At 51.2% G+C, this 72,089-nt stretch overlaps 1 protein-coding gene across 1 annotated transcript; it reads right to left on the bottom strand.

Moving 5' to 3' along the window:
- Positions 1-19,743: 19,743 nt before the first annotated feature.
- On the bottom strand, positions 19,744-56,599 carry Fbln2 (fibulin 2). Its single transcript, XM_051203452.1, is given in 19 exon segments — positions 19,744-20,679; positions 21,756-21,879; positions 22,556-22,684; positions 23,088-23,204; positions 23,608-23,733; positions 23,952-24,080; positions 24,191-24,334; positions 25,759-25,896; positions 26,911-27,045; positions 30,358-30,498; positions 32,379-32,480; positions 33,010-33,123; positions 33,557-33,766; positions 35,417-35,600; positions 37,477-37,606; positions 39,287-39,398; positions 55,313-56,108; positions 56,110-56,156; positions 56,159-56,599. Coding segments are annotated over 19 exon segments (3,666 nt in total). The 5' UTR covers positions 56,589-56,599; the 3' UTR covers positions 19,744-20,321.
- Positions 56,600-72,089: the final 15,490 nt, after the last annotated feature.

Below are 72,089 nucleotides of genomic sequence, written 5' to 3'. Positions count from 1 at the left end.
CACAGTCATCCCCATAGTGGAGGGAGGCTTGCTGCTTTCTCTGTGCGAGAGACCACATCTGACTATCAGTCAATGCCCACTCTGATCTTCCTTGTCACCCAATTCCCAATGTATTGTTGCCATGATGACCATCAGCAGGGTAAGGAAGAGCTGGTGGCAGGACAGAGATACTAAAGCAGGGTTGCCTGGAGGACCTGGGAAGTCCAAGTTCAAAGAACCAAGCTACCTGGCTTGGAGGGAAGGGTAAGAAACTGAATTTGTGTGGAGGCTCCATTCTCCACCTGAAGGGCTCAGGGAAGTAGATAAGGACAGCATGTCTGCTGACTTCCCATGGGCTCCTTGCTGAGCAGGAGCTGGGCTGTGGGCTGGTGTGCTGAGATGTGGGGCAGGAAGACAAGGGGACTTCGATTGCTGCCAAGAGGTATTGATTCCAGGCAGTAGGCACTGTGCTGGGGCCTGGCCAAGAGATGAGGTCATGAAGGACAGGACGGTGACTCCGGGGTGGTGGTGTCCCAGCCGATGACGTGATTGCCAGCCATGAGGAATCTGCCTGGAAGACAGAACTTCTCTCCTTCCTTCTCCTTAGCGCCCTCCTCACTGCATCCCAACATGTCTGGGAGGAGTCTGTCTTTCAGATGTGTGGCCCTGGGCAAGTCACCACCTCTTTGGCGACCTAAGGGTATCCCACAGTTCCAAGAATTCCCCAGTATTGACTTTGAACAGATCCCAACATGGTTATCGACAGTTCCCAACTACCCCCACATAGCTGCCTCGGTTTCCCCATGTTGTACTTAGGTATAGGAGGCAGCCTTCCTCCTAGCTCCACCTGGACTGTCTCCAGTGGAGGTGGTGGGTCAGAGCCTGGCTGTGCCACAGGTGGGCTATGAGGTGTGACGTAAGTCATCTTTCTGCTCTGTGCCTGGCTTCCCACTATGAGGCCTGTACAGAACTTCTCTGCATGCGGCTTGACAGTTGGCAGAACCCGAGAGACAGGGTGGGGGCTGAGTACACTGGGATATCATCTTGTCATATGTCCCGTAGGTTCCAATTTGCCCTTCTGTATCTATGCTTTGAGGCTTTGTTTCCTGAGCCCCAGTTTCAAGTAGGGACACTATTGCTGGGAACCTGAAGGGAGGCTGCTCAGGGTCAATACTGACATAGGGCCTGGCACAGAAGGACACAGTTCCCTTGGTTGATGTCAGCATCCCAGCAGACCCACACCTGTCTCTTGCTCTGTTTAATCCAGGGCAATGTGGTCCTCATCCTCAAGAGGATGGGTACTGTATCAACAGAGGAGAACATTGGGAACCAACTCCAGAGCCACGTGACCAGAGTAATGGGCACCCACCAGCATCAGACCATTTCTCAGCTACAGAACCACAAAGCCACGAGTATCCTTAACTTCCCCCTCTAACTTCACTCAGGGATGGAAGCTGGGAATTTACACTGCAGGATTGGGTGTCTCTACTCCAATCCTTAGCATTTACACTCCAGTGCTTTGAGTCTGCACTACAGCACCGAGCAACTACATTATAGAGATTGTGTCTATACTGTACCGTTGGTATCTACACTGCATTTCTGGATGTCTATACTGCAGGACTATACTACAATATAAGCCAATGGGGGGCACATTGGTAGTCTTTGAAGCAAGAACAGAATTAACCGAGAGAAGTTGAGGCCTGTTTGGGAACTGTGGTTGCAGGGAAGTCACTGGAAGAGATGGGTGCCTTAGAGGTCCATGGTGTTACTTCTATGGGCTGAGGTCCCACACCTCCCTCTTCTCCTGGTGTGCTTCACCTTCTCTGTCCTGTCTATAACTTTGACACACCAGACATAGCTGCCATAGGTCCTTTGCACATGCTGTGCTCCAAGTACATGCACATGCTCCAAGGCTTGATTGCCCCCTTTCTCTGCTCAGGTGGTGCCTTCTTGAAAATCCCCTGGCCAGTGAGTCACTGACTGGCAACCTCTGCTATCACCCTGCTTCACTTCCTGCTTAGTTTTGTGATCAGCACCCACACCAGAGTCTTACACAGAACCTGAACACTAGAATGAGAACTGAGCCCCCATGCAAATAACTATCCCATTCCTACTCACCCCATTGGCCCCTTGGCAGCTGCTTTCCCACAGCCCGGTCCCAGGCAGAGCCTGCCCTCTAGAGTCTTCGTAGAGCAGGGCTCCATCCAAAGGGCGGGCATTCCTGGGTGCCCCTTCTGTGCCTTGCAGGCTGAAAATCAGACATGTGTGTTGACAAGTGGATTCCATGAGGAGCAGGAGCAGCCCATGGTCAGGGAGGCTGCCACTCATGGGGACCATCCCCAAAGCAGGAGTCCCAGTGCTGTGCAGGGCCTTGTTCCTCAGTCTGCATGGCTTGTTTTCTGTTTTAGGAAACCTGGGAAATGGCAACTTGAACCAGACCACTCCTTAAACCAAAGTCTATGCAGAAAAGACCTGAGATTGAGTTCTAGCAGCATCAGCTGCAGGCTCCAGCCCTGTCCTCCACTTCAGATGGCATTGGACCTTCAATCTTGCATCTATGAGTGGTCTGTGATCTACCCTCCAAACACTTGGATGTAAACAAGAGCACCACACCAGCTTCCAGGAACCTTTCTAGGGATATAATTGATACCTCCACTTGGCTCGTTTTCCTTTTGAACTCCTATGTGGAATTAAGGTGTGAGGGCTGGAAACCTGGCAGCCATATTGGGCAACCCCCTTGGTTTGGTAGAACCAGAAGCTAAAAAGATGGCAGTTTCCTCTGCCCAGCCTGTACTGGAAAGTTTAAATATGAGAAAGATAACATTCCTGTCTTGTTTAAGTCATTGGGGCCTCCTTTCACAGCCCAGCCCTCCACTGCATAGAGGTTCCATGAGATCCAAGTTAAATGCCATCTTGTACACAACCAGACAATGACTCAGAGCAGATCCAGGCAAAGCTGAAGCACCTGTCTTGTCCTGTTCTATTGAGTCACAGGCCCTGTTCCCCAAGGCCCCCTCCTCCTTCCTGCCCACCATGGCCCTGTAGATATCACAAGGCCTGGGCTCAACCAGGGGAATGATGAGCCTGTGTCTCATTGGCTAAACTACTGACACAGATCCACCAGAACTCCTGGCTCATGATTCACCCTTCAACACAATCTCAGGACAAAGGTTGTCAGGGTGCCCTATTCTAGCCAAATGGTCACCTGGGTGCTTCTCTGACTCCTGAGGCACAAGGGTTACCTACTGAGGTCCAGCCAGTTCTGCTGAAGCTGGTCTGTACTCCAGGCTGAAATCGGCTCTGGGCTCACCCCATCAGCATCCCAGACCAAGAGCAAGATTCCCTAAGGCTGGACTGCTCGACTCTAGGCTCTGGGCACCTGCTACTGTGACTTCTGTATTCTGAGAGTGAGCTCCATCTCCATTTGTGGGGTGCCAGAACTGGGGGAGAGTTTCAGAGGCTCCCTTGCTCCCCCAAGGAAAGAAAGGGAGAAAGTCACCGAGACCTGACTGTGGCCACGCACAATAAATATTCCAGGCTCCTCGCCTCTCACCTGCTTCATTTCCTCATGAGGCTCTTGTGCAGCCAACCTAGTTTATAGAAAAGCCTGGAAAAGCCAGGAGAGGGGCAGCTGCCCAGCCTGGCTCGTCCCCCACCCCACCCCTGAACCTCAGCCCTCCCAGCGCTGTCCCGGTTAGGACAAGACTCCAACTTGCAGAAGAGATTAGGACTAGGGAGAAAGAACGCTGTCCCGGCCCCGCGCATGCCCTGAGTATTTAAATTCTTTTTCATAATTATCTCAGATAGTAATTACTGCAGAAGCAGATGCGCTTATCGCAGACAAGAAGCCACCTGCCTTCCCATTTTTGTCAAAAGTGGAAACTGACATTATTTTTGCGATTTGCTTCAGTGGCTGTTTTCACTGTAAATACCACCTTCACCACCAGGAAAATAACCCTGGAGATGTAGGGGTGTCCAAGGCTCAGGGCTATTACTCTGATTTGGCTGTGAGCATTGCTCAAGGGCATGAGGAGAGAGAGGAACATGCTTCCGAAAAAGGTATAGCTGGGCCACTCTTAGGGGAAATGCTGGGCCACAACTCCCCTCCCCCTGCCCCAGGGCTGCTACCCTGGAATCCCCACCCACCCACCACAAACATCAGTGTCCCGGATCTTGAAAGAATTGGCTTCCATGAGATGTTCTTTCATAGCCCCCAGGAGGATGACCCATCAAGGGCTAGGCACTCAGAGCTCTCTCCTCTCTCACAGCCCGACACAGGGGTCTTCAGCATCAAGAAGAAGGGACAGCCTGAGAACCCTCCACCAAGGAAGGTCCTACAACTGGGCAGGATGCTCTACTTACAGGAATCAGATAGGAATCCTAGGCCTGGATCTGCTACCCTCTCTGGTCCCCAGTGTTTCCTCTATCAAGTGGAAAGTCCTGGAGGATCTTGACCACCTGTTCTAATGAGAAGCAGATGAATAAGTCATTCCTCCTGACAAGCTTTCTGTGTGAACACCTGAACATGGGTCTCTTTCTACACTCAAATGGCTTTGCTATTGTAATTGTCATGAACTACAACATACATGCTGGGTACCTAGCAGGCACTGTGCATCGGTATATGATCTTGTCCCCAAATCCCACACTATAGGTCCATTCTCAGCCTGATTTTTCACTTGAGGAAACAGACTCAGGACCAGTGAGTTGTCCACAGCCACACAGCAAATCTGCTATAAAGATCCTTGTTACTAAGCACTCCATATCCATATTCTGTTCTCTAAGATGAAAGTCCATTTGTTCCCATTTCCCAGGTGGAGGCACCAATGTTCAGAGAGATGCGCCTCAGGTTGGAGTAAGTAGAGAGACAAGGTCGATCACAGAGGGACTGAGAGGGAGCTCTGCTGTGTTCAGCCTCACTTCTGGAAGAGCCCTGCTGGGCTGCCACCTGTACCTCCTCGCAGCTGCGTCTTCTGCTGCCCCCATGTGGTCAGAAAGGGTTGATAAGGCTTCGAGCTGTGAAAGCTGAGGCTTTGTAGTGTTGGGAGTGCCTGCCATGGTCAGCAGGCAAGAATGTGTGAGGACACAGCCCTGCCCTGTAGTCCTTCTTCGTTATCACTGACCCCCGGTAGGCAAGCACCTTCCCATCCTTTGTCCTAGCACATCTGTCTAGGACAGTCTTTCCTAGCTTTTTATCTCTTTCTAGCAGGCTACCCCAGCCCTACCCACTGTTTATCTTCATAGTTGTCACCATTTAAGACCATGATGTGGATGTGTTGATTATCTATGTGCAGAAATGAACCTGGCCTAGGTACCTCAGGGTACACTAGTGCTGGGCTGTCTTCCTCCTACACGCCTCTGGCCAGTGAGCTTGAGCTGATTCTGCTTCAGGCCTTTTTCATAGTGTGTCAGGCAACAGGTTATAAGCTCCACGTCCTGCTACAGTCTGTCCTTACTCTGAAGATGCGGTTCACTAGCCCGCGTCTGCTTTAGGATGCTTCCTACCACACCTGCACTCGGATGGGCAGTCTCCAAGGGACATGGACTATACAGTGCAAGGGGACAACTAGGTATCCAGGGATCGAGGATGGCTGTCTCTTCCGGGATGAAAGGAATGGCCCCGGCATTGAATTTGCCCTCCCCCAAGTCAACCTGGTGGAGCCTTTCATTGGTTTTATTCCCACAAGGAGAAAAGTTTGATTCAATCGTCTTTGGGGCCTCGTGAGCACCTGCTTCTCTGTGCTTCCGTAATCAAGGTCCCGAATCGCCAAACCCACTAGTCAACTGCTGTGATGATCGGGAACATGTGCGTATCTCGTAGTGCTGCAGGTTTCCCCGCCACAACCCTGTGACCCTGCTACTCATAGCAATCTCATTCCCCAGGGCAGGAAGCCAGGCACAGAGAAGCCAAGAAACTTGCTTAGTTGTCACAGCTGGGAAAGGGCAGAACAGGGATTGGAACTCTTGCTGGGCGGGGCAGTGGGCTGCAGAGTCCGCGTCCTGCACTGCACCAGCCCTGCGTTCTGCAGCAGAGACCCGCGGTCAGCGGGGCTAGACACCCAGAGCGCGTAGCCTCCGGGTGGAAAGTTTTAGGGCCTGCCTCTCAGCTCTCTGTGGACCATCACCTCGGCTCCTGTGCGTTCAGCGGCTGCGTGCACTGACGGACAGCGATGCTCGCAGCGCCCCCTGGCGGCGTTCCGCACCTTCGGCGGCGATGGGCTAGGCGCTCGCCCTAGCTATACCAGCTAAAGGCGAATGGCCACGCGGGAGTCCAGCACTCGCCAGCTGAGCCTCACCACCAGCTGTTGGAGGTCGGGCTCCTCTCGAGAGTCCCTGTATGCCTGCTCGGTGGCTGCAGGTTAGAGCCCGGGGTCATCAGCAATAGTGCAGTCCGACCCCTTTCGGCCTGCTGTGCGCAGCTGTCCAATCCTGAGTTGCTGGGCTGAGGAGCGACCTGATGATGTTCACATGTGACCACGCTGAGGATTGTGATGTGCACCCCCTCCGGGCCCACATCCTGCCTCTGTGGGCGCAAGAGAGCAGCGGTGCCCAGCCTGCTTATCATCACAGAGAGGAACGCAGGAAATGCCAGGGCCAGGGGCACGGAAAAGGGCGGAGTCCCAGCCCTAAAACCCCGTGGGTTGGGACTATGCCCCTAGGTCGAGTGCCCCGGGGCCTGATCTTCCGGCTACACCGCCCTGTCCTCCAGAGCTTCACAAACTGGTGACGCAAACAGCACTTTGGGGAGAGGCTGGGGGAAAAGTACAGCCAGAATGACTCCAGCCCTGTCCCACTCCCAACCCCCCCCAACCCCCATCCCTCACCTCCACCCCCACCCCCCACTCCGCCCGCCTTAGCCACTGGTCCCTTCACTGCCAGACCTCAGGCAGCGGGGGAGGGGGTAGCTGAAGGCAGGCCCTGCCAAACAAAAGGGCTGGATGCTCTGGAAGCCCGAGCCAAGACTGTTTCCATGGTAACCCTCTTCCAAGATAAAGCAAAGACTCCTTTCCCCAACATGATGCTACTGGATGTGAGAAGGGGAGCTGAGAATTAGAACACAGACAGGGAAACTGAGTCTTGGGGAGAGATAGGAACGCGCTGCAAATTTCCGGCTTGTCCAGTCACCCTGGTTTCCCACCATAATAAGGCCATCGTGCCACAGCACCTGTTTCCTAGAGCCCCAGTGATTTCACACTGAGAATAGGAATAATGTTCGTAAGTGAACAGGCTCTGAGAAACCTACATTTCTCTATGAAGAGGGAATGCAGGGTGTCATCACGGTAAGACATGGGGAAGGAAGGTGCCTTGTGAACATGGGGAAGCAGCCTCTGGGGCAGACAAATGGTCGCTGGCCAGGACAGCACGTTTAACCTGCCGGGCATTGAGGGATGGAGTAAGTCAGAGGGGTGGGCTCCAAGAAACCACAGGACACCAAGGTGGGCAGAGGCAGCTTAGCCTAAGTGGCCAGGCACTGTGCAGAGAAAGGGCTGTGTCCACAGAAGCAAGGCTCCTGCAGAGGCACGGTAGGAGCACACTGGGGCCCCGGAGGCAGGGTGAGAGGCAGGGCAGTGGTCAGGCCAGAGCAGCCAGGCCCACACACAAACATGACCCCCAGTTGGATGGGCTAGAATAGAGAAGCTTGGTGGGGGGACAGGGAGGGTCAGCTTCTGGAATGTCCTGAGGGTTTCATTCTGCAGGACTCAGCAATGGTTTGAATGTTGGGAAAGGAGAGGGAGGGGAGGACAGGTCTAGAATGTTCTGGAGTTCAATAGATAGAATACGGGAGAGCAAGAGGGGATTCATGTTTCTAGCCAAGCCACAGAGTGGCCAATGGGCTATTTCTCCTCCCTCTTGTTCCAGCTTGAACTACCTGCTCACCCCTCTCGTGGCCATGCAGCCCACCCTCTCCACTTTGCTCTGGCTGCAGCCTGAACATTTTGACAGACACAACTGTCTATCTATCTGGAAAAGACCTGTATTTCTTCTGGGCTGCTTGTGTGAGGTTATCTACATTCTCAACAAACATTTATCAGAGCCTGCTCTATGCCATGTCTGGTGCCAATTATTGGGGCTCAGCTTACTGTCAGCATAGTCCCCACCCACCTCTTCCCTTTCTCTTCCACACAGAACCCCACAAGTAGGATACTGTGCAAGGAACAGGCCAGCAAAGGCCACGTGGTCTGGAGGGGGCTCCCCAAGAGGACAGGTTGGGAGTTGGCCAGGGCATGGCTACTAAGACTGTGCCATTCACAGTAGAGAAAGCTGGGGCCTCCCAGCCAAACAACAGCCAGAATGGCCCAGTCCTGGGTCATGGCACACTTTGCCTTCTCACAGCTGATAGGCTGCTCCGAGGAGTTCTTATCCCCCAGTGATGACAAGATGACTCTTGTTCTCTTTGGGCTTGACCTTTGGAGGCAGGCTGGTGCCCAGAAAACCTCAACCCCAGCTACTGTCCCTCAGGCTGTGCCAGCCTCCCGCAGGAATGGCTCAGCTGGCCCAAGGGCATTGCCCTGATGACTAGGGTTATGAGAGGGAGCTTTGGGCATAAACCCTGGCCCTGATGGCAAAACCCTAGAGCAGAACAGAAACCCCACTGTCCCTTCCTGTTCCCACCCTTCCTGTGCTTCACTGGGCCAAAGTCCTGGAGCAGGAATGGCAGCCACAGAAACCTTGGCTTCAGCCAAAGCAGAACTGGCCTTGAGCTTCCGATCCGATAAAATGGATAGGAATGAAGATGAGGCTGTTTCTGAGGGATCCAGCAGGGCACAGAGAGCATCGGAGTCGAGCCTGGTTACTGGGGCCAGTGCAGAGTTAACAGCAGCCCCTGACAAGGAGAAGCCAAAAACATCCTTCAGAGAGGATACCTGGGCAACCCCTAACCAACTATTTCACCAACATGCCTCTTCCTCCAGTACTGGCCCACCCTAGACATTTTGGTAAACTTTGAATAGTGGAAAAGAACCACCTCCTCCCAGTTAGCTTGCATTGCAGCTAGAGCACACCTGTGTAGTTGATTTACTCAGCATTTACCTGCATACTTTACTCTGGGCAATGAGGACTCAGTATTGCTCATTTGCACATACTCTGAGAAGGACTACTTGCAGGAATTGTGAAGGCCACAGGGAAACACAAACTCCGTGGAATATGGTCACAGCTGGGCATTGCAGGGCACATAGGAGTTTCCAGGTTCTCCAAGCAAAAGGTCTAGAATGGGAAGAGGGTCTACATGGAGCTGGAAAAGGAGAGTGGCCAAGATGGTTGGTGCACAGCAAGGAGTGGTGGCCATAAGACTGAACAGGGTGGAGCTAGGATGATGGACTGTGGAACTTGAGCTTGGTATTACAAGCAATGTGGAACCATGGTGGGATTTACATAGGGAGGAGAAACGAAGGCATGCCCTACTAGCTTCTGAGACATCCCTCCTGGGGCCACATGTGTGGCAGACCAGCAAAGCAGAACCACAGGTGTGGCAGATAGGCAAAGGGGACCACAGGTGTGGCAGATAAATTCAGAGGACAACAGGTGTGGCAGATGGGCAAAGGGGACCACAGGTGTAGGAGATGTGCTAAGGGGACCACAGGTGTGGCAGAAGGACTCAGGAAGACCACAGGTGTGACAGGTCGGCTGAAGAGGACCACAGGTGTGACAGATGGACTTGGGAGGACCACAGGTGTGACAGATGGGCAAAGGGGACCACAGGTGTGGCAGATGGGCAAAGGGGGTCTGAAGTTGTGGCAGGGGTATGACAGATGGGCTGAGCCCCACCATAGCCCCAATTCAACCCTAGCTAGGGTTTTCTGCATGATTCTGAGCAGAATATGGAACCTGTCTGGGCCTTGGTTTCTATGTCTGTAGAATCAAGACAGGCATAGAAGGGGAGGTAGTTCTGGTAAGACATAAGACCACATGCGTCCCTCCAACCCCCCCCCACCACCACCAAGAGCAGGCAATGTAAGTAGACCAGTCCTGCATTACTTCCTACCCTTGTGAATCACACAAGTGAAACTTCACAGAGCTGTGGGTTGGATGCCCATTTACCAAGAGATTCACAGACACCCAGGTCCTCCAGGAACAGAGTGTAAGACAGACCTCATTTACAACCACTGCCCAGCACAGCTATCAGAACTGACTTCTGTCACATGGATGACCAAACCGACTCAGCAAATACCTATGGTCAGCACCACACTGGCCACACACAAGGGTTACCTTTTCAGAGGGTCTCTTACCCTGTATACATATGTGTGCATGCATGCGCATGTGTGTGCATGTGGGCTGGCAGCTGGATACACCTAGAGTTCCCTGAATGCCAATTACACGGAAATTACAGCTCTCAGAACACCAAGAGGCCCCTGGCAGGGCTCCAGTGGGCCTCTTATCCCATAGGATGCTATCCAGCAGCAGGTCTCAAGCCAATGCAATTTCCGCATGGGTATGAAAGTGCTGAAGTGCCAGTCAGCCATAGCTAACGCAGCAGTGATTCCTTGCCTGTGGCAGGAGTAACACTGGCATGTCCATTGGAGTTTGGAAACAGGTGAGAGGTGTCATGTGGCCTCAGCACACCCTTGTTCATGTACACCCTTCCCCCACCCACCACTCCACCCGGCCACTGGCCATTCCTATCCGGTTGGATAAAGCTTCCCTATCTGCTCTTACCCAGCTGCTAGCAATCCTTCCTTTGGCCGCTAGGTGTCATCAATGCTCCCCCATGGCCTGGAGAGGCCACTACCATGGAGATTTCAGGTTTCACACTGGATGAGTGAGACTGTTAAAGCACCAGGGCAGCATCCAAAGTCTTCTTGTTACTGGTCAGCTGTTATGGTCCTTCTTTGCCCAGATATGAATCTGAGTAGACAAAGAGAAACCCTCCCGTGGGTAGTACCAGTCCTTGAGTGCCCAAGGCCCTGGGGGCTGGACTGGCAGACTGCAGAGTCAGAGGCTGCAGCTAAAAGCTCTGGGAGCCAGGACCCTGTTACTCCCAGATTTACAGGTCAGGAACTCAGAGATGTGGGTGATGGTGCTGGAGGCTCATCACCCTGGGTTTAGCGCCCAGTGGCCCTGGTATTGGGCAACTATTGTAACACTGGGCTTCTAGCAATGATTAGCTGCACCAGGAAGCTGCTTGCTAGTATCACAGCTCCTGGGTGGGTCTCGGGCGCTGGGCCCCTCAGGTCCTATAGTGTTATGTTATAGCTCTCAACCTTTGTGTCACCCCATGATAACCTCAGTAGCTGCAACTGTTAGGGTGGTTTAAGACTCTTAGCCCTTGAGGATCAGCATCACCTGGACTCTCTCAGTGATGGAAACCACAGCTTCTGCCTCTGCCTGGGATCTCTATCTTTCTTTACCTCTTGTTTCCACTCTAGCTCATCCCTAGTTGTTTTAGCCCCAGACACTCTTTGAGTTCCTCAACAACCTGTGTGGTCATACTACTGGGGAAATAACACAGCCTCCCCTTGGTGAATTCACTCAGACCTCATCAAAGAGCAAAGCGGGTGTGTCCCCATTATCCTGGGGTACACTCCAAGATCCCCAATAGGCACATAAAACTGCAGATGGCCCTAAGTACCATGAATCTTGTGTTTTCCTTTTATATGCATACCTACAATCACTCATTTTATCAATGAGACATGGTAAGATATGACAGAAGTATTACAAGGCAGCAACAATGCAATGAGCAAATGCTATGGTGCCCTGGAATAAAAGCAATCTGACTTCTCTCTCCCCCTCCTCCCAACCCCACTTCCCTTCACTCCAAGGAGAAACTTCCTCCTCACATGAGGGAGCACTCAGTTCTTCATATGAGGGGAGCACTTCTGGATTCTCTTTGCCCGAAGGGAGCGCACAAAGATCCTCTTCCCACGAGGAGATGTATCAGTTACTTTTCTGTTGTTGTGATAAAACATTGTGACAAAATCAACTTATAGAAGAATTTGGGGCTTATGGTTTCAGAAGGATAAGAGTCCATTATGGGAGGAGAACATGGTAGCACTCAACAGGCATGGCAACAGAAGCAGGAAGCAGAGTGACCTTATTTTCAAACACAAGCACGGGGCAGAGAGAGGACTAGAAGTAGGCAAGGGCCCTATGGCCTCAGAGCTTTCCCTCAGCTACACACTGCCTCCCTAACAAAGCCACCAGCGAGGGACCAAGTGCTTCAATTCCCGAGTCTATGGGGGACACTTCCCATTCAAACTACCACGTGGGAGCACTCCCAACCCCTATTCACACTGAAGGGAGCACTCATGGCTTCTCTTCATCACACCCAGCTTGCCAGCATCATTCTTGCCCTCTGGATCCATTCTAAGCAAAGCAAGGGCCACTGTGCTGGCATAGTGGCCATGCCTGTAACCCTAGCAGTTGGGGAGTGGAAGCAGGAAGACCAAGAGCTCATCAACAGTCTCAGCTACCCAGTGAGTTCAATGTCAGCCCGAGTCAAACAAAGCAAGAGTCATTTGTACGCCAGTACTGGAAAGACACTCAGGGCAACTCACACCCTGGATGTAACAGAATGTGGAAGCCCAGCATTGTGTCATTCTCTTTGGGAGAGGTCAAACCCAGAAAATTATGAATTCTTTAATATTTTTACAATTAATTTTATTTTATGCACATGGGTATTTTGCCTACATATATGTATGTATACTACATGCAGCCTAGGTGCCAATAGAGGCCAGAAAATCTCCTGGAACCAGAGTAGTGGGTCACTGTGTGGGTGCTGGGAACTGAGCCATCTTCACTTGAGCTCCTTTTCAAAGAGGGAACAATTTCCAGTTCTCCTCATCTGAAGGGTCTCTGCAGGTGCAGCAAGCACTCTTACCTACTGAGTCATCCCAAGAGCCCCCACATTTATTAGTCCTGTGTGTGGGTGTGCCATGCACGGAGGTCAAAGGTTAACCTGATGAGGTCAGCTCTTTCCTTCCACCTTCTGGGATCAAACTCAGGCCACTAGACAGGTACTTTTACCCACTGAGCCATCTCACCAATTCCTGGGTTATTTGTTTCTGTAACTTCCTCTGATGGATTTGGGTGGCCACTGATCACAGGTAATGCTCAAATGAGGGGGCTGTGGCAGCTGGGTCTCACTCATAGTTCCCTGTTGACAGAAACGGGACATCTTCTCACATGCATATTAGCCATCTGTGTGTGTGCTTGCTGGGGTGTCTGCTCATCTTTTTGCCTGTGTTGTAATTGTGTCAGTTTCTATTGCTACACATTAAGAGTCCTTTGTATGTGCAGATAGTAGTCCTTTATCAGCTTTGTTGTTTGCAATTACTTTCTGCTAGTCTGTGGTTTTGGCCATCTTCATAGCTTTTGAATCCTTATATGGCCTTTGGTAAGCTCATGTCCCTCTACACATCTCCACTAGGCTGTGGTGGGTGACCTGAGGCATGTGTCCCCAGCATTGAGCTTGAAACACAGGGCTGCTTCTCTGGGTAGAGTGTTGCCCACAGATCAGGAAAGCCCCAAGCCTTCACAGGGCTTGTTTGCCAGCGAGACTCTTGCATGTAAGGATTCATTAGTCCTTGGAGAGGCAGAGAAGTCAATGCTAGGGTGACTATGGGTCCAGACACATGGTTTAAAGAAGGACTGCTTGCTCTGTCTAAGACAGGTCCCCTCAAGGACCACCACTCCCCTCTCCCAAGCATTCCACTTAACCTCTAACTGTTACCACAGACCTTTGGCTTCAGCTCACACTAAACCTTTTCCAAAGCCACTCCAGGCCAGTGTGAGGCTTCAAAGCTTCCATGGCACTGAAAACATCTTTTCCCCCAGAGTCTGCCCAAATTCACCTTCGCCATTAGTTGGTCTGCAGCCACAAGGGGGCGCCCTTGCTCTGCTGTGCAACATAACACTCTATCATACTCACGGGGTCCCAATCTCATGCCCCAAACCTCCTGTGAGCCCCATTCATAGCCCCCAGAAAAGGCTGCCTTGCTCACATCAGGACAGCTCTGTACACACACAAAGAGCTTTATAGTGGCTCCAGGCCATCTGCAGAAACCATGTGATCTCAAGAGGCCACCAAATTAGAAACGTTCAAGAGAACAGCTTGACTTAGGAAACTCAGGAGAAAAGGGAAGCCTGGGGTTTTCTGAGAAGTTCAAGGCCTAAAACCATATGTGCATTTTTCTTCACTATGTATATGTTGCTCCAAACTTTTCTAAATGTCATACAGAGAAGCCAGGGGCCACTTTCTCCCTCTGCTGCAGGGTGAACCATGGTTGATAGCATAGCTGAATGGTTTAGGTACAACACCCTAGGTAGTCATATGCCGTGGACACTCCCCCCACACCACCTACCACAGGGGAGCAGCAGGTTAGCTTTGTGCCCCTCTCTCAGCATTTTGAGAAGCACATGGCAACCAGCTGTGTACCACTGCTATTGGAGCGATGCTATGCAAGGACGGGAATGGAGCTTAGACAGTGCAGATAGCATGCACTCCTGCATGTGCGTCCTCTCCAGACGAACCCTCACACAGGCATCATGCTCTGTGGCAGAGTCTGCCGATGGCATCAGGAACAGCCCAGGCAGCTTCAAGAGGGCTAAGTGGGAGAGGGTGCCCCTCAGAGGACTTGCAGCCAATAGCAGGGACCTGGGTACACATACATAGCACCACAAGCATAAAATGCTGAGTGCCAAACTATTCAAAAGGTAAATATCCACTGGGGCATGGGAGATGGCTCAGCAGTTAAGAGTGTTCGGTGCTCTTCCAGAGGACTCAGGTTTAATCCCCAGCACCCACTGGCTGCTCACAATTATCTGTAACTCCAGTCTGAGGAGATCTGACACCCTCTCTGACCTCTCTAGACACAAGGCATGCCCACGATGCACACATATAGAAGCAGACAAAACATCTACACACATAAAATTGAAAATGTAATTAACTGGAAAACTACTGACCTCACTTTCAGGCTATGTGTTTTCTCCTGTCTATTCTTACATCAATCAAGACCTCACAGCTTAGGGTCTCAGTCCCCCAAACGCTCCTACCATGATGCCACTTACAAGCCTCTAGTTGCTTTAATTGAGCTTCTGATCAAGTGGCTGTTGCTCAACTAGAAATATGTGACAACAGAAGATGATGGGGGTCCTGATTTGAATTAGAAATGTCCCCAAAGGCTTGTGTACTTAAAAGCTTGAATCCATCGGTGCCCCTGTTTGAAGGAGGTTATGTTAGGGAACCTTTAGGAGGTGGAGCCTTGGCTGGGGGAAGTGCATCATGGGTACATCACTGGGGGCTGGGCTTTGAGGCTTTAGAGCCTGGTCCTGCTTCCTGTTCTCCCTCTCTACCTCTTGATTACCAGGCTGTCCACACTCCTGGCACCATGCCCCCCCCATGACAGATGGTCTCCTTTGGAACTGTAAGCCAAAAGAACCCTTTGTCTCCTCAAAGTTGTTTTTGGTCTTGGCATTCTATCGAAGCAACAGGAAAGTAACTAATACAGTAGAAAAAAAGAGAAAGAACTCAACAGGAAGAAACTTGACTTCAGCCATGCAGCCAAGATCAGCAGCCCTGTGACAACCTGTGTCCATGCCTAGGACCCCACAGTTCCAGTTAAGTTATAGTTATGATTCCTGACAACCCCCAACAGGAGACATCATATGATTCATTCCTAGTCCTCAAAGCTACTAAGGTCCAGCCAAGATCAGGTCAGCTGTGGTACCCTGGGAGGGGTCTGTGATATTCTGAAACAGGCACATGACCTTCATCAATGTTCCCTAGCATAAAAGCCAAGCTAGCCTTGAAGTCACTCTAGCTCTAGATGACTTTGATCCTGGTCCTTCTGCCTTCATCTCCCAAGTACTGAGTTTGTGTATAACACCTGATCACCATTCCCAATGGAGTTAGGAACCAATCCAACTCTCAAGGAGTTGGCTCCAGGGAGTAGAAGGAAATGAAACTCAAAACCCTCTCACAGGAGTTGGGCCAGTGTGGACTAAACCCCCATGTAGTGCCCATGCTGCGATCTGCTCCACTACTCAGGTGATTGAAGTAAGAGTCAAGACAGTGGGTCATTCATTCAACAGCAATGTCAGAATGCCGAATGCCGTTTATGGAGGGGAAAGAGTGGGGTTATATACTGACTCTCAGCACAGTGGAAAACAACAGGGTTTTCAGGCTTAGCTCCTCCCCAGCAGATGTGTGTTAGCAAAACAGGAAGAGTCCCAATCACAACTCTAGGAGGTGGGCAAGATACTCCAGCCAACAGCTTCAGGCTTGCTCAAGATGCCTGGCCGGGGGGGGGGGTGTCCTTGCAGGGGCCTACACCCCCAGCCTCAGACTGCTTCCACAGAGGGAGAACAGTTCCTGACCTTGGAGTCCCCGCCCCCAAGGAAAAAATACCTGTTGCCAGGAGAATAGTGAAGGTCACCATAGAGTAGACAAGCCCAGAGGGGAGATGGAAACAGGCAAGGGGTCCCAATGCAATGGGGGGCATTCCTAAATCTGTACCAAGAGTATGAACTGGACAGCACAGTGCAGAATTCTCTGAAGTGGGTGAATCAAGGGAGCTCCTTCTGCTCTCCAACACAGAAAGGCCTCAGACAGCTCTGCTTTGCTCCCAGTACACAGGGCAGTCAAGTCAGAGATGGGGAGACAAGCAACATGTGATTGCTCTCATTAAGTGGAGTCCTTGAAAGTTGATCTCGCTGAGAAGCTGAGAGCAAGATTCGGGGAGGGTAGAGAAGAGTCAGTGAGGGGTGCGTTGTGATTGAGCAGATGTTCTAGTGTGTCATGGCATGGGGGTGGGGTGGGGGTCAGGGTAACTAATACGATGCATTGCATGTCTCAGATAGCCAGAAGGATAAGAATGTAGTCAGCTTCGAAGAACAATGAAAATCTACGGTTGTAGATACCATGGCAACCCTGCAGTGATCACTCCCAGTGGTAGTTAAAGTAAGTTGTCACCATAGTCTCAGCATTTGAACACTTTATGTCACTGTTTGTGTAGGTTTAGGAGGCGTAGCCTTGTTGGAGGCGGGCTTTGAGAGTTTAAAGCCTGTTTTTCACACCCTCTGCTTTGTGCTTACAGTTTGAAGAGTGAGCTCCCAGCTTGCTGCTCAGGCCGCCCGCCATGCCTGCTGTTTGCTGTCACACTCCCCACCATGGTGGGTTTCTGTCTCTCTGGAACTATAATTCCAAAGAAACCTTCCTTCTATAAGTTGCCTTGATCATGGTGCTTTATCACACTAACAGAAAAGTAGCAAACATACAACCCGATGGAAACACAAACCAAACATGGCTGTTTTCTGGAGATGCAGCTGGGAGGTAGAGCACTGGCCAGCATGCACAGGGTCCTGGTTCTCTATTCCCAGCACTGAAAAGAATAATTCACATATAGAACAAATATTATGTGTTAATCAAAAATTATTAAAACGTCTAACCCTAGCTACTCAGGAGGCTGAGAAAGAAAGAGGTCAAGTCCAAAACCTGTCTAGGCCACTTAGTGAGACCTAATCTAAGGATAAAAAAAAAAAAAAAAAAAAAAAAAAGACAAAGAGGAAATGGCTTAGTGGTAGAATACTTGCCTTGCCTTGCATGCACAAGGCCCTAGATTCATTCCCATTTCTGCCTAAATCAACAAAGTGAAGAACATGTGTATATATTTTTTCTTTTGTTTGTTTGTTTGTTGGTTTTTAAGACAAGGTTTCTTTATGTACCCTCAGACCAGCTATATGAAAACTAAGATGTCCTCAAGGGTTACTACTGGACCAGGGGAACTTAGCCATACCTAGGACATGGGAGTCCGGGGAGCAATTCAGTCAGGACCGGAGAGCCTAAGCCATTATGAAGGGTAGTAATCTTGCTTCTCCTGGAATATAGTGGAGCGAGGACAGATGAACAGCATGACGGTGAATGCTTCTGCAACTGGAGCTGTGGGATGGAAGCCACAGAGACTGCACAGAAGCATGGCGTGAGGCCAATTGCTGGCCAGCTTGCAGTCAGATGCTTCTAGGGCACATGTTCCCCATAAGAACTACATTGCCCCAGTAGAGTCCTGGGGGCCTAATGCAGATCCAAGGGGAGTAAGCATGAGTTGGCAGGAGAGCCCAGGCTATGGGGGAACAAGGGCAGTTGCTGCCAGCTGGGAAGTGACCTCTACCTCCAGGGTGTCCTTGGTGTGCTTGTCAATGGAACTCCATCTAGCCTATTGCCCTGAAGATGGCTGTCACAGCAGAGCTATGGGACTCTGAAGGCCAAAGAACGAGAGGGCAAAACAGTAGGCCAGTAGCAAGAAAGCAACTTCTGCTACACTTCTGGGAAGAAGGGACAGTGAAGGGAAGGGAGGGAAGAGAAAAAGTCACTGGGCGACAGTAGGATTGGCTTGGCTCATGCCTGTTGTGTTTTAAGATTGATTTATTCTTTGGTATGTGTATGAATGCTTTCCCTGCATGTATGCATGTGTACCGTGTGTGTCTGGTGTCCACAAGAGGGCATCAGATCCTGTGGAAGTGGAGTTACAGATAATTGTGAGCTGCCACGTGGGTCCCTTAGCCACCAAGTCATCTCTCCAGCTCCCTTGCTTATTGCTTTCCTTTAAAAAAATATTAGAAAGTATGTCATGCACTCATGTATGCTTCTGTGCGTGTGTGTGTGCGTGTGTGTGCGCGTGCGTGCGTGCGTGCGTGCGTGCGTGCGTGCGTGCGTGCGTGCGTGCGTGCGTGTGTGTGTGTGTGTGTGTGTACCGTGAGCCCTGGGAATTGAACTCAGGTCCTCGGAGCTTAATAGCATGTCCTTAGTAGCAGGTTCCTTGGCCATCCTTGCCATTAGGCACTCATGCCTGAATTTTTTTTTTTTTTTTTTTTTTTTTTTTTGGTTTTAAAGTTTCAATCACAGCTTAAAAACAGGAGAATTTACATTAATGTCTTAAAGAAGAGTGCCCAGCCACTGGAGGCTATGTGCCACCATCCCAGCAGGCCACTTCTCCAGGTTCTGCCCACAACTCACAGTAAAAAAATATTTTCTATCCCCAGCCACAGCTAGTGGCCCAAGCACACATGTGTACAGACACCCACAATGCTGTTACCATGTGTGAAGCATAGCTGTGTCTATGCTATCCCCATCATTTGGTTTTCCTGTGTGGTGTTGGGGATTGAACCCTGAGTCTCACACATACCGACCAAATGCACTACTACTAAATTATATGCACAATTCCCGACCCCATCTTTACTCTGTGGGATAGGGTGCCACTAACTCTCAATCTTCCTACCTTGTGTCCCAAGTAGTTGGGATTACAGATGTGCTTGACCCAACCCACTTTCCATACCATAGTATATTGACTGCCACTCAACACATGTAACTGTTCCAGACTGTTTACAGAAAGAAATCCCATCTTGGAAGGACACATGGTCATGTTGGCATGCCCATTCCAACCCTCACTGTAGATTTAGGCACATCCCCTCTGCTCATAGGGCCTCAGATTCCCACATTTTCATGGATGCCTCCTTGGCTAGGCCTAACAGAGCTGAAATTCACACGGCTCAAAGAAAAATGTGTCTCTTTTAGCCCTCCCCAACTTCACTCCAGACCTGCTGTCATCACACCCCATGTGACAGACAAGCAGCTAGGGTCCACATCTGAAGAGGAGGGGACAGCAGGAAGGGGCAAGTGTGGGTAGGAGGAGAGGTGGGAACTGTAATAGAAAAGGCCAGCTAGCTGATCTGTGGCTCTCTCTCCAAGTTTATCAATTAAATTTGTGAGCCTGTGACATTCTGGTACTAATGTCAAACTTCAATGTTTTATAAAAGAAAAGAGACAAAGAGGCTGAATATAACTTTTTGTGCTATTTGATCATTTTAATAGTGTATATGTACTACTCTTATAATTAAACAATAACAACAACAAAACCTTTTTAAATGATTTTTTCCTTTTTTTGAGACAGGGTTTCTCTATGCAGCCCAGCTGGTAGAACTCCCAGTGTAGACCAGGCTGTCCTGGGACTCGCAGAGATCTGCCTGCCTCTGCCTCCCCATTGCTGTGATTAAAGGTGCGCGCCACAAGGCACAGCTGGAGGTTTTTTTGTTTGTTTGTTGTTTGTTTTGTTTTTAAATTGAAGACTACAGTGGAACTAGGAATGGAGTGTCACTTTTAGTCATAGTCATGGAGGAGAGTTCTGAAGCCCCTTGTGGCTGTTTGCTGTCTTCAGGCCATCACCCAGCCTTGGGTGGGTGACCTTGACCTGTACCCATCGCCTGTTGGGGCACATCTCCCTTCTTCCAGGGCAAAGACATAAGACCAACCATATCATATCAGCATGATTATGTTAAGTTACGGAGTCACAGCAGAAGCCACTCAGGAGTGGCACAGCTGCCAGATGCCACCTGGAAGGACTGCCTCACATGGCACGTCAAGGGGCAAAGGTGGTAAAAAAAATGTACATCTTGGCCAGGAAGGTAGTGACAGAGCCCTGCCGCCACAGCTTCATCTCTACATCCAGGGCAAAGTCCCGTGGCTCCAGGACTGACCTCTGCAGGGACACCACACCAGTGTAGGCATTGAGTCTGCTTGTGATGAAGTAGCCCTCCTCATTCCCCTTGGTGATGGTCAAGGAGATGGTGTCCCCAGCAAAGGCAGGAGCAGGGCCGATGCGGAAGATGTGTGCAGGTACCAGTAGGCCAGTCTGGAAATTGAGCTGGTAATATGTGATGCGAGCCGGCGAGGTCTGGCACTCTGTGATATCCTGGCATGTGGTGCGCTCACACTTCCTGTGAGGGAAGGAGGCTTGGTCAGTGGCTGGGGATCCTCACTCCCAACCCAGAAATGGGACAGAACCCAGAAGTTGGCTCAGGAACCAGTGAAGGTCAAATGTGAGCTCTACCCATAGGAATCCAGCTGCCTCGAGTAAGTCATTTACCCCTCTGGACCTCAGTTCCCACAGCTGTGAGATGGTCTCCCAGGGCTGTGTGATTGCCAGTGCCCAGCACAGGGTACCAGCAGGCCTGTCAGCAGCCCTTTTCCATCCATGTTTGCTCCTTCCTTTCTTCCCCTCCCCTTCCCATCACATCCCACTTCCTGATACAACCTGAGTGCTGCCTGGTCCAACTGTCTCCTCTCGCAGAGATGGGTATTATCACTTCCAAGTTAAAGTCAGTTTAAGTTCTGCAGCCCCCTCACCTGGTGGCCTGCACTAAGGAGGCCACATCGAGGCAGCCTTTGGAGAGGCTGAGGGGTGAGGCACTGAGGCCTCAGTCTGCAACCTGGTGAGTGCCTGGTGAGATCCTGTAAATGCAGGCCAGCTGCCAGATGACAGGCAGAGATAGGAATAGCTTGACGGTGTACTCAGGACTGAGCACTGTCCCACGAAGCTGCACCATGAGGCTGCACTGGCTCAGGTCCCCAGAACCTCCCAGGAGGTAATGAATAGATCTATAGTAAGGGTCAAATGCTGGGGACTTGTTACACAGTAGGTAACGCACAAGGAGTGTGTGTGTGTGTGTGTGTGTGTGTGTGTGTGTGTGGTTAGGAACTGACATTCCCAACAAATACTATGTCTCTGTTAAAGATTCAATTGACTTGTTGACTTCATAACTGTTTCCATGAACATGTTATTTGAGGCGACCTTAATTCATGTTCCTGGCCTGTGGCCATTCATATCCGGCTCCAGATCAGACTTCTCCCTTTGAGATGCCAGCCCTGTATTCACACGGACAGTTCTCTATATCTCTTCTAGTGCTTTATAGGAAAGGGCAGGAGGTAGTCTTGGCAGGGACCACCTGCCATTTGGCCTGTGGCATGGTGACAATGAAGGGCACTGGACCACACCAGAACTGAAGGCACTCACGTTTCTGAGACACGGACATAGTTTGGTGGACACTCGAAGCGCAGGCAGCGGAAACTGCCCTGGATGTTGTGGCAGGTCTCAGCCTCAGAGCAGTTGTGGGTGCCCAGTGCACACTCATCCAGGTCTGGGAGGGGAGAGTAGAGCTGTTAAGAGAGTCCCTGTGACGCAGGAATCCAGCCTGAACCCCTTCTGCTGCCACCTTGCTGTCTTGGCAGGCCCAGAATGTTGTGATCAGTGACACTGACCTTAGAATCACAACTTAGAGCCAAGCTCAGAGGGCAAGTCAAAGTTGCAGGTCTGGTTCATCCCAGGACTGTCTCCTCTGTAGCAAATCTGACAAACTAAGCTGGGGCTTGCTGTGTCTCAGTGACAGGAGCCACCTTCCCTATTTCCTGACTTGTACCACTGTGATGGGGGTGGGGGTGAGCAATATATCGACCTGCATTAGACTAGTGCTGACCTCCCTGGGACTCCTTCCCTATATCCTGGCCTGTGGACTGCACACTTTCCTGTCCCAACCTGGCCCCTGGACAGTATGGTAGAAGTTTGAGGACAACTTCTAGTATGCTCACAGACAGACCCCTACCTCCTCACACCAAGGCAGGGTATAGCTTCAAAGCCAAGCCTGGGAGATTCTACCCTGGGATGAGTGGCAGGAAACCCACTAGGACTATTGTCCTGAGCACAGCTGTTCTGAGCACATGGGGTTAGTACTACTCTTCAAGCACGAGGCAGTCACAGCACGGGTGTACACACAGAGCTGCCCGAGGCCTGGTGGAGTGGAAACTGTCACTACTTACCCTTGCAGGACCTCCCATTGGCCATCGTAGTGTAGCCCTGCTCTGGGCACGCACACTGGTAGCTTCCGGGCACGTTGACACAGCGGAAGGTGCAGAGAATGCCAGCGCCCTGTGCACACTCATCGATGTCTGCCAGAAAGGGTCAGTTGGTGAGCCCTGGCCATCCAGACACAGCCGGGAATCCCAGGGGTCCGTTTACAAGGGAAGACAAGGAGGCTCTAATGGTGGGTGTGAATTGCTGAAAGCCACACAGAAGCTGGGAACTAGAACTGGAGTGTGCCTCACAGAACAATGTGCGCTACTGACTGACAGTACCAGCCAAGGCCTATACAGTTGCCAGCTTGGTGTGGGTGATGCACTCCTGTTGAGATCAGGGCCACCATCTCACTTTAGAGGAACCTTAGGTCAGAGTGGAGAGATCCAAGATCCCACAGCAGGCAAACTGTAGGCTGGGATGTGAATTCAGACCCAACACATGGGGAAGAGCCCTCTCCCTTCTTCATGAGAGTCCTTGGAGAGGGCAGGTGCCCACCTGTGCAGCTATGCCCATCCTCTGCCAGCTGGTAGCCCTGGCGACAGTAGCACTGGTAGGAGCCATAGATGTTGGCGCACTCCTGGCTGCAACGCTGGGCCTGGCACTCATTCACATCTGTAGGGACAAGTATCCATTGTGGTAGGTCCTTCCAGCCCATATGTTGGGCTGGGCTGGCTCACCAGTATACTTGTCTGGACAGACATTGCTTTCAGTCACCCTTTGAGGGGGGTGTGTGGACCAGGTCCTCTGGCCCTAGGACAAAATGAAGGCAGAGCCTTGTGCTAGCCTGCTGGGGATGCACAACTGCTAGAACAGATGACTCTCGAGTCACCTATGTGCAACATAGGCCACAGAGAGCTGACACTGTGTGGCACAGCTCCTGAGCTTTCATGGTTGCCTTGTGCCATCTTGGCAGCAAACTCCCTGTGATCACAGTAGGGGCAGAGCCTGTCTGTCCAAGTGGGAGCAAGATGCATGGGGTCAGAGGCCAGGGGTCAGAAGCCAGGGTGGTGGGTACCTTCGCAATGCTTGCCGTCTGCGGCCAAAATGAAGCCAGTAGCACAGGAGCAGCGGTAGGAGCCGGGTGTGTTCTCACACGTGTGCTGGCACAGGCGGCCCGGTGAGATCCAGCATTCATTCACATCTGCAGGCACAGAGTGGTCCAGAAGCAGAGTTTCCCAGAGCAAAGGGTGTAAAGACAAGGAGGACAAGATTGTAAGATGGCTAGAGAATGGAATCTGAGCCAAAGAGGAGGTGGGTGGCTTGAAGGCTGACATCTAGGAAGGTCCAGGCCAGAGCTGAAGGGACACAACAGGTCAGACTCTTTGTTCCCGGGGGATCCCAGGCCCCAGCATCCCTTACCAATGCAGGCCCTGCCAAAAGCATCCCTCTGGAAGCCAGGCTTGCAGTCACAGCGGTAGGATCCAGGGAGGTTGTGGCACAGCTGGCCCTCACCACAGCGGTGCACACCTGTTTCACACTCATTCACATCTGTGGGGCAGGCAAGCAGGACACCCTGAGGTCTGCATGCCCCTCTACAGGGCTTCTTGGGCAGAGAGCTAGATGGGGAGGCTGTGGATTCAGGAAGTCTCCAACCTTACCCACACACTCAGAGCCATCTTCATTGGCATGGTAACCACGCCTGCAGACCAGTGGGTTCCTCTGGCAGGTATAGGAGCCCACTGTGTTGACGCAGCTGAATCCTGAGCGGCAAGGCTCCAGTAACGATGTGCATTCGTTGATGTCTGCAGAAGGGACAGGGTGATGGAAAGCCTGTCTCACTCCTCCTATGCTCGTCTGGCCAGCTCTGGGCTTTAGGCCTAGACCATCCCACCCCTGAACCCTGGTATCTGAGAGTCTCACCTCTATAGTCACTAGGCTGACTACAACTTGTACACATTTGTCCAGTGGGACAGCTAAATCAAGGGGAAGGCAAGGCTGCTCAGGGGTGACTAGAAGGGCAGAACCCTGTTCTTGCTTTTCCAACAGTGCTTACAGTTCTGAGAATTCCAGCTGCTCCCCAACTCTGCAGCTCTCTCTCTCTCTCTGTTTCTCTCTCTCTCTCTCACGCACGCACACGCACACACACACACACACACACACACACACACACACACGAGTCTAGAGTCCTACTACCTGCCATACACTTCTCTATCGTTTCTAGTGCTAGCTTGCTTCTTTCCTCAGGCCATTGGCCAGTGTCACTTCAAGGAGACCTCTCCTAGCTTGTCAAAGGTTGTTTATTATTTATTAAAGTATGTATTAATTATTGATGTTTTTATGAACATGGCTGCCTATTTGGTCTCCTCCCCACAAAAACACTATGGCTGGCCCCATCCAGGACCCTAGAACACAGTAGGTATTCAGTAAATGTTGCACATGATGAACCACTAAGGAGCTGTGTGGATATGTAAGATCCTCCCCTCCTAGCCAACTATGACCTGGAGTGGTGGTCCCAAGGCCACCCAAGGATCCTATATCCCTGGGGCATGGTGATGGGCAACACTAAAGGCTGCACTTGGGCAAGGGGGACTCCAGCAAGCTGGCTGAAGGAACCCCCAGAATCTTGGTGAATCTTCAGACAGGCAGACCCCCTTCCGGCATTTGGACTCCTTGTGATAAGGAGTCACATGGACTGCCTGTCACCTGACCAGTCTTTCCTTCTGCACATTGTCAGCCCCTTGCCTCTCTGTGTTATTGTCCCTTCTGCCACCTGTGTTCTGACAAGAGCCAAGTCAGCAGCTCTGGGGACATGGCCTGTCCTGGTTGTTTGGAAGGGGTGATTGACATCTCAGCCCTCAGGACAATCCAGCACACTGGATGTCCCTACCCTAAGCATGGTGTGGAACTGATCTAGACCTCAGCAGTTGTCTTTGACAGTGATGGTCCCTGTGGGGTTCACTTCAGTCAGGAACCCTGTGCATCATAGACAGGTTCCTCCTGCCAGCTGGTTCAAAAACACATGATGGGCATTCTTCCATTGTGGTCCCACTGAGGCCTTGAGAAAAACAGCTCCAAGGCAAGCAGAGCAGCTACCATTCTGCACATGTCCCACCCACCCACTCAATGGTTGAAGACATTGAGGCTGGGAGAAGGGAGCAACGAGTTAGATCCACCAGGCCTTTAAAGCCCTCAGGATCCCAGGAGCCACTGCCCACAGTCTGCTTACCCACACAGTTGCCCTCAGGGTCCTGCAAGAAGCCGTCCATGCAGCGCTGCCGGGCCTGGCAGTAGAAGGAGCCTTTGGTGTTGTGGCATGAGAAGCCTGACTGGCAGTTGTGTGTGCCTGTCACACACTCGTCCACATCTGCCGTACAAAGGCTGGGCGTCAGGGGTGAGGCAGGTGGGCCCCACCATCACATCCGGCAACCCTGCCATACACCCCATCACAACAGTACTGTAATCTCAGCAGTCACAAAAGTCTGCATCCCAGAAAGGTAGCAGAGCTGAGTCACTGGGGAGACACCTATCCCAGGAGTTAAAATGATGTAACATTCCCCAAGCTCCTCCATGACCCCACTATTCAAAGCATGTGAGGTGATTTGATTAATTGCATCCTCACAGCCATGCAAGAAGATCCTGTGACTAGCCCATCTTCCTGAGGGGGACACTGAGGCAAGCTTCTACTGCTACAGAATGCCAGGCAGTCCGGTCCCCTACCACTCATCACCCCACACTTGTGAGGAGCAGACAGAAACATGAAGCAGGAGCATGGGGCTCACACCTGGGGCCCTTGCCACGACCGATCCTTCCTTCATATGTCAGGCCCCTGTGCTTGCTCTTCCCTGTGCCCAACCCCTTCGAGGCAGGCTCCCACCGGCCCGGTCTCAATGACAGTCTCACTTTTATGGGCTTTATAGACCCACACTAGACACACCCTTCCACCTCCCGTCGTCACTTATATTCCCCACTTCCCCTACCACAAGGTCACAGGAAGGTCACTTCACACCAATGCTGCTGGTACCCAGAACCCCATCTGGCATTAAAAGAAGCTTGAGAAATACTTGTTAAGATGATTTTTAAAATCTCTTCTTAGAAAACAAGGATTTTCCAGTGAAAGGGACATGAATAGTCTTCCGTGGGGCTCCATTTCAATGTGCAAAGAGGGGAATGGAGGTACGGTGAGGGGAAAGACTGGCATAGAGGCCAGCTAGTGGTAGGAAGGCCAGGGGCAGATGCTGGCCTTGTCCCAACTCCCGTCCCTAGCCTCAGACCCCGCTGCTCCAAACACCCCCACCTGGAACAGGAAAGTGGGGGAAAGAGACAGTAGGGGTGGGGCATGGCTGCATCCCTCCCCCGGTGGGGCTGGGCACTTTCTCACCTGTGCACTCTCCATCTGTGAGTGCATAGCCTGACTCGCAGGTAAGCGCCTTGTAGCACTGGAAGGAGCCTGGCGTGTTCACACAGTGCTCGTCCCGGGTGCATGTGTGTAGGTCGGTCACACACTCGTTGATGTCTGTGTGGGGATTGAGGCAGCTGTCAAGGCCTGCAGGGGCTCTGGGTACACAGGCCTAGCACAACCAGGCACCAGGAGGCAGGAAACACCAGACTCTGGCCTCAGGTACTCACCATGCAGGGAGAAGCACGCAGCTGATGTCCCTCATCCAAGTATCCCTTCATTCAACAAAGATTTATCACACCCCTCTATACGCCAAGTAGGGGCCTTGGCGAGAGGGATGGGTGAGTGACAAGACAGAAACACCTGCCCTTGGGGTAGACACTTGGAAATGTTTGCATATGCAATGAGGTTGCTCAAGAGGGCTATTGGGACCACAGCAGGTGGAGGGCAGGCTAGGGTGGAGACAGGTCAAGCAAGTAAGGCAGGGATGAGGAGCACCCTTAGAAGGATGGCATCTGAGTAAGAATGTGAAGAGGTGACAGCAGGAGCCACTCTGACAGTCCAGGCAGAAGGAACAGTTAGACGATAGCCCAGGTGAGTTCAGGACCAGCCCAGAGGCAGGAGTGGCTGTAGGGGAGAGAAGAAAATGTGAACAGGAGGGTTAGGTCGAGGAGAGGATGGGAGCCATAGAGGGTTCCTGGCAAAGGAATGAGGGCACCCTGGCTGGAGCTGGAGAACAGTTTAGGAGGAAATATAATTATCCCTAGATGGGTGGTGGCTGGTAACCCTGTGCGTGGGAGAGGGCAGAAGCAACAAGACCCATTGGTGGCAGAGGTGGGCGTGAGAGAACCAGGAAGTCAGTAAAGCTTTGGGTTACGCAGCTAGATAGGTACCAGCACCTGGGGTGGAGCAGGCTGGGGCAGGTGTGCATCGGAAGGTTCAAGAATTCTCTGGGGCTAGGAGGCACTGAAAGACCCACCTCTCTGCTCACTGAAGGAGCCAAGGGGAGTGGTCAGGTGGATGAGGTCACTCGACATGAGGAAGAGGCCAAGGACAGACATTGGGACACTGGGAATAAGCAGCTGGAAGGAGGGAACAGAGAACTGGGGCAAATGGAAAAAGAAGTCACCGACCCATAACTGCCTCCAGGCCAGGGCTAAGGTCCCATGGAGGCTCTGCCCAGCCCTGCCTGTCCAGCCTATACCGGGACATAGTGGCACTAGGCACAGCCTAATCACTCAGTGCCACATTGGCAGGTGCTTATTCTGTGCCATGTTCCTGAGGCCACACAATGGGTCAGTCAGCACAGCCCCTGACCTTCGAGAGTGACCAGCCAAGCACCTGGATCAAACCAGGCAGGTGGATACAGATGAAGGGGTGTGAGATGCCTGGGGCTCAGCTCAGAGAACTGCCCCCCCTCCCGGGCCCTGCAGTGCCAGATGCTTCTATGAGGATAACTAGGGGACCAGGCAGGAAAGAGGGGTAGGGGAAGAAACCATTCCAGGCAGAGATGGCATGGACAGGAATGGGGACAGGGAAGTGACAGTTCTGGTCAGCCACCACAAAGACTTCTAATTTACAGCTGGACTGGCAGGGCCAGGACCCCAGGAGTTTCCCAAAGCTGGGAGGCCTCACCATACTGAATGACAATAGCCAGCACTCACAGAGGATCACCTGGGGTCAGGAAGTTACAAAAGTCGCTGAGACTTGCTGTCTTGTGATACAGGGGTGGCTGTTTCACAGATGGGGAGCTCTCTCCCCCCAGGGGATGCCACTGGAATGAGGTATGTGGCCAGCAAGGATGGAAGTCGGGGCACATGGTCCAAGCTATACCCTTTCCCTCACTGCTTGCTTCTCACTGCAGGGAGGGTCCAGAGCTGAGGCTGCACCATCTCAGCATCCTGGTTCAGCCCAGCTGGAAACTTAAAGCAGGGGGTCCTAGCAGAGGCCACACCCAGTTTTGTCCCCAGCTTCCACACCTCAGTGGCTCAGGAACCCCATCAGAGCCCCTCACAGGAACTAATACACCTGACCTCCATAGTGACTTTCAGAAACAGCCACCATTGTCTCTTTCTTAGAGGGGGAAACTAAAGCTCAGAGGGGTTAGCAGATGTCAGCGAGGCCACACTTCATCCTAGCATGACCCTGCCCCCTCCTCTGCCTGAGTTACTGCACCTGAGTGGAGCAATTGGGGAACCCCCAAGCCATATCTGCATGGAACAGGACAGTGGGCCGATAGTTTTTGCAGAATTAAGAGGGGAGAAATAGAGCATGCTCATAAATCTTGCTGAATGGAATGTAGCTTGGCTTTCTTATCCTCAGGCTCATCTTCCAGCTGCTAAGGACCCTGCAGCACAGGTCTTAGCTGCCAAGCCAGGGAGTGGCAGGTAGGACATCCTAAGAAGGGACTCACATGCCTCCCAACAGGCACACACAGACCCAGCCCACCCAGAAGGAGCTGCCACCACCGGCAAGCACATCAGGAGGGTCATGTTGTACCACAGCCGCAGCCAGGCAAACATGTTGGCCAGCACTGCTGCCCAGCAGTGCAGAGGAATACAAGGACATGTCCAGGCTGGACATGGTCCCCAAGCACAGGCAAGACAGACAGGACTCTGGTCCCAAGCCCTGAGCACTTTCTGCCCAGTTCCCACCACACCTTTGTCTCAGCTGTCTCCTTGCTCTGTGCTTTCCCCCATCTCCAAACCCTGCCCATTCTTGGGAGGATGACATCTCCTTTTGCCTGGGTCCCTGTCATAGCATTGGTCAATCTTCCCAACTTCCCCACTACTCAGGCCAGGGCTTTTGTTTCCTCAGTGAGAATACCAGATGACCCAAACATAAGACAGCATGGAGCCCCTCCTTGTCCACAGAACCCCAGAGTCCCAGCCTATACAGGCATAGGCAGACAAGAGGCCATTGAGGGAAGACTCAGAGGAGAAAGCACCATCTGCTCAGGGTCACATAGCAATCGGATGCTGAAATTGGGTCAGCTGGCCCCAGTACAATCCACTCGTCTCTTGGGGGAGATTCCAGATAAATCTGTAGGCAACCCTGCATGACCCAGGCTGTGTACACACTGCATTTGTCCCACAATCCTCATAGGTGTCAACGGCTTCCAATAGCTGAGAAAGACAAGATCCGGAGCCACCGGGTCCCACTTCCAGCCCAGGCCTCCCTATCCCGCATCTGGCCTCCCTGTCCCGACACCAGGGAGCTGTCCTATTAGCTTTCCGAGTCACAGGCGTATCTGGAAACAAGCGGGACAAGACACTGGGACACAAGGATGTGACACAGAGCGCAGCAGGACGCTGTGTGGGAGCTCACATGCAAAGGACAGGTCCTTTAGCATGTGGCACAATGTGGTGGACCGGCGTGGAGCAGAGCAGATAGCCGTGACACAGGCGGCAGGCAGGGGCTCCAGCTTACCCACACACTTCCTATGTGCGTTGAGGATATAGCCCTCTGCACAGAGCACTGTGTGGTTGACACAGTAGAAGGATCCCAGGGTGTTCACACAGAACTGTTGCCAGCTACAATCGTGAGTGCCCATCAAGCACTCGTCTTGATCTAATGACAGCCACGGAAGAAAAAACAGAAGGCTGTTAGAGAGATATGGCTGCCAAGGTCATCCAAGGACAGAGGGATTTAAAAAAAAAAACTAGACAAACAAACAAAAAACCCAAAAACAAAACACAAAACAAAACAAAACAAAAAAAAACAAAACAAAACAAAACAAAACAAAAAAAACCAAACACTCAACTATGTGTGCCTGTCAGTGTGAAGGCTGAACCTTGAACCCAAGTTGAGTTTGTAAAACTCAACGTTAGAGCTGGCTCCCACTACCCAATAAGGTCAGATGGAGTAAGACTCAGGAGGACACGCCACCAGCCCACATCCACACCGCAGGCAGCAAGCTGCCCACACCCACTCTCTGTAATGCCCAAGTCTGCAGCCACCAAGGAATTAGCAACAGAAAAAGTCTGCACGTTCAAAGGCTTTGGGGTCCAGGCCAGCAGCACTCACAGAAATGGCTGGGGGAGGGGGGCTCCAGAGGCTGCCAGACTATGCAGGGGCTATGCAGAAGGGCCTTCGTGGGCTGGTTTATGAAGTTTCATCAGAAACAAATCTGGAAATGTTTTAAAAAGTCTCAGGCTGTCCCAGCTGGGAATCCCTGTGATTGTTCCTGAGAACAGCATGGGGCAGCCCTCTCTGTGCAGGAGCTGCACACATCCTCACAGATGCTCCTTTGCAACCTCTGGTTTCTACCCCTTGGCTCCTCCTGCTGGAGTGACCCCTGGGGAGAAGGGGCATGTGAGAGAAAGTGAATACCAGCCCAGCCACATGGCCAGCAGAGGCAGTATACTGGACACCCCAGTCCCAGGTCCCTGGTGGGGATCAGACCTGAAAACTTCTAAACCAAGATATCCTTTCTTGAGTCTCCAGAGCCCTGGGGAAGATCAGAGCCCAAAGAACACAGTATCCCCTGGGCCTGTTGTCTCCACATCAGAGAAAAAGATCAGCTGTCACCATTCTGTGTGCCTTAACTACCTTCTTCTTTAGACTCACAGGGCAATGTCACTCTCCAGAATGAGTGCACATAGGATCTGAGCTTTGGAGAGGAACGTGGCATCCTCTTGGACAGACTTGATCATCATATGCAGACATTCAAACTGTGTCTTCTGAGCCTGAGCCCACACATATCCTGAACTTGTAGCTCCCTATCCCTCCTCTGTCCTGATAGGAGGGGGTAAGGTCCTGGGACCTCTCAAGCTGGTTCAGACAAAACTCACGGAGGAAGCTAACCAGCAAATGTCACAACTACTGCTTCCACTGCACACATCACCAATGTCAACTGTCCTTCCATAACTGAGGACCTTATCTCCACTTCAGGCATAGGGGTAGGGGGGTGAGACCTCTTCTGGATGCTGCTCCTGGCAAACAGTGACACATCGCTCCCCACCACCCCTCAGGCTTGAGCATGGATGAACTCCGAGATCACAAAACAAGCTCAGCCACCCCAGGCCATCCCACTAGAAGCAATGAGTTGAGGATGGCCCATGTCTGGCATAGGTCCTGGCTAGAACACAAGTTCTGAGCTTCCCCAGACCCCCTAATCTGGGGGAGCCTGTAGAGTTTCCAGGAGTCTGGGTCCAGCAGGCCTCCAGGTAACATGGGTACAGGCTCAGTTCTGGGAACCATCTTCTAGAAGGCAGCAGAGCAACCGGGCAGGAGCGGGGACCCTGAACCTCTCCAGTACCATGGTGGGCCCACACCACAGGTTCGGTGACACCAGAGGGAACCACCTACTCCACTCTGCTCAGGTTCTCTGTCACAGCAGCCAAACCTCATGATCAGGGTGAGTTTGAGTCCTAGTCATCTCTATCCTAAGCCCTCACCACACGACAGCCTGACCTGCAAAGGTTAAAGGGTGATACCAAGGTACTCACCTTCACAGGACACGCCATCTGCCATGATGGCATAGCCAGGAAAGCAGGAGCACATAGCTGTGCCTCCAACAACACGGCACACCTGCCGGCAGGGCCCGTTGTCTGGGGGGAAATTCCTGCAGTCAGAACACATAGCTCTTGGCCCTGACCACACTGCTTAAACCCCAACTCTGAGACAAGGGTTGGGGTCTCCAAAGGCCCAGGGAGACAGACGTGAAAAGAGGTGAATCCCATGCCTGTGCCTTTTCACAGTGTCCCCAGGAAGTGGCTCTAGTCCCAGCTGGCACTGGAAACAATATTTTGAGTTTCTCCCACACAACACTCAGATGCTAGTCCATTCCTCGAGTGCCAGGGAGGACAGTGAGGAGCAAAAGGCAGGAGGCAGGAAAGGAGGACATCCCAGCATTCCTAAATAAAAACTTGGCTTTACAGGAATGAGACAGGGCAGGTGACCCACACATGGAGACCCAGAATCCCCCAATGTCACCACCTCCTCCTCCTCAGTCATCACTAGGCAAGCCCTACCCCTTCCACAAAGCTCCAGATGGCCTGGCCCAGCTCACATACCTCCACACCACACTGGCCAGACTTCTACAGCTCAGGTCTGCAGAAGGCACATTCCTCCACTCACCTTTGCAGGTGTTGGGCTGTGGCACCGGTAGTGGGATGGTGTTGGGGGACATCTGGGCAGACTCAGGCCTTGGTGCAGACTCCCGTGCAGTGTCCAACTGTGGGGCACCTCCGTCTGTTATAGGCAGAGTAGACATCAGGGGGCAGGCTTACATCTTCTGTCAGACCCTGAACACTCACAGGCAACTGACTGATGACTGCACTGACCTCTCCCCTTGCCCATTCATGAGGGAAAAGACTGAGGCTCAGGGTACAAACACACCCTGGGGAAGAGCTATCTCAAAGCTACTGGGAGAAGGCAAAAGAGGGAAGGAAGAAGTAGGGGGTGTCTAGACTAAAAAGAAGCTCCACCCCATACAGCTGGCAGGGAGAAAGCCATGATGCGAGGGACACAGCTGGGCCTGGTAAGGGTCTAGCTCCAGGCAGCCTTCAGAATTCCCAGAGCTAGGAGTCCCCTCTGGCTTCAGCCAGCATCAACACAGGGACAGCAGGAAAAGAGGTAGCCTAGTAAGGCCACCCTCCACCAGCAGGACAAGCCTATAGCTCACCTGGGCGGCAGGTGCGGCCGTCGCCCTGCAGCTCGAATCCAGGGAAGCAGGCACAGCGGTAGGAGCCCACAGTGTTGATGCAAAGATGCTGGCAAAGCTCCCCGGGGAGCAGCAGACACTCATCCTGGTCATCTCCTGGCAGGCTATTGGGTAGTTCAGCCTCTGTGCCCAGTGACAGGGCCTCCCGACTTGCCATCTCTGCCTCTGAAACTGGGGTGGTTTGTTAGCATTTGGAACATAGCCAACTTGACCAATGGGTAGCTGAGCCCATAGGATCCAGGAAAGCAACAGGGGCTCAATGGATGGTAATGATGGAGAAGGAGGAAGAGAGGGAAACATGGATGGATGGATGGATGGGAGGGTGGGTGGGAGGGCGGGTGGGTGGATGGATGGGTGGGTGGGTGGGTGGGTGAAGGAAGAAAGGGGGATGGATGAATGATAATGAACCCATGGTAACAGTCTGAGTCTTCATCACCTGGGTCCCTTCAATAGGACAGGGTCATGCCTAAAGCGGGCTCTTGAACTAGAGTCATAGAAGGAGGACCAGCCTGGGTTGAGACAGGTCAGGATATGATGTCTGATTGCAGCTTCCTTAGCTGTGTCAACACTATGTCTCTTTGTACCTCCAGGTCCTGGGACCCACTGCCTACTCTGTAGAGGGGTAGCAGGTGAGAAGGAAAGGTTGCTGCTGGGCTTCTCTGCACTGGCCTGATACCTCAGCCTTTGCCATCAGCCTCAGGCAACAAGAGCAGAATGGTGGCATGAAGCTGCATTCAAGGGCATGTCCTAGGGAAGGTATCTGCCTTGAGCTCCATCCTGAGGAGCCATGGCCTTGTGTCCACAGCTGTCCTGGGGACTTGGAACAGTGACTGGGCAGATTTCCTGAGCACACCAGCATGCACCTCCATGGGCCAAGCCCTGCTCACTGCCATCTGCAAGCCCTTTGTGACCATCCTCCGCAGAAAAGAAAAGGGGGGAGGATAGGCCTGAGGCTGTTTCAAACAGGACTTGAAGCAGAACAGTCTGCTCCCACCACCAGCATCTCCCAGACCCAGAAGACTTCAGAAGCTCTTCACAGGAAAAGGCATGATGTTATGTGGGTGGTTAAGTTGGGGGATGGATAAACCCTGCCCAGCTGTGTTGTCCACCTGGTCCCCTGTGTCACATTCTGGCCACTGATTCTGGGTTTCCACCTGAACTCTATTTTGAACCACTCTCTGGATAATAACTTGTTCTTCAGAAATTACCGTTTTTAACCAGCATCTTGAGTGAGCTGTTAGATGGGTGGGTGAGTGAATGGATGGGCGAGTAGATGGACAGATGAATGGCAGGATGGATGAAAATAGATGAGCAGGTGAGTGGGTGGGCCGCTAGATGGAAAAGATAGGAGAATGAGTGAGTGGGGGAGGCGGATCGTGGGTAGATTTGGGGATTAATGAGGGAGTGAAACAATGAATGGATGGACAGATAGGCAAGTAGATGGATAAGTGGATGGATGGATGGTGACAGATAGATGACAGAATGAAGGTCAGATGACTGCATAGAGAAACAGAGAAACAGATCTGAATGGTGGAATGGGGAAACAGTGGAAGAATGTGGATATGGCCAGAGCAGCCAGGGTGGTGAGGGGAGGGTAGAAGGTCACTGGTGAAGGGCACAGAGAACTGTGTAGGACTGCCAGCCATGCCAGCACAAACAGAATTAGGGTCCAGTCAGTATCTGTGGGACCCTATAGAGAGGAGCTCAAACTTCAAACCACATACAACAATGGTCCTCACTGTGGCCTGTGGCCATCCAGTCCAACCATCCTTAGAGCTATAACCATCCTCCTCCAACCGCCTCTTCGCAGGCAGCACCTACCTTTCCGTGGGGTGGCCTCAGGCTCTGGTGGCCGGCGGACCTCAGGCACTATGAGCGGGTCTTCGCCTTCACAGCAGGACAGCATGACATGGTTGCAGGGATAGCCCAGGTTGGGGTTGGACTCACACAACTGGCCCTCAGCCCGCACGCGGAGACCCAGGCCACAGCAGTCACAGCATTGCTGAGGAAGACAGAGCATCAGCACCAGGCCCTCAGTGCCTGCCTGACTCCTCACAGTCTATGTGCCTGTGACTCATTCAGGATCCGTGGGCATAGCCTGGGGCAGGTTCTGGAGTGAATTAACATCGTCTAGTTCCTCTGTCTGTGTGCTCTCCCAGGGTAGAGGGTGGCCCACCCCTTCATCCCAAGTCTGGAGAAGGGTAGGACTAATGTTAATTTTCTTTAATGAATGAATACATGTCCTGTTTGGAAAGAACTACAAATGAAACCCAGTCCTGCTCACCATGCCCTACCCTTAGAGGCAGACTCCAATCCTGTCAGTTCAGCAAAAAGACAACATTTCTCAAGGGTCCCTACAGTCCCAGTGACTTCATAAAGTGGTCAGGACAGGGTGTACTGGGAAGTGTTCCCACCTCTCTTTCCCTGGTACTCTTCAGAGCGCATATGTGATGGGCCCCTGGTGTCATGTCAGGTCACGGAGAGACAATTCAACAAAAAGACAGAGGCTGTATCCCTAAGGGTATGCAGACACAACGGTGCAGACTGCCAACAGCCACAGGGAAATCTGATTTACATTGTCAAACTGTGGCAGTAGGTTGGGTGCTGCAACAGCTCCAGCTGCCCAGCCTCCCTGGTACCCAGTTTGTAGCTAAACAGCTCAGCAACTCAGAGAGTAAGCATGTGGCTCCAACTTGGGAGTGGCCGATCACTTGCTTTGGTCACTAGTGTAAGATAAAAATAATCATGTGCCCATTTGGAACCTAGTCTTCTAAAGATCTTGCATGCCATTATAGTGTGAGTTTGGCTTATGCCTACTCCAGGGCCCAGGGCAGGTCTAAGGTCACTGAGGTCATGTCCCTGAAGAGGACAATGGTCTCTTCTCTTATGTGAGCAAGGGGCTCTACCATGCATATCATGCCATGCCATTTCACCAAAGGCAGCAGGGCCAAACTGAACCAAAACCTTTCACTCTCATAAGGGGGTTATTTCAGGCATGTCACAGAGAGAAAAGCTGAGCAATACATGCTTTCAATCTCTTCCTTAGAGCTCTATCTGAACCAGGCCCAGCCAGCCCATTGTGGGAGAGAATGTTCCATTCAGGGAACACAGACAGTTTCGCTGTAGGCCACCTATATCACCTGGCTTCAGAGCAGTCACCAGCCAATGACAGCCACACAGGCCCAGCTAAACTTTTTTTTTTTTCTGATGCCAAGCCAGCTCCAAGCACAGCTATAATGATTGATACCCCAGTCCTTCATCTGATGCTGCAATATCCACTGCCAAAGATCACATGACCACAAGCTCCAGGGCCTGGCACTGGGCCTTGCCTACCCCCAGGATGGGCAATTCCTTGCTCCTGTTTTACACAATGGGGAAACTGAGGCTGAGAGAAGGAAACTGGGCTTAGGGTAAAGGTAACCTCAGATGGACTCTACACTTGCCTGCAGCAAGATCCTCTTTTAAAAGCAGGTCATCTTCCTTCCTCCTGCTTTATCCCTATCCTTGATGCAGCTTGGGCCTGCCTGCCTCCAGCCTCCAGAATACACATGCAACGGAAACCAGCTTCTAGGACTTCCTATTTCTTGCAGCCACACTGATCCTTGGACCACTGTACACTGCAGCACAATCTCCACCTAAGACCTCTTCAGCTACTCCCACAGGCACACCACACCCTGCCACACTCAACCAGACCTGCCTCAGAGAAAGCAAGATGTCATCTGGGTTATTAGTGGGGTTCAATGCATACTTTGTGCATTTGTTGACCAATGCCATAACTGTTAACATTTCCTGAGCAGATGATGATTCTACACCTCCACCCTGCCCCCAAGATGTGGTGTCACCCATCTCAGCCACAATTGTGGAAGTGGGGGGGGACTTGCCTTGTACAGGGAGACACCACAGGTATCGTTGTCCTCTGCTCCACAGGCCTCACCCTCCTTGGCTCCCAAGACGCCAGCCATGCAGCTCTTCTCTTTCAAGTAGGAGACACAGCAGTGCCTCTGGGCTATCCTGAAATAGGAGGCGGCCTCAGTACCTGTCTTCGTGGGACTCTCCCCTGGAGGGTGACAGTCCCCACCTCACAGGAGGGAGATGGACTGGAGTCCTGAGAAGGGAAGCTCCCACTGAGGTCAACAGTAAGTGTGGCCAGTACTGGCACAAACCCCACCAAGTCTGAGGCCCCACCCACCCCTACCCCACCCCCTCACCCAGCTCCCAAATAAATCACCGGAGGTGTATTCTTTCTTATAAAAGTCCAGCCTCAGCTTGGCTTGTTTCTAGCCAGCTTTTCCTAAATTATCCAGTCTATCTTTTGCCTCTGAGATTTTACCTTTCTCTATTTCTATATATCTTTTCTTTCCTTCTTATTCCATGTCCGGCCATGTGGCTGGGTGGCCAGTGCTTCTTTTCTCCACTTGATTTCTTTTGCTTCCTGAGCCTTCTTTTTCTCCTTCTATTTATCCCCTCTGCCTGACAGTCCGCCTATCCTTTCCCCCGCCTTGCTGTTTATTGGTCATTCAGCTCTTTATTAGATCAATCAGATGTTTTAGGCAGGCAAAGTAACATAGCTTCACAGAGTTGAACAAATGCAATATAAAAGAATGCAACATATCTTTACATCATTAAATAAATGTTCCAGAGCATAAACGAATGTAAAACATCTTAAACTAATATTCCACAAACATCTCTCCACATGGCTAATCTGAGAAAGAGGAGGCTGATGAGTCAGCAAAGCATAGATCAGGGGAAACAGAACTCCACACTACTTGGGAGGGACACATGAAGGGGTCAGCTGTCCAGTGATGGAGTCATGGTCCATGTAGTGGGGAGCTCAAAAGGATGTAAGTATTCATTATGGTTGCAAAACTCAAAATGCATGGGGTCTGAATAATGTGCATGTTCTAACCATTCAGTAACCCAAATGGGAGTGGCAAAAAGGAAAGGGGAGGAACAGGGTTAGAATTTAAATTTCTCTAAAGAAGGCAGAGTGGGGTCAGGCATGGTGGTGCATGCCTTTAATCCCAGCAGTTGGGAGGCAAGGCAAGCAGATTCCTGTGAATTTGAAGTCAGCCTGGTCTACATAGAGAGTTTCAGGTCAGTAGGTCTATACAGTGAGACTGTCTCTGTCTCAGGATTAAAAAAGGAGGAGGAGGCAGAGGCAGAGTAAGCTGGACATCAGAAAGTATGGGTTCTAATCCTGGCCATACTACGGGTGGGCTGTGCAGCTCTAGGTGAATCACACTGCATCTCTGAACTTCGTTCTCCTTTCTGAAAAAATGAGTAGGTTGTGAAAGACGAGAAAGGGATTAAAAGCTGACCAATCATGGCAGGGCAAGCAGAGCACAGGTAGCAGATGAGGACAGAGGGCAGCCAGGCTGTGGAGCATTGGGGTGGCTGAGCTGGGGGAGGGTAGCTGCAGTACGTGGGGAGCCCAGCAACACCAAGGTGATGATGTTCCTTTGAACTTGCTCTAAACTACACACCATTGTATTTGCCCAACAAGACAGCCACAGATCCAAGTGGCCAGCTGACTCAGGACCAGCCATGTGATCGATCACCTGACGCTCAGGACCACTCTGTTTCTCCATTAGTCTGGCCAGATGGCTCACTGTGTTCTCTCTGGGTCACCTTCACACAGCTGGGGCCCAGGGAAGGCAACAGCAGCTCTGCCCACCCCAGGCCTGCACTCACCTGCAGACGTCGCTCTCGGCGCCATTCTCGGGGATTTCCTGGCACTCATCATGGTCGATGGCCCACTGCTGGCCAGCTGCACAGCATGTCTCAATCAGGTCTTTGCTGGAGACTGTGGGTTGCAATGAGGAGGTGTGGCTGGGTTTCAGGGCCACCAAGTGCAGTACATACTGCAGACACGGGGCAAGGGAACCTCCTAACCCCAACCCCCATCTACCCCCTACCCTGCACATCCAGCTCTTCCCTTCTAAGGAAGAGGAATGGGCAGCTAATGACTGGCTCCAAGGGTATGCAAGTGTGTGTGTGTGTGTGTGTGTGTGTATTTTGGGGGATGCCCACAGGATCAGACTGCACAGGCAGCAGCTGTCTAGCCCCTTCCCTATCCCCTAGGCTGTTTCTGCCAAGACATGTCCCTAAATAAACCATTACAGACATAAGAAGCCCTGACTGAGGCTCTGCTTCTGAAGGGCCTGACCTGAGTAGCCCAGATGGGGCAGGAGACAAGAAAAGAGCTTCAAAGAGGCTTGTGGGATTCCATTAAGAGCTATCTTAAGTTTCTTTCCTTGAGGATTTGGCTGTAATGATTAAGTCTAACTAATAAAAATTAATATAACACAACGATCAAAACTAAAATTGAAGTATCCAAATAGTGGTTCTTCTTAATACAGTAATAGGAAATTTAACAGAAAAAAATGCCATTTAAAGAGAAATCCAGAAATAAATAAGCATTAAACATGTCCAACAAGAAGGGAATCTCTCTCTGTGCATCTCTCTGTGTGTCGCTCTCTTCAATTTATTTTGTGGTTTTTTTTTTTTTTTTTTTGTTTCTTTGTTTTTTTTTTTTTTTTTTTTTTTTTTTTTTTTTTTTTTTTTTGCCTGCATGTATGTGTATGTACCATGAGTGCAGAGCCCACAAGGGCCTCAAGGGGGCATCAAATCCCCTGGAACTGGAGTTACAGGTGGTCTTGAGCTGCTATGTGGGTGCTGGGAACGGAACTTGAGTTCTCTGTTGGATCAGCAAGTGCTTTTAACCAGTTTATTTGAAACATATAGCATGTATGCATACTTGAGTAGAGTACTCAAGACGTAAACTCTCCTGTATGTGAGCTACAACTTTAATACAATTACGGTCAAAGACCCAATCTGATTATGGGTTTTGTCAAGATGATTCTCAGATTTGCCTAAATAGCCAGGCCTGATTTTAAATTGTAATCCACTACTCTTGCATCCAGACTGAGTTCAAGATCAACTTTGTGAGACTCTGTCTCAAAATGAAACCCTAAAAACAAAGAGGGGCAGGGTTATGACCCTCAACCAGGATGATAGCTTCCTTTTCCCTTTTAAGGGATCAAATTTCCTCAGAAAATGTCTTCCTGACCCCTGTGTACCCCAACCCCCCCATATCACTCCACTCAGCCTCCGTTTACAAAAGTAACTGTATAAAAGTATACGAGACAGGTAGGGAGGTACATGCCTGTAAAGTAAGCATTCTGGAAGCTGAGGATTACAAATTTGAGCCTGGGCTTCATAAAGACACACACACACACACACACACACACACACACACACACACACACACACACACAGTGTGTGTGTGGCAAAGATGACCCATTTGCTGAGGACCCAGCCTTCAAGACATAATGAACCTTGGGTGGGGCATTTCATATCCAGATCCTAACACTTGATTTTCCTTCTACAGGCTGGAATCTTCCTTCCCCAAGGCTTTCCTAAGAAAGCCTTGTGGGATAACCAGACTGAACCAGTTCCTGGGGTCCTGGCCAGGCAACATGTGATGGATACCTTAAGAGATAACAATGACAGCCCCGACGTGCTGAGTGCTAGCAACTAGCTAGGCGTGAGGCCAAACACCCAGCTGTTGTTACTCCCTCTGCCTAGAGGAAGTGGAGGACTAGACAGTCCAGCCTCACTTCCTCTCTTTCCTTTCCCTTCCAGGTAACTTGATCCAGCCATTCTTGAAAGACCTGTGAACCCAGCTTCTAGCACACCAAGGGGCTGCCTCCATGTGGACTTGGTGGCCTTCTCTTGTAGTTTCTTGGCCTCAGACCAGATTTTAGCCTGCACTTGGTAAACTTCCACTATTCCCCTGGCTTTTCGCATCCCAGCTTTCTCACTTCAAAGCTTCTAGAGCTACGACCTCATACTGGAAGGTCAACCTATTTGGAGCATAATGGGGACTAGGTCTAATGTGGATTCAACATCTAAAACACGGGAGGCAAGGTCACAATGAGAACTACATCCCACAATTCCCAAGATGGTCCTGAGGCAACTCCCTCAGGCCTGGCTCCTTCCCTGACTCCAGACACCCCAGCCTCTCTCTCTGGGGATTTCTTGACCTGTCTGGTTTCTGGCCTCTCCTCTTCCTCACACTGACTCTAGTGATACCTTCTGATCTATGGGCGTCCTGTGTCACCTTTCCTTGGTCCCTCCTACACCTCTGTACCTCTGCTTCCATCTGCCCTCCAGTCACTTCCAGGATGGTACCCAGGTGACTGTCCACACACAGGAATCAGATGAGGACTCCTCTGTGACTGAAGTCCCATGGATGGTCCTGCCTCCTCCTCCATTTTCCCTTCTCCGCTCTCTATTCTCACCCGTTCCTTGGTGTCTCAGGCTCATTTCTTCCCAGGGCCTTTGCACTCGCTATGCTGGCTGCCCAGACTCTCCCACCCATCTCCCTGCCTTGCTCCACCTCTATTATCAACTCCTTCCCCCTTTCCAGGGATCGCTTTCTTCAGAGGGGATCTCCCTGACTTCTGCATACCCCAACTCTACCTATCACATCACCTCACTTATCCTCTCTCATACTGCACTGGCCCTGGGTAACATGGTTTAGTGTATTGTACCCTTCTAAATGAACTAAGCCATCACAACACAGCAACAGAACCAATGTCAGGGTGGAAAATGTGTTCACTGCCTATTCCATGATGCTGTCTACCCTTCTGCCTCCTCTGGATTAGCTGGGCCTCCCTATTCTTCCCAAGGATGACTGGGAGAACAGTAGCATGACCTGGCACTGGCCTGGCTCTCAATGACCCTGCTGTGGTCTTCAGAGTATCAGGCTTCAGGGTCCTGCCAGCCAGGTAGTACAGTTGCTCCCTGATCCACCCATCTCTCACATCTCTGGGTGGCAGAGAAAGAGAGAGTTATGGAAAACCTGCCCAGCTGCCTGCTAAAAGGGAAGATGTTCAAACTCGTGCCCCAGAGTCCCAGGCCACTGAACAGCCCGTGCTAGCAATGTCTCCAGAAGCATGGTCCCTATGCTATAACAAGTTGCCAATGATGGCCAAAACCACCATGTGACACATTCATATCACACAAGCATGACATGGGAAAGAAACTGGCCACAGGAAGAGACAAAACCAGGAATGGATAAGGTAACAGGAACTAGAAAATCCCATAGTGAAGACTGAGGTCTAAGACTTAGAAATGATCCAGACATGAAGAGTATAGTCAACACATGTTTCCACTCAGATTCAAAGACAGAAAGTAGTGTGGAGGGCACCAGGGGCTGGGGCTTAGTGTTCGACAGGAACAGAGCTTCAGAAGATGGGAGATCTCACTCCAGTGGACATTATTTGATGCTGTTCAGCTATGCACTTAATACTTGTAAATTTCATGTTATGTTTTAAAAACACATTGTAATACAATATAAAGAACTGTGAGCTGGAACTTCCCCTTCCAAGAATCTCATATGCTGACGGACACCACCATGGACCCAGACAGGAGGGTCCCAGATGCATGATGCATTTGTGACAGCAAAAAATTCCAGAAATACCTAACGATCAGAGATGAAATAATGAAGCTGCTCCCAGCCAACCACATACAGGTGTTTCGGAGCCAGAGGCAGATGTATGCATGCAATGAAATCATTCCTGAAGGTATTTTAGTCAGAGTTTGGGAGCTACATAAACTGGTGTTTGTCTTTTAAAAGGATTACATAGATATAAGTGGAGACCTAAGCCCCAGCAACAGATGGTGTCTTGGGGAGGAGCCCAGCTTTCTATATATTGCAGGCAGGTATTAGCCATTCCAGAGCCCTTCCCTTGTAAATAGATTCAGAGATTCTGGAGACTATAACCTCCTTTGATCATAGAACAATGGAAGTCCCAAACAATCCAGCCCAGACATCAAGACCTCCTAGACAGTCCCCTTTCTCTGACATGAAAGCCCTGAAGAATTCTGGCTTTGAAAATGCTGCAGAGCATTCCCTCTCCTGGCAGGAGGGTAGCCGTGGGAGCCTACCAGGGCCCTGCTCAACAGGATGTTTGCTTTGAGGGCCTCAGCACACAGCCCAGAGAATGACACAGAATGGTGGGTCCCACCAGCCTTGAGGGAGATGGTGACATTTCCTGTATAACCTAGGGTGAGCCTTTCTGGGCCACCCAGGAGCCTTGAGCATTGTTATGAAGCTTGTGACATAGAGAAATAAGAAAAGGTCCTGACCTCGGTTCTCTTCTGCCCCTGGTTCACAGGACTGGGCAGAGGAGTGATGGGGACCTAGAAGGAGCTACTGGGATGGGGGTACCACCTAAATCCATTCAACATTGCTTCTCTGTCCCCTTGTTCTTCCCAGCCCTATTAGCACACACATGCCAAGTACCCCTGCCTTCCATCAGCCTCACCAAAGCCTGACTGGTCCTCCTGTGTGCAGATCTGAGCCTGAGCCTGAGCCTGAGCTCAACTGCAGCCTGAACGTGTGCATCTTCCTTTGGCTCTCAGTGGAGGTTCCTGCTGCTCTGCCACTTTTATGGATAGCTAGACAAAGGCCTGACCTATTGTATACCACACACAGAGGCAAATGGGATCAAAAAGAACCAGCTACAAAGAAAGGTACTCAGCACAATTCTCACAAATGTGACTTAAAACCAAGAAGAGATGTTGCTCTATCCTGGGGCCAAGGACCAAAGATGGTTGTCACTGGAGTGAGCCCAAGATGAGAGTGGTGGAAACCTGCCATACATACACACGTAAACTTTGGGGTGCTCTGGAAAAGGGTTAAGAAATATCAGTCAACACTACACACCCTCTCATCAGCAGATCCCTACCTAGGTGTGCAGTTAACACACAGGAATGCCTCCCTCTTTCCAAAATCAGAGGAATTTGGGGCAGCGCATCCCCAAATGTCTATCGGCATCATAGCAGATCAACAAGTTATGATTCACTCCCACAGCAGGATAGTACTGGGACATTCTGCTTGTCATCTCAACAGGGGATGCAATTAACGCTAATAAAAGCAATTTAACTGCTACACACAAGAACATGGATAGGACACACTGTGTTTCCTTCCTCTGAAAGAGCCAGACATAAGTCAGTCCATTCCATTTTACAAAACAAATGCCAGAATAGGCAAGGGCATTGGCAAGTCAGAACAATGATTTTAATGGGGTCAGGAGGGAGTGAGAGCTAACAATGCGGAGGTAACACCAGGGGACACTAGTCTCTATCTGCTGGGTGGAGCGCCACGTGTGTGCGCAGGTGTGAACTCTGAGCTGTCCACTGAGACCTGAAGCACTGCTGTCTGCACATTAAGTTCCAATAGGACATTTGGTAAAGGCCTGTTCCATTGTGCTACATCAAAAAGACACTTGAGGCTGTGTATATTAGGCTTCAGGGGTGTTTTAGAATAACAAACCCAGGGAATACAACCACCAGGGTAAACCAGATGCTGGCTAATCATCCTTGATTACCTTTACAAAACAAGCTTTACCGACCACTTTGGGAATAATTAGAGAAAGCAGAGCATTAGGTGGCATTAGGGAATTAACTGGGTTAGGCGTGGTGTCTATTTTTTAGAGCGTTAAGATATAGGAGCAAAACTAAAATGTTTCCAGCATGTACATGTCTATATGCTGGCCCTCTTACCCACTGACCCCATGTCTATGGACTCAACCAATTCAATATAGGAAAAAAATGTCTAAAAGACCTGCATCTGTATTGAGCAAAGATGCACAGATATTCTTCCAGTGTTTGTTGCCCAGACAGGACAGTGTAGCAGCTATGACCACACTGCATTCACCCTGTCTCAGGATAACTAGTGATCTGCAGGCATTTGAAGTAGGATGTGCACAGGTTCTGTGCACGGGTTTTACATAAGAGACTTAAGCAACCTCCAACTGTGGTACCCATGATGGAGGAAGGATGTTTCTGGAACCAATTCCCTGAAGATACCAAATGGTGACTCTCTGTGAGTGAGTGTCTTAGTTAGGGTTTCTATTGCTGCAATGAAACACCATGATCGGAAGCAAGCTGAGGAGGAAAGGGTTTATTTGGCTCACACTTGTAGATCATAGTCCATCTTTGAAGGAAGTCAGAATAAGAACTCAAGCAGGGCAGGAACCTGGAGACAGGAGCTGATGCAGAGTCTGTGGAGGTTGCTGCTTACTGGCTTGCTCAGCCTGCTTTCTTATAGAAAAGCCCAGGACTACCAGCCCAGGAATGACAACACTCACCATGGTGGGCTGGGCCCTTCTCCATAAATCACTAATTAAGAAAATTCCCTACAGCTGAATCTTATGAAAACATTTTTTTTCAATTGAGATTCTCTCCTTTCAAATGACTCTAGCTTGTGTCAAGTTGACATAAAACTAGCCAGAGAACAGTGTGCGTGTGTGTGTGTGTGTGTGTGTGCGCGCGCGTGCGTGTGTGTGTGCGCGTGTGTGCGCGCGCGCGTGCGTGCGCACATGCACGTTGTCCTCTAGGCATGACAGACAACACTATTGACTATTGCTGTTTTGAAATCAAAGTTTCAGTGATTGCCCACACAATGACCTCTGAAGGCTGAGCTTCCTAACATTGCTTTGTGGCAGTGAGACTTGAACCCTGCCCACTCCCTAAAGATGTACCAGTAGTTAACAATTGCTATTAGGAGACACCTGTTAAATTGTACATGTTCTTGTAACTCCAATTAAACCCATGGATTCACCAAGGTAGACTTGGGTGGAATCATTTGTTCTGTCATCATGGTCTTAACTGAGGTGAATAGACATTTTGTTCATGCCTCCCCCAGGAAATGTTAACACAAATGTAAATATATGTGTACCCATGTGTTTCTGAGTATCAAATGAGTCTACCCTGGATGGTAACAGTCCTGAAAATAGTCCTAGCTGCCCACCATGGGTTGAGTGTGGAGAGACCTGCATCCCATGGTCAAGGGCACATGTCCACAGACCTAAAGGCATGCCACTGGCCCCACTGCCTCTCCTCTGCCTCTTCGTCTTCTTTTAGTTTTCTAAGACAGGGTTTTCTGTGTAGTCCTGGCTGTCCTGGAACTTTCTCTGTAGACCAGAGAAAGCCTGGGACTCACAGGGATCCACCTGCCTCTGCCTCCCAAGTGCTGGAACTAAAGGCATGTGCAACCCATGCCCCGCCAAGCCCCTTCTTAAAAGTTCCTCCCTCACAGCATTGAAGTGGGAGCAAGACTCTACACACAAACCTCTAGGCAACAGTCCAGATCCAAACTGTCAGACACCCAGCTCCAGACTCCCCCTGGCCACATGACCTTTCTCCAGGTGGCCACACCTCACACCATAACCTCCAGCACGTCAGTGTGAGCAGCCAGCACACAACCCAAGAGCAACTATATGAGGAAGAGCGCTGCTAGGCCCACACCTTGGCTGTGGCACAAGAGGGCCCCTTACCCTCCCTTACCCCTTGCCAACAGCACCTACTGGACTGTTGCCCCCAGCCTGCTGCCCTCTCCTCATTCTCCCAAGCTGGTCTTCTACCCTGCTCAGCCCTGTTCTTTGCTCAGCAGACAGACAGCCTGGAGGGGCAGAAGCCTGGCATCCCATGACATGCTGGCCTGACTGCTTCTGTTCCTTGAGCTGAAGGCAGAGCTGAAGTTCTCCAGGTTTCCTATTGGCAGCTAAACTGCCACCACAGGATCCTATTGGTCCCCTCAGATCCAATCACGTCCCTCCATGAAACTGCTTCCAAAGGGCTTTTGCTTAGCTCGGAGGCTGTTCACTGGGAAGGGAGCACTGGCTAGCATTCAGGACTCCTGGTTCCATTTCAGAGCTTGCTGAGCCTTTGGCAGGCTCCTTACCTATCCCTGGCCCCTTCAAAGTTCTGTTTCTGTGCCTGGGGATGAGAAGGAGCAGGGATGTCAACACTCCCAGCAGCAAAGTCAAGCCCACTGCACACTTTCTTGGGCCTTTACACTGTTTGAATGAACTGCCAATATTTACATGTTAGGAGCTTCCAGATGTAATTCCAGATCCCGGGCTTCTGAAGAAAACCCAGGCAATCAAGCTTAGCCTCCATGGCCCAGAAAACAACAAAATTAGCAGCTTCCACACAAGTGGGATCTGACCGCCCACCAGCCCAGCATCTCTCTGCTTCTAGGCCCCAAAGGTCTGCTGGCCCCCAGGCGGGCATTGAGCCAGACCCCATCCCAGCCCAGTAGGCCTTTACCTCTGCTTCCTATTAACTCTCAGAAAGAGTGTCCCACAACCATGTTGGCGAATGAGTGGAGGAGGCAAGAGGATCAGGCTGGAAGCAAACCGGAGACCGATCCCCAGCTCAGTGGCTCTCCAAGCACAAGCAGGGCAGTCAGACCCTGTGCTCAGCTTCCCATACTCCACCACCTACATCCCAGAGAATCTGGCTCTCTGGCTCCTGGACAGAATGCTGTAAAGAGGCCCAGGCCAGGAGCCAGAGAAGAGCCGGCGGTCTGCCAGCTGTGCACCAGCCCTGCTCTGCCCAATGGGCCCAGTGCCCTGTAATAGTTCCAGAGCTTCCATCTGGACAATAGGGGCACGTTTGCTTGTACAGTGTAGTTGGGCACTCAGGAAGGAGGATGGCATACAGGGCTGGGAAGTACCAAGGTAATAGGCCAAGTGGGTAGTCAGCACATTTCTCTGCTTCATTGGCCTTGGGACATCGGGTAGTTCCCTTAACCTCCCTGGGCCTCAGTCACTCATTTGTAAAATAGGTATAATGATGGCAAACCCATGAGGGTGTCTCAAGAAATTAATAGATCCATATACAGCTAATGTTGAAACCAGCACCTGACACATAATCCACCCACTTGCCATTGATAATGAAATGTCACCTCACAGCCAGGCAACACTCCAGGTGGAAAGGACTGGAGGCTGGGCATTCACATACAGCTGGCAAATGTGTGTCAGAGGGATACAGTGTGAAGGGCAGGCAGGGAGGAACACTTAGCTGGAAGCGGAGCACAGCATAATGAGGGGCAGGCATGGAGGAGCACTCAGCTGCACATCTGGAGGCAGCTGGAATGACAAACACATGGGTGGGGCAGGAAGTGAGCAGCTCAACACCCCAACCCATCCCCAGCAGGCCTGGCCCTTGGTTGTTTGGCAGGGGGGACAGGCTTCTGACCAGCAGGAAAGACAGATCTGTTCAAACACAAGCACAGACCCATCCTCCTTACACTCCCAGAGCACAGCAATCCCCCTGCAGGGAAGGCAGGGACCACACCACACAGCACAGCTCTGTAGCCACTCTGAGCTGGCCCACATTGCATCAGTCGCTCTAACAGGACTTCCTACATCTTCCAGAAGCAGGACTGAGGCTCAGAGAGGGTGAGTCCCTTGCCTACAGTCATACAGGGAGGAGGAACAGGATCTGGAATCCGCTTTCTGGGAGTCAAATTAGGTTCTTTCCCAGTGTACCTCAGCACCAAGAGGGCCCTACAGAGTCCTGCAAAGCCCTGATGCCTTCCAGTGGCAGATGAAGGATAGCAGGAGGACCACTGTAAATTCCTTTTATGGGGCAGCCAAGTGATATATCTGAAGTTATACAGTAAGGAAGATCTCAGTCCTCCAAACCAGGATCCTCCCACCAGGCCAAACACAAGAGCAACAGTACATCCTCTGCCCTTGTGGGGATGCTAGGGAAATGTCTTTGTTGTGGGGAACAAATAAGATGGAGCCCCTGAAGCCCCTGCCACAGGGCACTCAGGGGTAGAGGATCTACTCTCCTCGGGTCAGTGGGCCTGGGTCAGCCTCCTGACAGAGCTGGATATGGACAGCATCAAAAGCAGCAGTGTCGATGGTGCTGCACCCACACACAAGGACCACTACACACTCTTCATCTTTGGGTTAGGATAGGCGGAAGCCAACCAACTGAGGATGAGAAACCATGGGGAACAGAGATGAGTCAATGTGAGTCGAAGACAAGGGTATGGGGAACAGGGACAAGACAAGAGAGCAGAGATAAGGCCATGAGGATCAAAGACAAGACCAAGCAAAGCAAGCAAAGACACGGTGATCAGACCAGACAGAGAAGAAATGAGGTCATGTAGAGTGACGAAGGGACCATATAGGGCAGAGGGGTCATCCATGAAGAATACCAGAAGCACTCGCAGTGTTGTGGCTTGGGAGAGTGGCAGAGAGGCAACCCCAGAGCCCTGGAGGTAGCATGTGGACAGTAAAACCCAGTAGAGAAGTCCTGAGCATCCGAGACCATCTGGAACCCACACTTCAATGGGCAGAAGCTGTGAAAGCAGCTGGGACAAGATGTGGTGTCCTAGCATAATTTAGATGATTTTTCATAACTGTAAATATATTAAAAGCCACTGAACTATATCTTCAAATGCAGAAGACTTTATGGTTATAAATACAACCTCAGTAAATCTGCTTTTAAAGAAATGGAAAATTAAAGGAAACCTGATTCCCGTGGAGTGACAGTCCCCAGAGACACCACGAGGACATCCAAGCTTATGGAGATGACAGAATATTAGAGAAACTTTGATCCCATTGGTCTTGTTCTTCCAGGCATGGTGGTGTACATCAGTGCTGGGTAGTTTGTACTAAAGGGAATTTCAATTGATCAGACTGACCTGAGGCCCTGTCTGAGAGAGATTGTCTTGATTGATGATTGATGTGGGATGGCCCAATCCACCTCGGGCAGCACCATCCCTAGGCAAGTGGGTCTGGGCTACATAAGAAAACTAGCTGCACGTGTGTCTGAGATTGAGCCAAGAGGCAGTGTCCTCCATGGCTTCTGCTTAAGCTCCTGCCCTAACTTCCCTCAATGAGGAACTGTGACCTGGAAGTATAAGCCACATAAACCCTTTCCTCCCCGAGTTGCTTTTAACCATGGTGTTTATCACAGCTACAGAAAGCAAATAACTCCAGAACTTGGGAAACTGAGGCAGAAGGACGACATGTTTGGAGCCAGATTAGGTAATAAAGGGAAAATCTGTCTCAAAACAAAACTAACCAATTAAAGAAACCCACCAAAGGTCCATAGGCACATAGGGAGGATATAGCCTAGAAAACCCATCTGAGCTACATATGAGTCCTCCACGGGAACTAAAGTCCACCCTTCTCACAGCCACCATCTCTGCATGACCTTTGTAAAAGCCACTTGACCTGGGATGACAGCTTCCCACTCCATAAATGGGATATTTATGTCTCCCAGAACTGTCACTTCATACTTCTAACAGTGACCCAGAGTAACAGGCCCAAATCCAACTGCCAACCACTGGCGATAACACCATAGCTGAAATGGAGAGTTAGCCGCAACCACAGTCTTTCCCATGGGAAGGGCTCCCTATCTTTGCCTGCACAGTTGCTGGCCTATGGTATGTGAGCCCAGCATAGTGATACCAGCCTATCACTCAACAACACCAAGCAGAAGTGCAGTTTCCTGGAGGCCTTCTCATGTCTAACGATCACTAGCACGCTCTGTAGACCAATGAGGGCCAAGATGGCAGGTCTGCAAAACAGAGGCAAGGCACCAAGATCATACTGCTCAGTTGTCCCTAAGAAACCTAAGGGCACTGGATCCAGGAAGCCCCAGCACAGCCAGCCCCAAACAGCAGTTGTTCTAGTCCCACACATGAGCCAGACTGACCTCTGCACAGCCACTGTATGCTCTAAATCATCTCTGCATTAAAGTCAGGCATTACTATGCTGTGTGAACAGCTGTGACACTGTTGTTTAGGGCATAAGAACCAAACTACATGGTCCATACAGTTCCAACCCTTGTCTCAAATACTTTGTAAGCAATGCTGGCAGAAGCATAGACCACGAGGTCCTCTGTGTCTCCAAAGCTCTGACAGGAAGGTTAGCACACTCACTACAGCTGATGAGGGGCAGACAGGGCCTTGCTGAAGACAGCAGAGGCTGCAGAGCCCAAGCTGCTCCCAGCACCACCACCTCTCCAGCAGCCCTGGCACTGCCTACGTCCAGGCCTTATGAGCTGGTAGTTGGGGTAACGGGATCAGCAGAGCAGCAAGTTCCAGCAGGGGACAACTTATACGCAGCCCTTCATCTTTGTGACTCCTGAGACAACTCACAGGTGGGCTAAGACAGGCTCATACTTTTTTGATAAATGGATTGCCAAGACTAGACAGTCCTGTACATCCCAGCCACACTCTACCACTAAGCTACATCCCATGCTCTTTTGCTGTAGGCTTTCCCTCTTGAGACAGGGTCTCAATATATTGCCCTGGCTGGCCCTGATCTTGCAGTCCCATTGTCCCAGTCTCCCAAGTAAGTAACAGATTATAGCTGCACCCCACCCCACCCTAAGCAAGTCATGGTGTCCTGTTTTTGCTCCTGTCCCTGCACCCTCATATCAGCCAGAGAACCTTCTCTTAACCAAATTTCATTCATAATGGCTGCAGGAACTTTATAGACACTCCCCTTGCCTGGGGCCTCTCCTCTCACACCCCTCCATTGGCCACACACAGACACTCCTCAACTCTAGCAAGCCTCCCTGACCCACAAGAGAAGTCAGAGCCCCCCAAATGGGCACAGGGCACTGCCACCACATGTCCAGCCTCCCCTCACTGAGGCAGTCACATCTGTGACTACTGAGCCTCTGACAGCAACCCAGGCCACTCAGTGCTCCCTGACAGCAGACTTGGATTTTGCTCAGTACTTTTTGCTCAGCATCTGCCTCAGTGAAGGTGACCATGTCTCAGAAGCAGGTCACAGGACAGAGCAATGCAGACTTCAAGATGACCCTGACTCTGCCCTTTCCTGTCACCATATCCACAGGCTGGAAAGAGCTAGAGCTCTCTGGAATCCTCTTGAGCTTTGGTGGGGATAAAAGGGCTTAATAATCACTGAGTTAATACACTAGTGCCCAGAGGACGATGCCTGTGACAGGTAAGAGCTGGCACCTGCCCTGTGGAAGGGGCCCCTTCCTGCCTGACTTTTTTTTTACAGCCTCTTCAAGGCGAAGGCCACCTCCTGCTGTTTCTGCAGTTCCCAATGCTATGCCAGCCCAGAAGAAACAGCACCCTCCTAAAGCCTTTGAGTGACAGCAGAAACAGCCATCAGAGCCCCTCTCCATAGCCCAGACAAGCATGTGGCTTCCATTTAGTCCACATCTGGACATGCTCAGAGGCAGGGACAGCCCAACCGGCAGTGGGGATCCCTGGTACAATTCTGACTCCCAGGCAGGACCCCCCTCCCCTGTTGGGCCCTATGATGGATGGAAACAACCTTACCCAGGCCCCAGGGCTACCATGGCAACAGGGCTGGGGTCATTTCCTGCTTGCCTCTCAGTGAGCCCAGGAGGTCAAGAAGGGCAAAGCTGTCTCTTGCAGCTTCTCTCCCACCCATGGCCCCAAACTCCCCTCCAGAGCAGCCTGGAGACCCTACTGTTTCAGACTCCACTTTCCTCAGATGCTTGGCAGGCCACCAGAGCCCCACCCACAAGGCCTGCTGTCACCCACCCTCGCCAGCTGCAAGCCCCCTCCCCTGCCGCACCTTTATCTGCTAATGCACTCCACTCTGTTAGGCCCCCAAGGGGATGGCTGAGCCTGCCTTGTTCTCTAGCACTGCCCCTGACAGAGATGGCCCCACAAATGCCTGCTGAGAGCTGTGGCTGAAGGGCAGATGAGAGTAAAATCAGTAACATCTCCTAATGCTGAGGGAACATCCAGCTCCATGCTGACCACAGCCACAGATGAGCTCACTGCAGCCTCAAAACAACCCTGAAACAAGCCTTCTACGCTGTTTGCAGATAGGGAAACTGAGGCATAAAGGGCCAAGCCATTTTCCCACGGTGAGCTCAACCAAAGACTGCAAATCTGGTCAGGCCCAGACTTCTAGGTCCTGTTTTAACCCTACTCCTCCCCGGCTGAAGCCAGAGCACCAGCTTGGCCCTGCTGTCTATAATTTTCTGGGCCTTTTGCATGAGCTGGGCGCCTGCTAGGATGGCCCTGGAGTAGATGACGGTACTCTAGGCCTAGTCTCCAGCAGCTTCCATCCATGCCATAGTCCAAACACAGCTGAGAAGGCCAGGCAAGAAGATCCACCAGATGAGCAAAGCTGCTCCCAGATCCCACAGAGTCACAGGAGTACCAAGGAAGCCAGGGCTGTTCCTATTGTGGAATCTCAGAAACAGCAGGCCAAGGGCACTGAGCCCTCCCACACACGTGCACTTCATTACAAATTCCCTGCCCCCTACGTTTCCAGGCTCAAGGCTGAGAACAACCTGGGCCCTAGTCCCAGTCAGTCACAGGCTGCCTCTATAGCCACACCTCACTAGCAGGCTGGGAGTGGGGAGCCACAGAAAGGAAAGCAGGCTGGAAACAGAGGTACTGGTGGTGTGAGGACTACAGGTTGAAGGAGCCTCATAGCCCCTTGCTGCCCTTGCTGCCCATGCACAGGCCCAAACATACCCATGCCCAGCAAATGGATCCCAGATGGGCAGAAACAGGCGGGTAAAAACCCACTCATAGTCACAAAGCTCGGAGCAACAGGGTAGGAATGCTGTCACAGGGTGACTGACTTTCTCAGAGCCCCTCAGTCCACTGTCTGGAGACTTCTCAACGCCTCCCCTAGCCCCCCAACCCCCGCTATATCCATCCCTCAGACTCTGGCCCAGAGCCACACCAGGCCACTCCTGCCTTCCTGGGGCTACTGGGGCCTGTTCACAAACAACAACACAGTATAGGACTGAACAGGACACAGGCCACTGGCCGTGAGGGAAAACTTCTAGAAAGCACAGAATTTCCCAGGCACTATTGTAAAGGAAAGGTGGGTTGGAGGGAGACAGGACTCAACTGTTCTGGGAAGACTTCCTGGGGGAAGTGCTCTCTGGGCTGGGAAGAGCAGGGAGATCAGATTCTCAGGGAGACAATAAGTCGGATGAAGATAGTGGTCTCCCACCAGTTCCATCCATCATCCAACATTATAAAGCACCAAATCTGACTGGTATAATGCTAAACATCAGAAAATAATAAGCAAGGACACACCCAATTATGCCCATAATATCAGCCTTGGCTGAGAGAGGTCAAAGCTGCAAGGAGGCAAGGTGGCAGAGAAGGCACCCGAGGAAGTATCCTGTCATAAAGCAAAGCATCCAGACACTCAGAAGAGCATCTCAGACAGAAGCTGTGGCAAATGCAAATGTCTCAGGGCCAGAGGCTGCCTAGCCAAGACTATGAGAGTGAGCCTGAGCTGACTGTGAGAGTAAGGGATCAGGAGAGGAAGGAAGGAGGTCACTGGGCAGCTGAGGACATGTGGACACCACAGGGACTTTAGCTTCTACTTCATATAAGGTGTGAATCACTGTAATAGAGCTGAGGGGCCTGGCATGTTGACCAGACTCCTGGCTGGAAGGAGCAGCAGGGTTAGAAGCACACAGAACATGTCTCCTCTGCCACCAGACCACAGCTGGGCCTCTGTAGGAGGAAATCCACAGACAGCTGACCAGATCTGGAGAGCCCTGTGATTCCTGCTAGGATACCATTGGACTCCAGTAGGCAGAACTGTACTCTATTCTGATGAAAAAAAACCCTCCTGTTCCCTCAGCAAGAGTCCACCAGAGGCCCTATACTTCCTAGAACAGGACCTCCCTGTCCCTCTCTCCTTGGGCCTATGAGAGCATCTGCTGAGAATTCCCCTGGCCAGTGTCATTCGGTCTTAGGCCTGCAAAAAAGCAAATGGGACCCTCTACCAACCCATACCACTTGGTCTCAGGCCTGAGAGATGGCAGCTGTGAGGAACCTGTAGGCAGTGACAGTTCCTTCCAGGCTCAGTGGCCCTGCAGGGACACAGGAAAGGGACTTACCATCAGGACCACCTCTAGAGACAGAATGTACTGAGTTGGGGTCTGTGTCCTCTTCTGCCCGGGACCGAGGTCGCCACTGCGGATGCTGGGGTATTTCTTTAGGCACCTCTGGGGAGGGTGAGACCTGGGCTCTGTCAGGTGGCAGTGGGGATTGGGTGGAGTGACTGCTGGACTTCACTGGGTCCTCAGGAGAGCTGTCTGTGGCCAGGGATGGAATGAGACCGGCGGGGCCTGACCTAGGCAGGAATGCAGCACCCTCCTGCTCATCACTGGGAGGAGTGGCCTGGACATCAGGAATAAGGTTCTCCTCTGGTCCTGCCTTGGCTTCAGCCTCCTTCTCCTGGACAGAGAGGTCAGATAGAGCTGGGGATGTTGTAGGTAAGCTGTCCAGCCTCCCAGGGTCACCTGCTGCTGGTGGCTCAGTGACCATCTCCTCCACTTCATCGTCCTCCTCCTCATCAATGTCCTGTGTCACTCTCCTGGCTTTGGCCTGCATGGGTGCTGGGGGACCAAGGGCAGCAGCTGCTGTGGGTCTGGGAAGGGCAGCTGGCCAGGGAGTTGCTCGAATAGAGGATGGTGGCAGATTCCCACCTTCTAGTGCAGCTGGGGGGCCCTCTGCACCTGCCTGGACCTCATTCACTGTGGCCATGGTGGTTTCTGCCTCAGCCACCTCCTGGTCATAGCTGTAGGGGTCTTCATACTGTCGCTCAGAGTCACTCTCCTCTGCATCTGAGAAGTTCCCATGGCAACCAGGGAGCTGGTAGCAAATGAGCTCACCGCCAGCATCAGGACAGTGGCAGGCCCGGCATGGTGAGAGGTGGAAGGTGTGGCCAGCTGCATACTTACGGCCAGAGTGGACACAGCCCACCTGGCCACACTGAGGACAGCTGTCAGCTACCACCACAGCCTCAATGCAGTTGGGTGGCAGCTCAGGGCACAGCATAAACTGACAGCTAATCTTGCCACCACCTGGTGGGCAGGAGCACTCGGTGCTACCGAAGTCCACAAAGTAGGACTGACCGGCTGGTACACGGCCATCCACAAAACCTCCCTGGACACAGTCGTAGTACTGGTAGCCTTCACAGGCACAGCCCTGCTGCACACAGGTGGCGCAGCAGGCTCCTGGCTCCAGCGCCTCTTCTATGCAGTTCTCCAGTAGCGGACACTCTGCACCTGTGCAGTCCTGCCACGGGACTGCCATGCCTGGGCTTACAGTCAGGGCTGTGACCAGGACTAACGCCAGCCATGCTCCCACAGACTCCTGGATCAGCATCATGTTTTGAGAGGCCCTGGAAGGATAGAAAGGAAGCCTGTCACACCAAGAACTCACAGAGAGATGAGGTGCACACTCCTGCATGTATGCACACCATACACAGCCAGCTTCACCTCCAGGCATGGCCCTCTACCCACACCCATGCATCCTTCAGGCCTGTTTTCTCTCACACACAGCCACATGCAGGGAAGATAAAAGCACATGAGCATGTGTCACTCAGGTGCCACAGATGCTGACGTAGGTCAGCAGTGTGGCCCCACATCTGCTTGCTCAAGATGACTTGAGCCCAATGTGCTATCTACAGTCACACACACATATACTAAGGTAAAGGCAAGCAAGTATACATAAGTACATGTTCACTCCAGTCCAGCACTGTGGCTTCACCCTGCCCAGTCACCCAGACAAACCCATCGGTAATCCTGCACATATACTCCCATGCCCACGTCTGCATATGGCCACCAGAACAATTTTCCTCCTCCAAACATTTGGCTGGGTTCCCAGTCATGGCTACAAGCCAGGGGGTGTGGTGAGGGGCACAGGGCAGGAACAGGCCCCCTCCAGGCTTTGGCACAGCCATCTAATCCTGTGTACCCTCAGCTCTCAAACTCCAGAGCTCAAGACCATCTATCCCATGAGACCCTGGAACTTCAAGGTCAACCTGGGACATTCCTGCCACCTCCTCACAGTACCTTGATGTCCTGTCCCTCTCCAAGATCAGCTCTCCTCTGCTCTGCTGTACCAAGCCACACCTTCCACCTGCCTTGTCTCATGCCCAGATCAGCCATCTCCTCATCATGCCTCCCTGTCTTTCCCTGGGATGCCACAGTGATCCAGGAGCCACCTCCACACTGTCTGGCTTCCAACACCAGCAAGAAGAGGCCAGTACCTACACCATGCCCAGCACTGGTGAAGTCACACCACCCCCCAATCAATCATGAGTGCTCCCAGGAGCCACCTCTTCCTGCTCCATGCTCTCTTCCACAGCCACTCAAATGTCATCTTTCCACCAATCCTCACTCCTGCAAAAGTTACAGATCCCCACAGGCACAGTGACTTGGCATCAGGCCAGTCCCTTCACAGCAGACTCCCCTGAAGTCATGAACAGGGACTCTCACACCATCAATTCTGATGGGACCTCTTGGTGTGTGTGTGTGTGTGTGTGTGTGTGTGTGTGTGTGTGTGTGTGTGCACATGTGCATGTGTGGGTATGGATGCGTATGTTCCTGGGCAGCACATATGTGCATATGTATATATGTGTGAGTGTGCCTATGTGCATGTGTGTGACATCAAAGAACAGTCTAAGATTTCATCCTCAGAAACACTGTCCACCTCTTTTGAGACAGGGTCCCTCACTGGCCTGGATCTGGACAATTAGGTTAGACTTGCTGGCCAGTGAGCTCCAAGATTTAACATGGGTTCTGGGGATTGATCCCAGGTCCTGGTGCCTGCCTCACTGACTGGGCAAGCCCAGCCCTGTTTTATGTCTTTTAGAAAATATAACATAGTCCCTGATTCTCAGTATTTGTCGGTTTGTTTTAGGGGAAGATATTATTTGTTTGTTTAAAGACAGGTCTCATGTAGTAGCAGCTGCCCTTAAATGCAAGAGAATCCTCCTTCCTTAGCCTCCCAACTACTAGGAAAACAGGTCTATACCACCACTCCCAGTGTTCACTTTAAACATGAAGAAGATGGATGGTAACTTCTTAAAGGTCTGGGTGACGAAGAGGAGCAGAGAGAGTGTTGAGCTTTCTGGAGAATGGACATGCGTGGGCTGCCCAGCTCCCACCCAGCCCAGGCAGGGTTAGTATGTCCGCATGGCCAGAGTCCTGGAGGCAGCAATGGAATAATGCAGGTGGTCACCACCAGCTGCAGCTACCAGCTGGTAGAAATCTGTGCTAGGTCCGTCCAGGGACTGGTGCTTTGTCAGCCAGTAAGATGGGCCAGCTGGCTGGCCTCCTGGAGCTGATGGCCCTAGGGGTAAATGGTACATGCCCACCTGTTCCAGGCACTTGTGGCTCTGTAAAACAGTAAATAAAGAGAGAAACTAGGAAGGGTCAGGTTGGGAAGCCTGCTATCCTGGGAACTCTGGAAAGGCATCATCTTACAGGAGGTGGCATCTGACTGAGACTATATGCTTTGAGAAGGCAAAGAGCTCTGGGCTGGGGACAGCAAGTGCACAGGCTTGAGGCAGGAGCAGGGGAGACCGAGAGGAACTCAGATGGAAGGGAGGATGGGGGACTGGCAACAGGTAAGCAAGCAAAAGAGTAGTGAAAGCAGGGCAGGATCTGCCAAGTGGGAGATGTGTGGTATGCCTGGCAGCCCAGGGGCCTGACAATGACCTGTGGACACGCTGTGTTGAGTGCAGCACAAGGACAGAGAGGACAGGAAGTGTGGGGTGGACCAGGAAGATGGGTGGGCTTGCTGTGAAGATCAAGTCCATGAAGTGTGTGGACAGGCAGAATCTGGTCAGGCAGGGAAAGGAGGAAAGGTTCTGGAAGCCTACAAGAGGAGGCCCATGGATATACTGGGGGATATGAAGTCCTATTTAGACTAGAAAGGGTTTGGGAAGCCAGAACCACACCATAAAAATGACATTGTTGGTGGTGCACGCCTTTAATCCCAGCACTCAGGAGGCAGAAGCAGGCAGATCTCTGTAAGTTCGAAAGCAGCCTGGTCTACAAGAACTAGTCCCAGGGCAGGCTCCAAAGCAATACAGAGAAACCCTGTCTCGAAAAAACAAAAACAAACAAAAACAAAAAACAAACAAAAAATTGACATCGGAAGAGGGAGCCTGTGCCCATGCTAGGTATAGAATATGAGGGATCTTTAGAGCCCTGGGGCTCACTCCAATGGACTAAGCCCTCACCTGCTCTGGGATATTTCAAATCCGAGATTGCATTATTTATTGCAAAAACCCATTTCTAGTTGTGGTGTGGCTCAGCCCTAGCACACACCTCTAATCCAAGAGCTTTCTGTTTGAATATTGTAAACAGAATAATAAAGTCAACCATTGGTCAAGAGGCAGAGCAAGTGAATTATTCAGTGATTATTAAGAAAAAGTAATAATAATCAGGAGTTATTATTAAGAAAAAACATACATAGTAATAGGGAGTCAGGAGGTCAGATAGAGAGACACACAGGAAGTAGAAGGGAGGAGTTCAGTTTGAGATAGCTTACGGAAGGCTGGAGGTCTCAGGGTCATAGGTGAGAAGGAAGGAAGCTGGGGCTTTCTCTGGCTCTCAGAGCGAGCAGGCTTTCACCCCCAGCATCTCGCTCCCGAGACTTTATTGGTAGAGTTGAACGACTGAGATTTTGTTAAATACAACACTCACCCCTCCAGAAGGGGAGAGTGGTTAGGGGAAGACCAAGCAGCCTCCAGTGAACCCCACAGGCCCTCAGGGGCCTTTGCAAGCCTCCCCTATTGTCTCTTAACATGAACAGATGAAGTAACCCAGAGTAAGGTCTCAACCACGCCTAGCCAGGGCCTCCTGCTCTCCATAGCTGAGGTGCAGAAAGGATGTGTGCTAAAGCAGCATCATGTGAGGACATCTCCATCTAGTATGTTCTAAAGCCATCACACTACAGGGCACCACATGCAGCTGACACACACTCCACACCCAGAGAGCACTGGGTTGGCCTGCAGGTGGTTGGTGGTTGGTGGCGTCACTGTGGGAGTTGCTGTCCGGCTATCCATCCCCAGGCTGTACTCTGCTGTGACTCCATCTTGGTTCTCTAGCTTCCTGTCCAGTCAAAGGGAGAGACAGAGAAGTTGGGGTGTCTGCTCCTCGCTTGTTTCCCTCCTTCCCTCTGGGATACTGTAGGAGCTCTGCTTTCCGCCTTCCCTCTGGGATACTGTGGGAGCTCTGCTTTCCGCATGGCCACAATCCCTGTTCCCCCACTCTCCCTCCTCCTGTCAAAGCTCTTGTTGGCTTCCCGTGGCTGCCCCTTGTCATTCAGACCCAGGTGGCCACAGCTCCTTTCTTCCCTGCCTGTAGCCTAAGAGGCACACTCCTTGATGGACCCTGCAGCCTGGAAAACAGACACCCGGTGTACCTTCAAAATGGAACACTAGGTGGGAAGGGTAGGGAAGAGAACAGGAACACAATCACAGAGGCAGCCATGTGCAAAGCAAGCATTATCCTGAGACTGGAGGACACATGCTCAGGAAGCTGGGGGCTTGGCCAGCTTTGCTTGCTTCCCAAGCACGAGGACCTGAGTTTGAACCCCAGGACCCACCTAGGAATCTGGGTACAGCCACACATGCCTGGAGTCCCAGCTCTGAGGAAGAGAAGACAGGAAGCTCCCTGGGGCCTGCTGGCCAGTCATTCTAGCTGCATCAGTGCAAGACAGTCTCAAAAAGCAAAGTGGGGAGGGAGAAAAGGGAAGACACTCATCACTGACCTCTGGCATCCATACATATGCACACTTGCAAGTGTACACACACACACACACACACACACACACACACGCACGCACGCATGCATACCACATGCACACACAAACTTTTTAATTTTTAGAAAACATATGCCTTGATTTCACACAGACAGGGCCTTGGGGGGAGAGGCTCACTCAGCAAAGTTCTTTCTCCAAGGGTACCCATTGGACATTCCCTCCCCACTCCTTCTCACCCAGGCCCCTGGATGAGTGTGAGGCCCAAAAGGAACAGGTCTCTGTCATACCAACCACAGTCCTCCAGTGAAGTGATTGACAAGTTAACCTCCACACTGTTGCAGGACTCTGACCTGGGAAGGGCATTGGAAGGTCAGAGTGGCCCCAGGAAGACATTCTATTGCTGTCACAGTAAAAGTGGTATATGCCGAGATGAGAGCAATGATCATCCTGTCACAATCCCCAGCAATCCTCCTTATCCTCTGGGAAATCATTCCTGGATCCCTGGAGATGCCTGAGATCTTAAACATCTCCAAATCCTGCAATCCTGATTTTAGATCAAGATGCCCACAGCAACCAAACTTCCTCCTTTGCTAACCCCTTCCCCTCCAAGGAGCACTCCCTGCCTCTGGTATATTGATCACCATCAGCAGCACTTCCCTGCTTTGGAGCTATGATTAAGTGGAACAGGACTACTTAAAGACAAGCTCCATATCAGTGCCACAATCTACTAAGTGACTATCGGGAGGGTAGTAAACACAGCATGGAACCACTGGACAGAGCAGCTCAAGTCCCAGACAGGAGGGCACTAGATGCCATCACTTGACCCAGAATGCACACCATTTCAACCCTGTGATGTTGATTCCTGAGATTTTCTACTTGATATTGGCTGTAGATAATTACAAGGGAGTGCTTCTGCATGTGCTAAACATTAAGATGAGTCCCTTGCTTCTCCAGCTCTCTGACAACTTCTGATTCTGACAAGAAGAGGCCTGCTAGAGCCAGGAAATAAAAACCCAGGACATGCAGTCACACTGGAATTCCAGAACAGTGCTGAACACTGGTTTAGCAGGAGTACATCCCATGCAATACTTAGGACATATTCACTTGCTGAGATTCTGAAATCCTGTTGTAACTGGCAGCCTGCACTGAATAGACAGTTCTGGAGGAAAGCCTCAGCCTGGTACTCTATGCCTTAAAACTTCTTAAGCATTTGGAAAGAACCTCCTTTAAATGACAGGCAGCTACAGAAAACCCTGGGGCTTGCAAACAGTTGAGCTGCCAGCAGGGAAATAAAGCCCTTCTCATTGGCTAGTCAGCACCTGGTCAGGGTGCTGGCCTCAAACATGCCAGACCCATCCCCATATCTAACCAGAGGACAGCACACACCAGTAGCCAGTCCATCTGTACACTGTTCCACCCATGTGACCAGTTATGGTACCAGGCTGAACACACTGGCTCTTTGGGAGATCTGAGAGCTCCTGGTTTTGGTTCTACAAGGACATGAGCTTCTCCTGTGTTTGAGACATAGTCTGGCCATGTACTGGGCTACATCCTGAGTGTCCAGCCTTGCCTTTTATCAGAATATGTGCACACACACAGAGACATACCACACACAAACACACAGAGAGACACACAAACAAACCCACACATACAGAGACACAAAGAATGCATGTACACAGAGACATACCACACACAAACACACAGAGAGACACACACATACAAACACATACACAGACCCACATACAATGACACATAGAATACATGCACACATACACACACACAAAACATACAGAAAGGGACACACACACAGGGACATACTCACACACACACTGACAATGGTTTGGCTCTAAAATTGTCCAGAACCCACTCTTAATGCATAGATTATCCTGGGCTCACTCAATGTCCAGAAAGATAAGACCACTGCACACCACCCACTAGCAGAGAGGCCAATAAAGACAACCTACTTACCCAGACAATGGAATGCCACCAGCCTCAGCAAGGACATTCTGGCACAGCCCACCATGTTAATGCCCTTTGAGGACATGATATCCAGTGACAAGATAGTCAAAATGGACACTCACTAAATAGTCCACTTACACAGTCTGGGCATTGTGACAGAAGAGTAGACACACACTTGGTAAAAGAGGACAGAGGAGGCCAAAAAGGTAACATTCCAACTGAGACTTACCCAACAAAAATATGTGCAGCCATCCAAAGGTCTGGGGAATGGGAATGGGCAGAGGAAATGCATGCGGAAAAGTCCCAGAGTACGGACAGAGAGCAACTGCCCTCAGGCAGAATGCAGAATGGTGGGTGTCAGGACACAGAAGGGAAGCCGGTATTGAATGGCCAGAAATTCTGTTCAGGATTAAAGAGTCTAGAGATGGAAATGGTGACAGTTACACAACACTGTAGCTGCTCTTAATGACACTGAGCCACACACTGAAAAATAATACATTGTGTGTATATTTTTCAAAAACCAAACCACCTTACACACACAGTTCAAACCAAAGCCAAATGAGAGTGATCAAGTCACAGAGACGGGACAGGGAAACCTGACAGAAGACAAGTGCTAACCCTGAAATCTGCCCTTAGTAGTAAGCTTCCCGGCAGCCAGTGCCAAAAGGGAAATTAGAGGGTGACCGGGTGCTCCTCATCTGATAAGGGGAAGTCATTAGCTCACTGGGAAAATAAGCTTGTTCTTGGCAACAGCCCTTAGTCAGGGGCTTGGCAGTGACCAGCTTCATACTCACTTGACTTGCTCAGAACAGACAATGCCGGATCCCAGGCTGCCAGTGTCCAGACATGTTTATTTTATTTAACTATAATTCACGGATGAGGAAACTGAGGCCCAGATGGGATAAGTGATCTGTCAAAGGACCCACAATCAGAAAGAGCAATAAAGGGATAGGAACCCAGACCTAAACAGGGACAGGAGCACAAGTCCTTCAGTTCACCAAACACCTCCTCACCCCACCCCATCAACCCTGCGCCAAGTACCAAGATGGGGCAGTGAACAAGACCAACTGATATCCTCCCTCTAGGGCACACCTGTCATCCCAACACTTGGAAAACTATGATAAAAGATCACAAGTTCAAGGCCAGCCTGGGCTAGATAGTGAGACTACTACCAAAGATAACCAGGGGGGGAAAGGTGTGCATGCTTCTGTGTGTGTGTGTGTGTGTGTGTGTGTGTGTGTGAGAGAGAGAGAGAGAGAGAGAGAGAGAGAGAGAGAGAGAGATTTATGGAACCAATAACAATAACCAGAGCCAGGTATGATGATGGCACATGCCCGTGGTCCAGGCTACTTGAGAGCCTGAAGCAGGAAGAATGCTGGGGCCAGGCATTTGGGGCCAGCTTGGGATATGACAAAAATGAGTCTTAAAAACCAAAAACTAACAACACAAAACAATCTGAATGCCCTTAACTGGCTCTGTGTGGGGTTTAGGGTGCTGGGCAGCTCCCTGCTGGCTCTCCAGCCCCTGGACTTTCCTTCAATGGGGTGAGCTCATGAGAATGTTGGAAAAGCAAATCTCGTTGGAACAGCCAGGTTTCAGCCTCCCACTTCCACTCCTCCCTAAGAAAGAAAAGAATAAAGTGCTGCCAAGTGTTGGGTGAGGGCTGACTCCTGGGTTCATAGGTATGAACTGCTAATCTCATAACCAGGACAAGCAGGTAAAAATTACACAGCTTAACGCCCAGCATTCTTAATTAACCCTGGAGAAAAGAAAATGTTGCTTTTGGCTGCGGGGTGCTCCATCTTCGCCTTCCTCAGTTACTAGCCTACAGAGCGGAAGCAATTCCAGGGTGGAACAGCACAAAGAGCTTGCCTGGGCCAAGACTGATCTCAGCACGCCTACCTGGGGCTCCATCCAGCCTACAACTGTGTACACTTGTCCTCCCTGAGCTAGCTCAAGGTTCAGCTCTGCAAACCTGGTAGGACATGAAGGGTGGATCTGACCATGCTGCAATCCCCTTTTCCAAGAACAGCCCCTACTAGGACCACCACATGCAACTCACCACTGCAGTTTCCCTTACCACAGTGTTCAGTGACAGATACCAAGTCAGTGAGAGTCCACAGGGCCAGGCTCAGGGGAGACAGTGGACAATGACCTCTCCATGTGAGCCTGTAGGAGGCATCAAGGATCCCTGAAGTCATTTTGTCCTCCAAAGAGAATGAAGACACTGGAGCCAGTTCTGCTGGGGAAGCAAGGAAGGGGGGAGGGGAGAGGGGAAGAAGGAGGGAGGAAGGGAAGGAGAGGGAGGGAGAGAGGGAAGGAGGGAGGGATGGAAGGAGGAGAAAAGAGAAAGAGGCACAGCCACAGCTGCTGAGCACCTGTACTAGCTGTACTTGAAGCTAACTGAGAAGCCAAACTTGTAATGAGCTAACCCACACTAACTCAGACCAGGCTGTCCCTGGCACCCAAGTGTTAACAGATATACAGCTATATTCTGTGGAGACAGGGACTTGTGCCTGACCTCCTAGCTGAAATGAAGAAACTACAAGGATCACTTTGCAAGTGCTTATCCTTCTTCCCCATCCATTTCGCCCAAACTGTCTGCCTCTGGAGCCCTCCACAGAACCAATTCCCACCAAACTAGAAGGTTCTTCCTGATTGCCAAATTCTCCTATCATTACCCTAACTTGAGATAATATTTCCTCTGAAATTGCAGCCTCTAACCACATCCCATGCTTAAGGTCAAGTCCAAAGGTTTAGGAAGTGGATAAAAGGGGACTAACAGATTGGTGGTAGGTAGATGGATGCATGGATGAGTGACTGGATGGAGGGATGGATGGATAAACAGACATGGATGGTGAGTGAATGGGTGAGTGTATAGCTATATGAGTGGAAGGGTGGGTGGGTATGTGGGTATATAGGAGCGTGACTGTGTGGGTGGGTAAATGGATAAGTGAATGAGTGGACAGGTAGGTGAGTGGATGGGTGGATAGACGGTTTGGTGTGGAGATGAGTGTGGCAGTTGATGGGTAAGAATCAGAAGGAAGGCAGATGGTTAAAAGGGTGGTTAATAGATGGATACATGAACTTATCAAAACTGGATAAGTAAGTAGATGCTGGTGAGAACAGCATGGGGAGCTGGGTAGGTAGGTTGTTGGTGGGTGAAGGACAGATGGATAGAAGGTAGACTGACAGGTGGATCAGTAAGTAGATGGGTGGCAACTGAGTGGATGAGTAGGTGGGTAGTGGCTAGGTGGGTGAGGATGGAGGTGGGTGGTGGCTGGGTGGGCATAGAGGTGGGTGGTGGCTGGGTGGGCAAGGAGATGGAGGATGGAGGTGGGTGGTGGCTGGGTACATCAGCATAGGATGAATGGAGTCATGGGCCAGTGGACAGTGGCTCTATGAATGGGAGTACAGAGGCAGGCTTGCTCATGGATGTCATAGACCAAGGGAAGTCCCGAATCAGAGTTCTTCATTTCTGAAATATAGCCCAGACCAAGCCCTGGGGCTCCACAGCTGGCCAGCACCTCAGACAGCTCCCTGCCCTAGAGACCAGTACCAGAGCTCAGGCCCTGGAGTCAGACTGGCCTGGTTGAGATCCTAGCAGAGTGAGCTCCCCACTGTGTGTCCACAGGTGAGAGGCTGTCACTCTCTGAGCTCAGTCCTCTGCCTGTTAATGAGAACAGCAATGTCCTCACAGGAGACAGACTGAAACGGAAAGCCTTTTGACAGAGGCCAGCATGAGACTGCACAGACAGGGCCCCTCAAAATTTCCATCCTATTAAAAGATTGTTTTAAAAACTGCTCCAGGTCTTGAAAATGGAATGTGCCTTCCCCTCCTCCCATTATAAAACCAGAAAACCCTGAAATCTAAAGCAGACGCAGACAGTACAAGAGGAGACCTTGCTGCCCACTCTCTACTATAGCATGAGACGCCAGAAGCCACACAGGGCTGGAAGTCAGTGTGGCTTGCCATCCGGCCAGACAAGAGATGAAAGAAAATTCAACACAAGCATCCCTAGATGCTGAAAAATGAGCAATAAAGCCCAACTGTGGAAGCCAAATCTCTGAGAAAGGCTAGCTCATCTCTTCACAGAGAATGATGTGGCCTTTGGTGATGGGGCTGGAGGCAGCATTGGGGGCGATAATGTGGTCCCACGGTCTCTCACGGCACTTTTGTCTTTCCTTCTATCTCAAGGCCTTCCTAGACAAGCCTGAAGATTCTTCCCCAGGGTCACATATGCATATATAGCCACACATGTGTTGAACTCCCCTCATCTGGCCATGTCCCATCTCTTCCGAGTAAGAGCCAGCTGTGGAGCACAGCCACTTGGTTTTCATAAACCTATATGTGCACCTGTGAGTGAGTGCCAATGGGTGAGCATGTCTGCATATATGAAAGACTGGGGGATATCTTTGTGGCTAAGTGCACTTGCTATTCTTCCAGGACACTCATGTTTCATTCCCAACATCCACATCAGAAAATTTGCAAGCACCTGGAACCCCCGATCTAACAGAGGAAGTCTGTCCTCTGACTTTCAAGGGCATGCACACAGAACACAATAATTAAAACTAATAATCACAGATCTTAAAAGGAGCAAGTGTGTGTCTATGGGTGTATGTGACCACGGGTGTGTGTTTTCTTACATGCATGTGCATGTGTGCATGTCAGAGACTGGGGTATACTGGCAAATGGTATGTGTTGAGACCACCTGCCTGATGCCCTGACCCGTGGGTGTCAGGAGGACCTCCCCTTCAGCTCCCTACCCTTCTACACTGCACTCTTCCCCTCTTTTCGTCTCCGTGGCTCATCTCACTGCCCTTCAGAACAGTTCTCAGAGTAATGTCAGAACCAAGGGGAACATCAAGAGAATATCTGAGGCCCCAAGGGTTCCCTACTGAGATTTTCTCTGATGTGTTTCCCAGTTGAGAGTACCCTAAAACAAGAACTTTCTACATTTCCTGAATGCTCCCTTTGATAAAAGGCAGGGGTGGGTATTCAGGATGGGGGGTAGCAGGTAAAGAATGGACTCTGGGGGTAAGCAGAACCACAAGGCTAAAGATCAACTTGACAGTGACATGTTGGCAAGTGAAAGGTGACAAGAGAGAAGCCATCACTCAGTGCTGTCCACCTGCTCAGCATGTGTTTGGGGGGATGCACAGATTGTGACCATCCTGCTGTCTCCATCTGCCTCTGGGAGGGGGCTATCACTCAACCACTCCCCAGATGAAGACCCTGAGGCTGGAAGAGACACCTATGGCTAAGGCCAAAGGCAAGTGGCCAGCCAGCCTTCTCCACACATTCCACACACTTCCTGGCCCTCCCACACTCCAAAGCCTCTTTCCATAGGCAAGCTGTCGTTGGGCCCAAAGGTGCTGTCCCCACCCCAGAGATGAGCTAACTGAGGCCCAAATGGATGAGGGGGAACTAGGTCTGCCTCAAGCAATGTCCTCCCATGGATGTGGCACACAGAGCTCAGTGCCCCAGCCCCCAACTCCTGAGACTCCCACCGTCCCCTTGGCCTCTGCCCAGTGCTGTGGGTGGCACCACTTCCTCACCAGCTGGAAGATGTGGGTGGGGACCCTAGCCAAGGACAATACAGTCAGGTTCCCACCCCTAGGAAGGAAGGAACCTTCCCCTAGACCTGCACTTTCTCTGCAACAATCAGTCCGCATGCAGAGGCATTTTTGTACCGTTTCCAAGTTACAGTAACTTTGAGGACAATGGCTATAAATGACGCACGGCCTGACCCTCAACATACCCTGGAAAAGATCATGCCAAAAAGGAGGTCTGTAGCACCCACCACTGAGAGCATGGAGATGGACAGAGCTCGCTCCAGTCCATTCTTGTTTAGCGAGACTACCTTGCCCTCTTGGAGCCTTAGTCTACCTGCCCTGTCACCTCAGGGGTTCTGGCCTTGTCCCTGTATTCAGAGTATTCTGAAGTGCCTATCACTGGCCCTTCACCCAAAGTTGGGAGTTCTCCATTCCCAAGGTTCTATCTACCTCCTTTTCATTACTAATCCATTCAAAGAGGAGTCAGACTTTTTCCAGGCCCCTGTCTGTCTTTCTCCCTTCCCATCGAAATGGTGGTCCCACCCTGTCCGGGAAGCTCCCTGGCTCCCCTGAGGCTCAGCTTCAGACGCCCCTGAACTCTCCTCCATATAGGCTGTGCACCTAGATGGTGTGTGCCATACCCCTGGCTCCTCAAGACTGCCATGAGAGATAGCTTCCTCCCCCTGTTCACCTGCCCCAGCGAGGAAGCTTGGGGAACTAACTCAGGAGCTCCAACTCCAGTAAGCACCCCCATGGACATTCCCACAAAATGCCCACTAGACTCTCAACTGCCCTTAAGTGTAGCCACAGCCTATCAGCTCCCACTGCTCTCACGAGGCTCCATCCTACAGTCTCCATTCACCCCTTCAGGATGCAGAATCTCTTCCACACTGCCAGGTTCTAGCCTGTGTGCAGGGTAGAGTAGAGAGAAGCTTTCACACCTCAGGAAGAAAGCTTGACCAATGTGGACCCAGATGATACAAGGATTCTGGTCTATGGATCCATCATCACGGGACCCCTGGATCATGTACCAGCCTCTCCTTTCCCTTACTACTTCTGATACAGAAGGAATCCCAGTGCCCCAACCTCCAATTGAGCCCAGAGTCTCATCAATTCTCATTCCCAACATGACCACTTTGTTCCCAGCTCCAACTTCCAACTGTAGTAGGAGGCAGGAGATAACCTCATGGGAGCCGGGAGATAATCTGATGTCACCTCCACCCTGCCCTCCCAATGGCAGCCACAGGGATTTTGCATTTCAACTGAACCACACCCTGACCCATCAGAATCCCCTAGCAGTGTGGCACCTCCACTGGCCAACCTCACCCACATCCATGACTACCCACCTTGATAAGCCCCTTTAGTCATGGAGTGGGCAGTGGTCTCATCCTGTAGCTAGCTCTGGCTACTTGTTCCTGCCTTAATGTTTCTCCTGACAACAGTACTCAGGGTGGGGTCCCTAATGTTAAGCCCACTCTCAACCCCTGTCCTACGCATGTGCCCCTCTGCTCACATGGATGTGTACCATCTCCCACCAGATCAAGCTCCATGATGCGGAGGACTGTGTCACTGTGTTGTCCTCAGCACTCAGAAGCATTCCACACTCAGTGGCTCTCTGACAAAACTGAGAAAGGACTGCAATGCCCACTTTACAGGAAGGAAACTGAGGCTCAGAGGCTGAGTGGACAGGAGAGCTGTGAACCTCATCTAAGGCCAAACAGGGTTTTTCTGCACCAGCTTCTTCCCACGCAAGAGTGGGGTCTGAGCCTAAGACCAAATGAGGACACACACTCCCAACCAAATGTCAAATGCCCATTCCAGACAGCCCTTGGGGAGTAACCAGAAGTGCACACCCCAAGAAAGGAGGTGAGAGGAAAGGAAAGAGAGGAAGGAGGGAGAGAGGGGAGGGATGTCCTTTTGCTCACTGGCCTGACTTTGCAAAGTGTGACTTTGGGACCATATAATGTAATCACTGTGGAAACTTTCACAGGTTGTGCCAGGAAGAAGTTGGTCTGTTCAACAAGGTCATGAACACAGAGATGTGAACACTAACTCTCACAAGCAAACACCAGCGGTGACTCCCAGGGCCTTATACACAGTAACACGTGCTCTGCTGCCGGTCAACACTCCCAGCTTCTCCTGTATGTTCTGAGCAGGGTAGTGGTTGCTGCGCATGCAGGCTCCTATGAATGTGTATTCTGACCTTACATGGGGCAGCATGGCTACACAAGTGGAAGTTCTTCGTTTTCATCTTCCTGCAAATAGTCTAGATATTTCCACACAGTCTACCCTCTATTTGACTGGCACATATCACAGGAAGCTTGATGTATCTCATCAGGTCTGGCTCCCCATCTGCCTGTAGTTTCTCAAGATGAGACCTGCCCTGACCTCAGGCATGGCTTTGAATAGGGCTCAGAGGTCACATGGTACCATTCTGTAGAGGCACAGACTTCTGTAAACCAGATCCATCCAGAGCATCTTTACATGGACCTGCATCTTGGGGCTTCATAGTTCAAAACTTCCAGGAACTTCTGGGACATGTTGGCACACTCCTTGAATTGGAACACTAGGAAGACAGAGGCAAGCAGATTTCTGGAAATTCAAGGCCAACCTGGTCTACATAGTGAGTTGAAGCCAGCCAGAGCTACATAGCAAGACCCTGTTTCAAAAAGCAAAATAAAAAGCAAGCAAACAAACAAAAAACTCCCAGAAAATGTCAAACTCCCTGTGGCACACTTCACACCTTCTGGGTCCCTCAGCCTCCTCCCACAAAAGCTCCACTTCTTCCCTTTTCTTCCTCACAGGCATCAAGGGAAATCCCACCCTAGGCCCTGTACCAGCCGTTACCATTGCTACCATATTTCAGTAGAAATCCCTCCTCAGAGAGCCCCTTGCACCAATACCTAAGGTAAGATCTAGGCCAGCCCCTCTACATACCAAGACTATTTGAAAACCAAACAACAACAACAACAACACACACACACACACACACACACACACACACACACGAATAGCCACCAGGTCCACCTGGGTATGTGTCTGGCTGTCTTTCCCTCCTCCACATGCTCCCATCTGAATTCCCCCCTCTCACTCGTCCATCTAGAAAATCAGCTGCATGGCAACATGCTCAGCATCCGCTTCACCCACTCCCAGCTCCCATGAGCTCTGTACCTGTACCTGGCCTGGAGAAAATGTTAGACAGCCATCCCCATCTCCACCTTCTCACTGCATACTCAAAAGCATTGGAGGATGCCAGAAATCTCTACCATACAAAAGAGAAGTCTGAGGCCCAGGGGAGGGGGGCAGCAGGCTCTAGACCACATCCTGAGCAGGAAATCTCCTAGAAGCACAAATGAGAGGCCAGTGGCTACCCTACCTCTATGTCCCATGAGCCACAGACAGGCAGCCACATGTCACAGGGATGCTTAGCATACCTACAATCAGCCACATGCAGAGGATGAGCATGGAAGGCCACAGAAACGTCAACTTAGAATAACACATTGGCCACCACACCCTGAGCCAACCATCCAGCAGCTGCCTGCAGGAACATGAGCTTTGCTTGTGTGGTATCATGAGTCCCTCACTGTGCACCATCTC

Source organism: Phodopus roborovskii, unplaced genomic scaffold (genome assembly GCF_943737965.1).
Source record: "Phodopus roborovskii unplaced genomic scaffold, PHOROB, whole genome shotgun sequence".
In the NCBI taxonomy this organism is placed as follows: Eukaryota; Metazoa; Chordata; class Mammalia; order Rodentia; family Cricetidae; genus Phodopus; species Phodopus roborovskii.
Note: the sequence above shows the minus strand (reverse complement) of the source record. Positions and strands in the feature narration are given on the sequence as shown.